The sequence below is a fragment of the Rhineura floridana genome, chromosome 5, assembly GCF_030035675.1.
Source record: "Rhineura floridana isolate rRhiFlo1 chromosome 5, rRhiFlo1.hap2, whole genome shotgun sequence".
In the NCBI taxonomy this organism is placed as follows: domain Eukaryota; kingdom Metazoa; phylum Chordata; class Lepidosauria; order Squamata; family Rhineuridae; genus Rhineura; species Rhineura floridana.
This window is the reverse complement of record NC_084484.1, coordinates 95,228,324-95,284,198: the sequence shown is the minus strand read 5'-3', so window position 1 is coordinate 95,284,198 and position 55,875 is coordinate 95,228,324. Positions and strand designations below refer to the sequence as shown.

General features: G+C 40.8%; 1 protein-coding gene across 3 annotated transcripts; it reads right to left on the bottom strand.

Annotated features, from left to right (window-relative positions):
* Positions 1-19,439: 19,439 nt before the first annotated feature.
* On the bottom strand, positions 19,440-47,620 carry WDR4 (WD repeat domain 4). Of its 3 annotated transcripts, none has more exons than XM_061627559.1 (11): positions 47,391-47,613; positions 45,927-45,989; positions 41,405-41,551; positions 39,626-39,782; positions 38,735-38,847; positions 36,927-36,987; positions 36,011-36,109; positions 34,382-34,446; positions 33,569-33,752; positions 32,194-32,263; positions 19,440-24,006 (listed from the first exon to the last, which is right to left on the bottom strand). In XM_061627559.1, exons 1-11 carry the CDS (start codon positions 47,507-47,509, stop codon positions 23,843-23,845), a joined length of 1,242 nt encoding a protein of 413 aa, XP_061483543.1. In that variant the 5' UTR covers positions 47,510-47,613; the 3' UTR covers positions 19,440-23,842. The 3 variants fall into 3 exon arrangements, with proteins under 3 accessions (XP_061483543.1, XP_061483544.1, XP_061483542.1); XM_061627560.1 differs by lacking the exon at positions 19,440-24,006 and adding an exon at positions 31,269-31,700 and having other exon boundaries at positions 47,391-47,620; XM_061627558.1 differs by lacking the exon at positions 19,440-24,006 and adding an exon at positions 31,710-32,071 and having other exon boundaries at positions 47,391-47,620.
* Between the last annotated feature and the right edge of the window lie 8,255 nt (positions 47,621-55,875).

Below are 55,875 nucleotides of genomic sequence, written 5' to 3'. Positions count from 1 at the left end.
TGTGTGGGTTTTACATTGAGAATGCACTATAGTTTGTACATGGGCTTTGATTAGGTTTTTTTTAAAAAAAAGATTATAAATACAGAGTAGCACATAAGGAAAGCGCTGCAGTCTAAGAAAGCTCGTGTCTCTGTTTGAAGGGCACATGTACCCAAGCCATATGCCTGCAAGCTGCAGAGCTGCTTGCTGAATCTTCAGTTTGGATTTAAAAAGAAATGTGTAGGTGGGTGCTCAGACCTTCTTCCATGGAAAACAGGAAATATCTTGCTAAACTCAGGCTTCCCTTACCAAAGGATCTCAGTGACTAATACCTGGTTCTCTAGCACTGAATAATAATCTTGTCACCTTTACATGTGACAAGACATTTTGGAATAGCAAACCTTTACTCTTGTATTGTCTGTATGTTGATGCTTTTTTTCTTGATGATAGCTGTCCATTATGTATTTTGGTGAATGATTCATTACTGCATTATTGCATTTTTATCCATTTCTGTTGACCAGAAATACTGTTCAATCTGCTCTGAAATCCATACATGACGTCGACACATCTCCAAGCAGAGTCAGTAGCTAACCATTTTCTAAGCATTGCTCCTGACTTGCACAATGGAAGAAGCAAGCCACAGATAAATATCTATAGTTTATTATATGCTGTTTGAAGGCACCTGTTCATTAAGTTAACCAAAATTTATTCTTCCAAACAGTTGTGATTTCTTTTTCAGATGGAATTAGAATAAATCCAATATTATCTCAAATGTGACTGTGTTCCTGGTATTTGTCCAATGTCCCTGAATTGCTGCTGCTGTGTATCCTAACCCACAAATCAACATATATGTTTGTGTGTGTGTGTGGAGGAGGAAGACAGGTTTTCAGATCTTTAGCTCAGAGTCACAGTGCACTGTGGGGCAAGTTATACTAGGGGGAATTACCTATCAGATAACAATCCAAAGCTTACAATCAAAGAAAATACAATTTGTCACAGAAGGGAAAGGTTTGTCACTGTGCAAGTTGTCACAAAAATAAGATAATGGTTATTTAGGCAATAATCTGGAGTTAAATCTATCAGGTGGTAGATAGGATGGATCTAAGGTCAAGTATGGAGAGAGAAGGGCAGCAGATGCCAGACAGACATGTGTAGAGTGGATTTAGATTAAAGAGGAAAGTTAGAATGCAAATACATGCTGTAAAGCTGTGTGAATGCCTGCATGAAAGCTGGAAGAGGGAGAGAGCAGCTGAAGCACAAATATTACCTATTCTGAGGAAGAAGTGAAATGAACCTCTTCTTCAGGGATTGCAATAAATCAGAAGATTGCCCTCAACAATAGGATGCTGGGGGTTACTGGACAGTTCCCTATGAATCCTTGGCGTTTGGATAACCCAGAGAGAGTAATATGACACTTGTTGTCAACAAACCACCATGAGAAAAGCAATAATGGGAGAGTGAGCTAGGCTGAGCCCTCATTCATTGAGCTCTGTATTTCATGGAACCAATCTTGTGTTGAAGGGAGAGATACCTTCCCCAGAGTCCTAACCTGAGTATAAAAGTAACAAAAGGGAATATAGATAGCACTGAGGGAAGGAGGTCGGGAGGAGAGCCAAGCTGATTAGGGATGGAACAATCTAGGCTAGGAAAAATTGCCACAAAGAACTGAACACTAAACTTTGGAAGCATATACCTAGCGGAATGCCTCTCCCGATATGAACCTACCTGTTCACTACGTTCAACATCTAAGGCCCTCCTCCGAGCTCCGACTCACAGAGAAGCTCAGAGGGTAGTAACAAGATCTAGGGCCTTTTCAGTGGTTGCCCCCGATTTATGGAACAGTCTCTCCGATGAGGTGCGCCTGGCGCCTACACTTTTATCTTTTCGGCGCCAGGTTAAAACCTTTTTATTCTCCCAGGCATTTTAATTCATTTGTGTTTTTAATCTATATCAGGTTGTTTACTTGTTTAATAATGTATACTTTGCTGTTTTTGTGATTTTATTGTATTTTATCCATGTTGTGCACCACCCTGAGAGCCCTTAGGCTGTGGGCGGTATATAAATCGAATAAAATAAATAAATAAATAAATAATAATAAATATACCTGAGGGAAGACTTTACCCAGAAAACTCTCCTTTAACCTGGGCCCCCCAGATGTTGTCAGACTACAACTCCCATCAACCCCAGCCAGCTTAGCCAATGTCTGAGAATGATGGGAGTTGTAGTCCAAAGGCATTCAGGGACCCTAGGCTGAAGAACAGTGACCTGGAACAAGGGGGAGAATGATCTTGAGTATGAGGAATGGGATAGGTGGGTAAAGTTGAGTTTATCAGGAGAGGGGAACCTTAGGCCTGGAAGGCTGCATTTGGCCCCTTGGCCAAATGTAGCCCTCCAAGCCTTTCTATGTGGCCCCCTGGATTTTCCCCAGGCCACACCCACACTGGCCCTGCTGCAGTTCTTTTGCTCTTGAACTGTCATAGTGTCTTTCGCTTGCCTGGCTGGAGAGATGCACATATAGAAACCTCTTGACTTTTTTTGGATTGCTTTTTTTAGCCTACTGCACAAAGATTCAAGTCACATCTGTTGCCCCACCCACCACTGGCATGAGTGCCCTGGAAGGTTTCCCACAAGGGATGTGGCCCTTGGGATGAAAAAGGTTCCCCACTCCTGGTGTATATCATTTGGATTAAAATTCCTCACCAGAGGTGACGTATGGAAAGGGATGTGGTATGAAAACAGGTACTCTGTGCAAATGTCCAGTAGAGGGTTCTGACCCTTAGCTAATGCATTAATTGCTAATGTAACTATTACTAGTCGCATACCTCAGGCATGGAGCTTCTTCTATCAGGGCTCTAAGTATGCTAAGTCAGGGTATCTCTGGGATTACTTGATTAGGTTAGAGGTCAGACAGATAGGAGAAAGGTATATTTGTATTTTCCAGAGTTCTCACACCAGTATGCATAAATAGCAACTGTATCTCCTAGTGAACGTGCAGGAGGACAATCAAACTACAACCAGGTTCAATCTCTGGCATGTCCAAACAGGGCTGGAAAAGACTGCTACCTGCGACCTTTTACAATTACTGCCAGTCAGTGTAGATAATACAGAGCTAGATGGATCAATGTTCTAACTTGTTATAAGGCAGCATCCTATGTTTTTGGCTACAAATGCTAGAGAAGAGTTATTTAATAATGGTGCCCACCATAATAGTTGTCCAAAGAAAACTATATGTTTCAAAGCTGACAGAACCCATTATCTGTTCATTCAAGGTGTCAACGTGCAAATCAGCATGTGAACATCTCTAAATCAGGGCAAGAAACAGTTTGAGCAAAATTCAGCCAAAGTTAAGCACTTTAACATCCCATTAATTTCAATGGGATTGTTAAGCACGTGCAGAGCTCTCTTTCATTGAAATCTATGGGACCAAATTCATAATTATTTTAGAACTATTAGCCTAAATTTTGGGTTGCAAGTATTTCAGAAGGCATGTTTTGAAGCTGATACATTTCTCAATATAACAGAGCCAAAATCTTCATTGTCTGACCTTACTAATTTCACAGTAGCAAGATGAGATATACACTGGGCCCTGTTTCAGCACACTGACCCAAATCCCCTAAAATGGCAAGGAATAGCTGACATCTGAGGGAAATCATTGTACAAATGTCAAGTCCCCAAAGAATACAGGCTTTTAAGTCCTTGAAAGCATTCCCAGCGATCTGAGAAAGACAGAAAGTCTTGGCCATGTTTCAGGAATAGTTTCATGTGTCAGCAGAACGCTGTCAGTGCTAGTAATGACTCTCCTGCAGTTAATAGGAGTGAAAACCGTGTCCTCATACAAACATAGCCATCAACCAAAATTATGCATGGTGTGGAGAAAGTGGTTAGGGATAAGCTTTTCTCCCTTTCTCGTAATACTAGAACTTTGGGACCATCCAATGAAGCTGAGTGTAGGAAGATTCAGGACAGATTCAACCTCCACAACTGCTTGCCCTGCTTACAAAAACTCCAGTGGGTGGCCCTGGCTGTCAGCTTCATCCTTCGCAGTTTCAGTGTTGCCCCTCATGGAAATCAGTAGACGGGAGTATGGGGACATAACTAGGATGAGTTGGCTCTGCCTGCCAGTGGCTCAGGCTGCACTGCTGTTGGGCTCCCTGCTTTCCACTCCACCACTCCCAGTGGGCACCGGGCGGCACTGACAAGAGGTAGTGAGAGCCACCAACTTTAAAAGAGGATTATTATCATTATTTATTTATTTAATTTGTACCCCACCCTTCCTCCCAGCAGAAGCCCAGGGCGGCAAACAAAGTGCTAAAAACACTTTAAAACATCATAAAAACAGACCTTATAATACATTAAAACAAAACAACTTTAAAAACATTTTAAAAAGCTTTGAAGACATCTTAAAAAAAGGTTAAAAACATATTGTTTTAAAAAAAGGTTTTAAAAAACATATTAAAAGCAATTCCAACGCAGACTGGGATAGGTCTCAACCTAAAAGGCTTGTTGAAAGAGGAAAGTCTTCAAAAGGCACCGAAAAGATAGCAGAGATGGCGAAAGGAATTCCACAGGGTAGGTGCCGCCACACTAAAGGTCCGTTTCCTATATTGTGCAGAACGGACCTCCTGATGAGATGGTATCCGCAGGAGGCCCTCACCTGCAGAGCGCAGTGATAGACTGGGTATATAAGGGGTAAGATGGTCTTTCAGGTATCCTAGTCCTGAGTTGTATAGGGCTTTGTACACCAAAACTAGAACCTTGAACTTGGCCCGGTAGCAAATGGTCAGCCAGTGCAATTCCTTCAGTAGCGGGGTGACATGTTGGCGATATCCTGCCCCAGTGAGCAGTCTTGCCACCGCATTTTGCACCAACTGCAGCTTCCGGACCAATCTCAAGGGCACCCCCACATAGAGCGCATTACAGTAATCCAGCCTGGAGGTTACCAGTGTTTGGACAACAGTGGCCAGGCTATCCCGGTCCAGAAACAGCCACAGTTGTCTCACCAGCCGAAGCTGGTAAAAGGCACTCCTAGCCACTGAGGTCACCTGGGCCTCTAGTGACAAAGACGGATCCAGGAACACCCCCAGACTACGAACCTTCTCTTTCAGAGGGAGTACGACCCCATCCAAAGCAGGCAACTGACCAATTATCCAAACTTGGGAACCACCAACCCACAGCGCCTCTGTCTTGCTAGGATTCAGACTCAGTTTATTGGCCCTCATCCAGACCACCACCGAGTCCAGGTAGCGGTCCAGGGCTTGCATGGCCTCTCCCAATTCAGAAGTTATGGAGAAATAGCGCTGGGCATCATCAGCATACTGCTGACACCTCGCCCCAAATCTCCTGATGACTGCTCCCAAGGGCTTCATATAGATGTTAAACAGCGTGGGGGACAAGATGGTACCCTGAGGCACCCCACAGCACAACTGCCAGGGGCTGAAAGACAGTCACCCAACGCTATTCTCTGAGAGCGACCCAGTGCCTCCAATACCCAGTTCACTAAGTCGACCAAGAAGGATACCATGGTCGATGGTATCAAAAGCCGCTGAGAGATCAAGTAAGAATAGCAAGGTCGCACTCCTCCTATCCTTCTCCTGATAAAGGTCATCCATCAAGGCGACCAAGGCCGATTCAGTCCCATAACCAGGCCTGAACCTGGGATGGGTCAAGATAATCTGTTTCATCCAACAGTGCTTGCAGTTGCTGCGCCACAACCCTCTCAATCACCTTCCCTAGGAAGGGGGTATTTGCAATCGGTCGGTAGTTGTCACAAACCAATGGGTTCAGGGTGGGCTTTTTCAGGAGTGGTCAGACAAATTCATGGAGGATAAGGCTCTAATTGGCTACTAGCCATGATAGCTATGTTCTACCTCCACTGCCAGAGGCAGTATACATCTAAATGGCAGCTGCTGGGAATCACAAGTGGGAACAGCACTCCTGAGCTCAGGTCCTGCTTGCGGGCTATTCACAGGCAACTGGTTGGCCACTGTGAGAACAGAGTGATGGACTATATGAGCCTTTCCTCTCAACCAGCAGGCTCTTCTGATGTTCTTAAAAATCATTTGCTTGTTAACTTCATGTTTACATAGGCTGGCCACTTCGTGGGATGAACTTGGAGCATACATTTGTTCTGTAGTAGTCCTTGGACATGCATATGTACGATTGACAGCAGCTGGCTTTATTCAATATCTTTGTCTTGGAGATATGAAGAGGGAACAATGGGCAACCTATCTCTGAACTTTCTGAGGAATATTTCTTATATTAATGTTCATTAATATCCATCTAGCAGAGTAGCCATGTTGGTCTGTTGTAGAAAAATTATGGAGTCCTGTGGCATCTTAAAGAGTAACGTGTTCTGTGGCACGTGCTTTCATACATAAGAGCCTCCTTCATTAAAATAATTGGGAGTTTTATTTATAAATTCAGTGGGATGTGGATAGTTGTGCTATCATATAATTGGCAATCTCTGTGAATGGCTCAATTCCTGATAATTCTGGGGACAAACAGGAGGCACTCATCACTTTCATGCTAAGGATCGATGGACCGACCAGCCTGTTGTCTGGTTCATGCTAGTTTCACATGTGCTCATTGATAAGTTTGCTTCATCCCAGTTCCACATCTTTCTTCATTTTTTTTTATAAAGCCACCGAAGGTTTTTCATTGTTGTACACATTTTACCCTAAAATTGCCTGTTCTGGGAGAGTTGGCTTCCCTCTGAAGGAACAGATACATAGTTTTAGGATGCTCATAGACCCAGCACAGTCAAGGAGATTTTGTGAGGAGAGGACTTATATAGGCCTCCCCGAAGCCTCATGAGACAAAGCCTTGTGGGACTTGGGGCTTCTCTGTGGCACTGTGGCATCTGCTATAAGTAGCTGCTGCCAGCAATGTGAGGCATTGGGCAGCAGCAGGGGCTTGGTCTCAGGCAGCGAAAGGCTGAGGCCAGGCCTGCACCTTCAATAGATTTCATAGTGAAAGCATCCCTCCCTTCTTCTCTTCATGGTTGGACTCACAACAGTATTTCATGATAATTCAGGGTACATCCAGAGCCCAGTTTTTGGCATTTGGTGAATGAGCACTTCCCATACCTGTAAATCGCCTTGTGCAGACACATCCTGTGAGGCAGGAAGGGAAGTGGACCTAGCTGTACCTATCGAACCAGGAAGGAGGTGACTGGTGATGACTTTGCTCCTAATTGCTTCCCACTACACATGACTCTAGTTGTAGTGAAGACAAATAAAGGGAGGATGGAATCATGGCATACTACAAACTCCACAGGTGACAGGAGTATTTCAGAAGGCATTTGAAACAACGTTATAGTAAACTTCTAGTAGTGGAGACTGGACCGACAGGGCTAATGGGGCAGTGCCCCACCAACCTCAGTCAGCCCCCACCTGCCTGTCTCCTTACAAGCAATCCAGGGGGTGGCATTGCCTGTCAGCTTTTCTCTCCTTAATGTCCATGTTGTCCTTGTAGAACTTAGGGTGGAGGCGGAGGGGGGCAAAAGAAGATTCAGGTTGCTCTGCTTGTCATTGGCTCTGGCTCCACCTGCTGTTGGTCTCCCTGCATTCCGCCGTACCAGTTCCAATGGGCGCCATCCCCACTGGCTTCTAATGCAGTAGAGAGGAGCACACAAAATTAAGTAACACTACTTTTGTTCCCTTAACTAAAAAATGTCTGTGTCCAACAGGGAACCATGGAAGTTTCAGAGCTCATTTACTGTGGGTTCCAATTTTTAATATGGCCTTTTTGGACTTGGTTGACATTTTCCTTAATGGGGAAACATTAAACGCTGCCAAGTGGAGATAAATGACAGGAGTAGGCTGCATAAATAGTTTAATTGAGGTTTCCTCCATTAATGCCCTTAGCAGACCCAGTAGTGCTAGTAGCAAACATTATGCAGCATGAAAAACACATTCAAATCATTCAGTGTCACAGTAGCATGAAGAGGCCATTAATATTTTCTCCTTTCTGTCATTTCAGTTCTGACTCCTCACACTTTTTTTGTTTAAGAATAATAATGCAGCTCTACTTAAAGAAGTTTGATTTGCTTTCCAAATGAGTGAGCTGACTACTGTACATGATAGCTTGTAGCTGAGTGGACAGAACTGACAATCCGTCAGCTTCTTATCAGATTCTTATAATTTTAACTGTTGAAACTGTTTCCTCTGCTGCTTTATTCACCTCCTCTGTTGAAAGTATGGAATTTAGAAGTGGGGATAATGGGCACGATCCTTCTCTCACATGTCCAGTGAAGGTATGAAAAAGATACTCTGGTGCCTTCCTGATGTACAGCCTGCAGTTCACAGATACAGGGAGTTACCTGTCCCTGCATATCTGAACTGCAGAAAATGGCGACTGAGGGACCAGTACAGCCTGTGCAGTGCTACAGATTCCCATTTTCATCATGGACAGAGACGTGCCTGCCTTATTCAAGCCACTGAGATCTGATTTTGTATTCATATGCCATACTGGGAAGAGAGGAAACTGCCCATGCAGTCAAAACCTTCCATCAACACGCACTGCAGAGGCAAAAAGGAGAACTGGATTGAAACACTGTGCTCCACCCCAGCAGCTGTGGAAAGTGACAGAACGTAAAAGGCAATTCCTTGAAAATGGAAAAATGCTTGAGGGATACAATGATGATAGCCAAGTAATGGAAAGCATGTGTTCTTGATAAGGATTCCCTTTGTGAGGCTGACTATTCCAACCAGATTGAAGCCAAAGCTTTGAAACTTTGTTTGTTTATATACACAAATATATCACCCTTCCTCCCAGTAGGAGCTGGGAGGAATTTGACACACAAGGCTGTACTCAGATCAGTGTGACTCTCTTGGATGAGAAACACTGTGCATCTGAAGAAGCACATGAGGCTTATCTACATTTGGAATAAACTGGAAATTCAGCAATTCTCCTGCTGAATTTTCCAGTACTATTTGGAAGCAGTAACACCTGTACGATTAAAGTTCAGACAGGAATAAAATCATGGAAGATAAAACACTGCATAACTCCATACCCAACCAGTCTCTTAAACCATTTGATAAACTACAATGGTATAACAAAATCTGGGAGATAGTATTGTTGACATAACATATTATAGAAGAAGGATGAGCACCTAATAAATTTATCAAAACACGTCGGTCGATTTATAAATAACTGGCATGTATAATTCCAGGATAAGGTTCAGCCATATGTACTTTTTTTGCTTATATAATTTAGTTGGCTTACATTCAATAAGTCTGAGATGTTAGTGGATGCTTGGAGAATCTAATTTTCTTGCTCTATTTTTTTTACTGTGATTTTTCTTTTTTCTAATTTCTCTTTTTTATCACTAATGACAGTAAGCTTACTTGTGGACAGATGTCTGTTTTTACCTGTCTCTAAGCTGTAGCTATTTTTTATAATATAAAGGATTTAAAAATTTTTTAAAAAAAACACTGTATAGTCAGCCCTGAGGGGTAAGTAGTCTTCAGGGAACTAGAATTTATTCTTAGAAACCTTGTGGGTTTTTTAATGGTTTTGGTTTAAACCTTGCAAAAAAAATTTTCATTTTATACACATATTCAAGATGGTGCTTGCTATAAACTTTCTAATTTAACACACAAGGCTGTACCCAGATCAGTATGACTCTCTTAGATGAGATAATTTATAGTTTTTCCCCATCCTGATGCAAATAATGGATAAGCATTTATTTTATGTGTGGGCTCATCAAGTAAGTGCCCTTAAAGATTTCTTCTGTAACTATAAAAAAGAGCAATTTTCATACCTTCACTGCAGAACCTGTTGCATTAAGCAACAGCAGCTTTTTCAGCCGATATACTGGCATTTTGCACAACTGTCTTTCACACGGCTTGTTTTTGTCCTTCACCCATGCACACTGTTCCTCACTGTGTAGGAGGTCTAAGATCTCGTCCCGTCGCCATGAAAGCCCTCTCCCTTTAGGATCTGACTTTTTAAATTGTTTTAGTTGTATCAAGACAGAGGTATGTGTGGGAAATGCTGCTGCTATCTGCACCGATGCCGGAATACCGGTATAATGTTCATCAGGCAAAAACAAAAAAAAAGCCTGCACAACTAAAGGCGGGAACGCACTGCATGCTGGGATGCCTGTCACATGAGCGGCCACAGATAGCAATAAACTCCTGCAATCTTCCGGGTTCCCAGCCTTGCTAACGGATTATTTCGGTATCATTTATCATGGAAATTAGCGCTAAAGTTCCACTATATTTCCCTAGAATTCTGGAGCTAGCTGGTGCGTTGTGTGAAAGATCAAATATAACGTGCAAATTACCAGGTAAGAAATCGTCAGAATAATGGAATAAAGTGCAATGTGAAAGCAGCCTACGTTTGGTGGGCCCCCTCCTCTGTGACTGGTCTGTGGCAGGCTCATCTGGTTGCATTGGAAGTGCTTTGAGCCGCTGGGGATCTAGTCACCCTTTGAATTTCTCACAATGCTCCACACCGCTAGGCCAGGGGCATTGTGGGAAATGTAAAGTGTGGTCTGTTTCAGCTTCCTAGCACTGCTTGAAGTCCCTTTTAGGTTGTGCTCAGTTATGATTATCAAAGAAGGCACCCTACTGCTGCCACACTTTTATTTAATTTATTTATTATATTTATTTGTTGCAAGCTAAAATGATGAAACTGAGGTTATCATACTTTGGACACATCATGAGAAGACATGATTCACTAGAAAAGACAATAATGCTGGGAAAAACAGAAGGGAGTAGAAAAAGGGGAAGGCCAAACAAGAGATGGATTGATTCCCTAAAGGAAGCCACAGACCTGAACTTACAAGATCTGAACAGGGTGGTTCACGACAGATGCTATTGGAGGTCGCTGATTCATAGGGTCGCCATAAGTCGTAATCAACTTGAAGGCGTATAACAACAAAACAAAACTTTTATCTCAAAGTGACTTACAATTTTTTAAAAAGCAAACAATACCAAATTTAATACACATCAAAAGAGAAAAGAACATTACCTGAAAGCATTCATCCTGCAATAACATAAAAAGGATACATTGTACCCCACCCTACTAAAAGATTAACACCAATTAAGAGCAGAATGTCTAGGTGAATCTCTCTGAGGAGAGCATTCCACAGTCGAGAAGCCACCACTGAGAAGGCCTGATTTTGTGTTGCCACCCTCCGCACTTCTCTCAGAGGGGGCATACAAAGGCCTCAGTTGACAAACGCAGGGTCTAAGTAAGTTCACGCGGGGAGGTAGACCCTAAGGTATTGGAGTCGTGAGCCACATAAGGCTTTGTAGGTCTAAACCACCACTGTGAATTGTGCCCAGAAACTAATTGGCAGCCAATGCAGTCAGGCCATACCTTCTACTTCCAGTCAACAATCTGGCAACTGAATTGCACTACCTGCAATTTCTGAATTGTCTTCAAAGGCAGCCCCACATACAACGCATTGCAGTAGTTAGGCTATCCCTGTCCAGATAGGGTTGCAGCTGAGCCACCAGCCGAAGGTGTTGGAAGGCACTCTGCACCACCGAAGTCACTTCTGCCTCCAGTGACTATAATATATCCAGAAGAACCTCCAAACTGCCTGCCTGCTCCTTTAGGGGGAGTGCAACCCCATCCAGAACAGATTGAATCCCACCTATCCAGTTAAAGGAACTACTCACTAACAGTGCCTCACTCTTATCTGGATTGAGATGCAGGTTATTGACTCTCATCCAATCCATCACCAAAGCTAGACACCAGTGTAGCACATACACTGCCACACCTGTTGATGTAAAAGAGAAATGGAGTTTCATGTCATCTGCATATTGATGACACTGCACTCCAAAGCCCCAGATGACCCTACTCAGTGGTTTCAAGTAGATCTTAAACAGTATGGGGGATAAAACCAACCCCTGCGGTACCCCACATTGGAGGGTCCATGGAGCAGAACAGTATCTCCCAAACACCATCCTCTGGAGAGGGAGAGGGCCATCCAAGTAGGATCAGAACCATGGTAAAGCAGTACCACCCATTTCCAACTCGGACAGTTGCTCCAGAAGAATACTATGGTAAATGGTTTTGAAGCTGCCGAGAGATGAAGGAGAATCAACAGGAACACACTACCCTGTCTCTCTCCCAACAGAAGGCATCATGCGGGGTGGCCAAGCCAGTTCCCATGCCTGAACCAGACCTAAACTCCAACTGAAAAGGATCTAGAATAATCAGTCTCTTTTTCAAGAGAGCCTGGATCGGGTTAGCAATGACCAGCAAAAAACCTTGCCAAAGGAGGGGGCATTAGTGACCAGTCAGTAGTTGTTTACATTTTCTGGATTCAGGGAAGGCTTTTTAAGGAGGGGTCTCAAGGACTTTCCTAAAATCCATCTTGCACTTGGAGTATGGCCTTCAGTGTGATGGCACCCACTATGTGGAACAACCTCCCTTTAGAAAAAAGGCATACACCGACTGCTTTATTTTTCAGCATATACAGAAGACTTTTCTGTTCACGCAAGCATTCCTTGACCATTGATATTGATCGGTATATTTGCTTGATCACTGTTGGGATTGAGGAATTGTATTACTGTTTCTATTGTATTTGGTTCTATGTTGTTTTATTAGTTATTGTATGGTTTTATCTTTTGTGCACTTCTTTGAAATTATTAATTTTTAAGAGTCATATATGTATTTTAAATAAATAATTACATTGATACATAAATAGAAAAAACTGAAGGTATCAGTAGGGGGCCCTCCAGGGCCCTGGAAGCTGCCCAGGGTTGACAGTCGCTGGCACCCGCTCTGACAAAGCACACCCTAACCCAATGGTTCCCAAACCACGTAAACGATTGTTCTGCCTGTTGGAGCAATTGTAATGTGCTGTGCTAGATGAGGCATGCCTTTGAATTGTATCTTCATTGCTTCTTTATTTCTTATCCTGTCCTTTTTTAGTATTACAACTGGCATTTCATAGAATTCAAATCATAATACAATATAATGCAAAGAAATAAATAAAAGAAGCAAGAAAAAGACAAATATCAATATGAATATTTAATGTGAACATGCCATGAACCACCTGAGTAAAGCTCAAGGAACACAGTTTGGGAACCCCTGCCCTAACCCAAAGATATTGGAATTCACCAAAGGCAACAGGGCGGTTTACAACCTAATAAACATCATAACAACCATAGAATCATAGAGTTGAAAGGGGCCTATAAGGCCACTGAGTCCAATCCCCATGCACGTAAGTACTTAAAAACAATTATTTCAGTACAAGACATCAAAAAAGCAACAGTGCCCAACTATTCATAAACTATTTCAGCCGCAGTTCCCCCTCATCCAAAAAGCCTGCATGAATAGGCCTGGGCTGGCTGCACATAGCACAAAACAGATTTTCATTTCTGGAGTAGCCTCGTTGGAAGAGGGGGGAAAGGAAGAGAAACAAGAAACAGAAAGACTTTAAAGAGCTCATACTACTTGATAAACAAATAAAGCAGTCCTCCTCTTGAAAAATGTCCAGACTCATTCAGCTTGCTGTCACACTTGATAAGGGAAGAATCAAGAAAATGGAACTGGTTATATTTATGAGAAGGTTACCTGCCTATATTTAAACCAGGGCTGTGGAGTCGGAGTCGTGGAGTCGGAGTCAGAGTCGGAAGCAATTCTGGGTGGAGTCGGAGTTGGTAGAAATGTACTGACTCTGACTTCAAAATAAAATTAATATTTAATATTAATTTATTAATATTAATACATTAATATACATTTGCCATTTATGAAGGAGTCAGAGTCAGACAGTAGAAAAAATAATATATATTTGCCATTTATGAAGGAGTCGGAGTTGGAGTCGGACAGTAGAAAAATAGAGGAGTCGGAGTAGGAGTTGAAGGTTTGACATACCGACTCCACAGCCCTGATTTAAACTACAGATGAAAATCCACTCACGTAGTTACCAGTTTATAATATACGGCATAGGTCGTAGCCTAGCTGTATTCATGACCTCACTTTTGGAATCTCAGGGCTGGTTCACATGGAGGTTTAGTGTGAATCTGGCACTACTTGCAGCCCTGTTTAATTCGCAGTGTTTACATGACGTTTAAGACAAGGTGCCTGCTTGAGTGTATGACGAGGAGAACTGTGCTCAAAACTTCCAATTCCTATGGCAAGATGCTACATGATAAAAGAAAAACAAGGCAAGGCAGGCATTCCTGGATGCATTTTGGAAGAAGCCTTCCAGTGGTCTGTATGCAAGGCTTACATGACCAGGTTGCTTCATTTCAGACATGAGTGTTGTTAGTTTTGAATAAAAGGCTTGCTGAAAGATGATGAACTGCTCTTCTTTGTGGAGGTGTAGGAACTTATCCCTATTCTTTCCATTTTATTCGTTCCTCTGGAACCAATTTCTGTTAGAGAAGCAACGTCCAGGAATGCATGTACTTCATTAACTGAGGGATTACAGTAGGTTCACTCCCTGCACCCACACACCCTTTTTACTGTTTAAAATTCAGATTTTAATTTCTTATTACGTTTATGTGAAGCAGCCTGCCATTTCATGGAGCACATTATGTACTCTGAAAACAATTTTTGTTCCATTTAATATCTTTTGTCCCTGCACTAGTAAAAGTGGACATTGATGCCTCTCATCTTCCACATCCTTTCAAACCTATAACGTATTTATCTTCCAAAGTTCTTGGGGAGATAAATGCATGCCAGGCTTGAAAACATACTGAGGTGATGGATCCCATATAAGGAGCTAAAATAAACTAGGTCTGCAATTTTTTTTTTAACTGCTGCTATTGTTGTGATAGCGACTCTGTTCCATTCAATTACAGCATGCACAATTCTGCACCTGCAATTAATTGCTGGCATTTATCCTTCTAACTGTGTACTAAATTGCAGCTGCAGAAGCAGGGACAGTAACTAAAATGCCTTTGAAGATCAGACTAATATATGTTCCGTGCATAAATACATCGAAGTTAATTCTATGCTTCACAGGCTTTTAAAAACATGTTATAAGGTAATTAATATCAAATCTATTTCATCAGCTGTCTTTTGAGCTGAGAATAGTCTCAGGGGTTCTTTGTTACATGAACCATCAGCAAGAGTCATATCAGACCTTGGAATTCTCATTGGGAGCCCAACCACACATGCACATGTTTATGTGCTTGCCCCTTTGGCTATAAAGAGGGGATTGGATGGGTCAACCTTTTAGACAACATGGAGTTCAGCTGTTTCCCCCCAGCCCAATTCCAATACTGAAAGTGAGCCAGGCTAGGGGTGAGGGGTAGAGAGTACAGCCAGTTAAAATAGGGGCAGGGGGCAGGTTTTGTTGCCCTCCCCCATACATTCCAATTAGTACAAAAAGTAGATCCCCAGCCCTTTATACCCAAACAGATGAATGCATGCATAGTAAACACACTGGCTTGGCTCTTCGGGTGTTCCCAAGCAGACATTTATTCTGAAATTGGTGCTGTTCATGAGCCTGCATTTTGGGCAGTGACCACACAACATTGCCAGCCTCGAAATGCATTATACCAGCCCATATGTTTCTTTACCCCCCCTCCCATTTAATCCAAATTTCCCCTTACTGTAAGAAGATCTGATAACTCAGGAAAATGACATTTACTAGCCCTTTATAACATAAAAGAGCATAGATAGACAACGAACTTATGGTTCTGGGGAACTTCATAATTCATTTTAATTTTTTATGGAAACCTTACTACTAACCTTTTCTTCAGGGTTCAGGGCCTTACAGGGAGGACATAGCCTATTATAAGAAAGGAAAATTGCTTGCCTCAGTGCAGTTAGGATGATAACTGGCCAAACTGGCCATATTAGTGGCTGCTCCCTGCTTTGGCATGTGCAAGAATATCCTCCCTCCAGATTTCTTAAAGGAGAATACGCCAGTGGGTTACACATGCCCATGAGGTAGGAGACAGAGGGGACAAGAGATAGAGGGGCGAGATAAACAAAAAGCTTCTATATAGACTCCACCCACTGTTGTTGACAGTAAGCGGTAGAAACACAATGAATATCTATGGCTGGAAAATGGGAATGCATGGAAGTTAAGGTGCCAAATGTGCACACAGAAATATCAGATCCATATACCATGTAAGGCCCCTGTCTAGAAACACCCGTACTCTTCTAGCAATGCAGTGTGATGGGCCACAAGGGCTTGCCAGTCCTTTTCCAGCATCTTGCCCTTTATGTAGGCCCCGCTGCACACTACCAAGCATCAACCAGGCAATGACACCTAAGGAGACCATATGTGGACACAGCCTGGAGGCTCCACTTGTGCTAGAAGGAGCTGGGTGGGGCCCTCTCAATGATCTGCCTGAGGGAAGGGAAGGAGTACAGCTGCAGGGTCTTGGCCAGAATGAAGGGTGGGGACACCTGGAGGATATAAAAGGCCTCAGAATGGGGAAAGAAGGGCAGTGGAAGTCCAGAGGAGAGGCTGGAGTAACTAGGTCTCTGAGGGAGGGTCCCCCAGCAAAAGGAGGGAGGCTTGGTCTTTGCTCACTTGCCAAGGGCCATCTGCAGATGCTCTCCCTAAGCTTCATTGGGTGGAGCCAAAGAGGGAATAGCATCATTTCAGGTTTGCTCAGCTTCCTTTCTCTACAGGAAACCCCTGAGTCCTGGGCTTGAGCCTGCTAAGGACAGTAATACAGTAGTCCAGCACCCCAGGAAAGGAGGCCTACAGATGGACTGTACTTACTGATAAAAGTAACCTGGAACCTGATGGAGGTTGGTCTGTGAAGCAACAGACCTGAAATAAAGCCACGCTTGGAACAGACCGGTTGTAAGGCTGTGCCTTCTTTGACCCCTTAGTCAGTTATTTATTTATTTTTATTTATTTTATTATTTGATTTATATCCCGCCCTTCCTCCCAGTAGGCGGCAAACAAAAGCACAAAAAATACTTTAAAACATCATAAAAACAGACTTTAAAATACATTAAAACGAAACATCTTTTAAAACATTTTTTTTTAAAAAGCTTTCAAAACATCTTTTTTTTAAGAAAGGTTAAAAACATTTTAAAAAAAGGTTTAAAAACATATTAAAAAGCAATTCCAACACAGACACAGACTGGGATAAGGTCTCAACTTAAGTCTTGTTGAAAAAGGAAGGTCTTCAATAGGTGTCGAAAAGATAACAGAGATGGCACCTGTCTAATATTTAACGGGAGGGAATTCCACAGGGTAGGTGCCACCACATTAAAGCTCCATTTCCTAAGATGGTATCTGCAGGAGGCCCTCACCTGCAGAGGGCAGTGATCGACTGGGCATATAAGGGATAAGAGTGGTAAGTGGCTGTAACGCAGCCGAAGCTCTGCTCACAGCAGGAGTTCGATTCCAACGGAAGGAGGAAGTCGAATCTCCAGTAAAAGGGGTCGAGGTCCACTCAGCCTTCCATCCATCCATGGTCGGTAAAATGAGTACCCGGCACACACTGGGGGATAAAGAAACGCCAGGGAAGGAACTGGCAAACCCACCCCATATATACGGTCTGCCTAGTAAACGTCGTAAGACATCACCCTAAGAGTCGGAAACGACTCGCACTATAAGTGTGGGGACACCTTTACCTTTTTAAGGTATCCTGGTCCCAAGCTGTATAGGGCTTTGTACACCAAGACTAGAACCTTGAACTTGGCCCGGAAGCAAATGGGAAGCCAGTGCAATTCTTTCAGCAGCAGGATGACATGTTGGCAATACCCTGCCCCAGTGAGCAGTCTCACCACCATATTTTGCACCAGCTGCAGTTCTGGACCAACCTCAAGGGTAGCCCCACATAGAGCACATTACAGTAATCCAGTCTGGAGGTTACCAGTGCATGGACAACAGTAGCCAGGCTATCCCAGTCCAAAAACAGCCACAGCTATCTTACCAGCTGAAGCTGGTAAAAGGCACTCCTAGCCACTGAGGTCACCTGGGCCTCTAGCGACAAAGATGGATCCAGGAGCACCTCCAGACTATCGACCTGATCTTTCAGAGGGAGTACGACCCCATCCAAAGCAGGCAACTGACCAATTATCTGAACTTGGGAACCACCAGCTATGGGACCCTGGGAGATATAGAACACCCCTCTGTTGATAGACTCTTTCACTTGGGGTACAGCAGATGAGGTTAAAAAAAGGGGGTTGATTCAAAGAAGCATGAACATAATGAGAACAAATTCATGAGCAGAAGTGGAAGGCTACAGGGTAGCAATTCTGGAGCAGTGTAACGGTATGTAAAGGGATTGCACAACCATGGGATTGGCAGCATAGCAGCATTTGAAGAAGAAAACCAGACTGTACAGACCACAATAATAAAGATAGCATTCCTTCAAAACCAGATTTATTTATTTTTCTCCCACCTTCCCGCTAAAGTGCTTGTGGTGGAGGACATGGTTTCCTTCTCTCACTATTTTCATGACAATTTTGGAAGTTCTCTTTGTTTAAATTGTACACACCATCATTGCGCCACACTGCACCACCTCATTTAAGAAAAAAAAAAGTGGTATGCAATATGGGATGATTCTTTTACTAAGAGATCAACCAAACAGCATCAAGCCTGAAGGTAAACAACAGCTACTACTATCCCCACCACTTAATTTTTTTACCAGTGCTAACAGCTATACTCTGCTGCAGTAGATGAACAAAAGGAAAAGAGGCTAGTCCTGTTTCTGTGATGTTCACATAAGGTCTGGCTCCAGATGCATTCTAGTGGACCCCCTCCTACATTAGTGCTCACTCCTCCATGAGCCCTTACAGGCTTACCTGGGGAAAGCAGCAGCATTCAAATGAGTGCTGTTATTTAAAATGCCTAAAAGACCTCAGAGCACACCCAGAGGAGGCCACTATTTAATTTATCCAAATGCCCTGAGCAACACTCTATCTTGGATGCTATGCATCACAGGAATTGCCGCCGGTGGCACTAGGCCAAGGGTTCCCGAAGTGTGATCCATGGATAACCAGTAGTCCACAAACTTAATTCAGGTACTCAGTGGCATGTCTGTATTCAATATTCACATTGATTTTAATTGCATTTTATTGCTTTTTTAATGTCTTACTGTTTTATTGTGTTACAATTTGAATTCTGTGGAATGCAAACTGTAATACAATATAAGAAATAATAGAAGCATTAAAATACTATTAGAAATCATGCAGCATCTAGCGTAGTGCATTAGAATTGCTATAACAGGCAGAAAAATCATTGAGGGGACCATCAGGACCCTCAGCAATTTTTCAGTGGTCTGTGGGGGAAAAGGTTTGGGAACTGCTGCCCTAGGCCCCTCCAGCACTCATCAGAGTGCCAGAAAAAGGGAGGGTGAACAAGCATCAGTTGTGTACACTATCTAAGGATGCTGACATCAGCCCTGCTGCTAGAATTAGGGGAGTGCATCTTAAGGAGTTCAACACTCCTGTTTCTATCTCATTTTTAACCTGTTCATTGTGAAAAATACAGACATATTTAAAGGATGCATTTCATGTTACATTTTTACATGTATAAATAAAATGTAGTGTGTGTACATGTGTTTATAGACACATGCTTGATTCAAGCCAAATTCAACAGCACACAAGAAATTAGGTCAGCCTTACTTAAGTTTCTGCTTTGAGATGCCCTGAGCTCTTCCAGGGAAGATCAGGATCAGCGTGCAACTGTGATAAATAATATAAGTAATAAACCCTAGGGATTCTATTGTATTTGCATAAATGTCTTCTACTTTCATACAAATCACTGCAGAGACACCTATTGGACATAATGAAAACAGCTTAATATCAGTGTGCTTCCTTATTATTAGGAAAAGAAAATCTCAATCTCACTACACTCAGTATGTAGCACAAGAAATGAGCAGCTATTACACATGTAACAAGTGGCATGGCAGGAGCCACTCTGGTCTGGACCTTGTCACCTCTTCGGCTCCAGGATTGGATCTGGGAGAGAAGAACGTTTCCAGAGAGGAACTGCTCTTTAAGAAGGGTAAGACAGCCACAACTACTAATGACAATGGCAAGGAGTTGCTGCTCTTCTAGAGTCAGAACCTGCACAGACAGAAGTGTAACTTTAAGAACTTGTATTTGAGTTTGCTTTTCCCTCCTCACTTTCTTTTCCGTTTCCTCATGTGTTGTGTCTGATTAGATTGTGAGACTGAAAACAGGGGCCACCTTAGCTCTGATTTTTGGAAGCCATGCTGAAGAGAGGTGAGACATAAATGCCTTAAATATATAATGAGACATCCCAAGGTCTTCACTCAGGACACTTCCGTTATGGGGATATATCATTTTTGCCAGTCAATGTGCAACATACTGTTGCTAGGAAACTATGGTGATTGTTGTAACTTCATTTGCGAGCTCTGTGTAATAAAAAATGGTTTTACATCCTCCAACATTTAACAGAGAAAAACAAGGAAAGCCTTGTGTTCTTGTAACACACATCTATTCTCATGCCAAGGACCATTGCCTGAGCATGCTACCCCAATCCTCACCACACATCACTGTAGGCTCTTCTCCACCTGATATGTGTTGCATTAGTTTATCCTATATGGCGAGAGGAGTCTACACACGTAGAGCAGGCTCCCCTTTCCAGATGTGCGGACAGTGCATGGACAGCAGGGGGGTGGAGTTAGTAGGGTCACAGGGGCAGCAGCTCTGTTCTTCTGCTCCATATGATTATAACCATGCTGAGTGAATGCCTGAATAGGGCTATAGTATGCCCAAGCTTGGAAAATGTCTGGTTTTATTTATGGACAAAACATGCGAGGTGCAACTTGCTTGGCAGATAATTGAATAGAAAGTTGTCATTTATTAATTTTTCTGCCCAAAGGGTAACCAAACCCTCACACTGAAACACCTGGTAACCGGTTTAGTATCTGAAACCTATTTCCAACACATTGTGTGCTTGGAGCTCTCTTAAAAAAATAATTTAAAAACACTGACCTAATAATAAAGAATAAAGGATCAGCGTGCAAATATACTCTTTTATTCTTCCCAACAAAGAACCCACCTATATGCCTTAGAATGTGAGTGTGTAACTAAGCAGTGAGGATAAAACTAGGAAGGAGCAGCTCCAATACAACCACGAGAGAGAGAGTTCTATACCAAAACATGGTCACAGACTCTTTAATACAACTTGTAAGTTGTAATTTGAAGGCTCTTTAAAGCATGGCCTTCAATATGATGACAATTTAATTTGGAATAGTTTGAACAAAGGAAAGCAAAGAATTGCTCATGCTGAACATTCTGATTACAGACATCAATTTATACGGCACAAAAGGTGACAATTGTTTGAGTGGCTATTTGTTAGCTTGGCATGAGTATTATCTGGAACAGGACATCCAGGAGTTTAAATTAACTCTCTTAAGAAACAACAAAAGAGATTGAGATGCTCCAATATTTCATTTTATTACCATGCAGTCTATTTTTTTGCCAGGGGTACAGCAAATAAAAGCAAGTGCTAACAGCCCTTCTTCTTATTCCAATAGTTATTTGGCAGTATATTCCATGGTCTTTAAAAAGACAATATCCAGTTGTTGTTTTAAAAATTCACAGGTTAAATCAATGTTGTAGGCAGTATCCGACAAAGCTGTTCTGATAGTGTGATTTTAATTTGTGCACTGCAACATGCCTTCCCTCTCCTCTCCATATATCCTCCCCAGATCTGCTCTGGAGGGCTGGGGGAAAACCCAGACCAGGGAGCACTCATTGATCTCTCCGTTTTCATTCTTTCCAACTTTGCATTCTAAATCCTCGCTCCCACAGCCATTCCTCCTCCCAAGTACACTTCCCTTGCATGTAGGAAGCTGCTTCTGCTACTGTCCATCCAACCAAAAGACTACTGCATGACCACATGGTGGGCTGCAGTGCTGAGGCCACTGGTTAGCCTTGGCCAACAGTTTGAGAAACACTATACTAAACTACCAGAAATAGTCACCAGCTAGAAAGGCCTCTTAAGGACTAATCCGTTCAATAATGAGGCTGATATTCCACACCTCTCCACTCCTGTGCCCACTTTCATCACTTCTTAATATGCTACTTGAAATTCAGGGTAAATGGTCAGTTTAAGACAAACTTAACAGAATTGTGAAGCTTGAGGTTCAACACACAAAGCTTATTTACACAAACAGGGTAGCAAGTGCAAATTGGGCTCAGGATCCAATTCAAGGAAATGCCTTGGCTTGGATAAATTGAAGTTGGGCATGTTCTGTGGGATTTTGAACATTACAAATTGATTTTGAAAATCCCTTTTGTTTCAAAAGCAACTTGTTATGTAGCATGGGAGAGATGATGACTTACTGTTCAAGAAAAACCAAGCACAATAATCTTGTGTGTATGGAACTAGTTGCACAGTTGTTTGGATAAAGGCTTGTGTGGATGGAAATCTTGTCCATTAGACATTGCCAGCACAACCCTCATCAAACCCGTAGCTTGAAAAGGTAGAGTGGATAGGATTTTACTTTCATATTTTCCTTTATTATACTATGTACAGTTTTCAAGTTCATTCTCAACAGTCCTCCTAATGAGAAATAAATTTTAAAAGCAGCTGGTGCAATTGCTCCCTTTTATTGTCCCAGTCTTAATAAATATGATTCTGAATACCTTCAAACAGCTGAAATATATAAGCAAAGTCCTCTCACTGCCAGAATGTGGTTGCCGTTTTATTACGTGTTTATAGTATGTCAAAAAACCCTTCAATGCTTCTGAAATTCTAAAGCAGAATCCAAAACATAAAATCCTTAGCTTTGTATTATAAAAAAATGAATAAAAGATGCTCATACTGGCTAGTTACAGTCTAAATCAAATTTCAAAAGCATCTTTGTACTTTTTCCATTAAAAAAAAGTCATCTGAATTTAGTTTTTAACACACACAAACAAAATCGTATGATCAATCAAACAGATTCCTTCTAGAGAAAATTGTTCCACTGACACAGGAAAACTCCAGCAAAGGAACCCCATTATTGGTCCAGTAGATCATTAGACTCATCTTATGTTGGAGAGTAAATCACTACCTTCAGTATGAAGACGTTGCGTTTCTATCAGTTTAAATGCACTAGTGGACAACTGTGGATATGCAGACCTCACACACTGTGATACAGTTAAGGACATCACTGCATGAATGGTGAGCTCTGAGAAATCATTCGGTAGAATTATTCAAGGATATTTTAGTTTTGGCCATGTACACCCTTAGCTAGCCACTAGATTAGTCAAAAGGATCATTTTAAAAAGGAAGTTGATGGGCCAAGTTCCTACAGCAATTCCCCAATTGCTGATGTCACAGTCTTCTCCTCCGCTTCTCATTCCACACTGCTCTCAGCCTCCTTTCTGGACAAGAAAGGAACAGAGGACATAAGGTGGGCCTTGCTGAGTGAGTTTTAGGGGGCAATTCTTGATACAGGGGTCCAACACACACACTCTCTTTGTGGCGTATGCAAGAAATCACAACCGAGAAAGTCTTTCAGCTGGATTTGGAGGAGTATGTTTTGTAGTGTGTCCCTTGCAATACATCAGAATACTCAGTAACATCTAAGCCAGTGGTTCCCAAACTTTTTTCCCAATGGGTCACTGGAAAATTGCAAAGGGGTCTTGGTGGACCACTTAATGACTTTTCTGCCTGTTCTAGCAACTGTCATGCACCGTGCCAGATGCTGTATGATTTTTAGTTCCATTTTTACAGACCTGCTGCAGAGCACATGAATGAGGCTTGGGAATCCTGATCTAAGCTAAGACAAGGCACGTAGCTAGAAACGGCTTATACAAGACATAATTCTCATTGACAAGTTAGATAGTATGATAAAGTCTAGTTCTGTTAATATTTGCAGTGTGTGAAAATATCAGGCCAGCTTGTTCTTCAGTGTGCTTTGTGAAGAGATTCAGTTCTCAGACCAGCTTCTTCCAATGCATTGTAAGTTGCAGCCAAATTTTGCACTGAGTATCAAGAGGGTGGTGCTCATGTTTTGACCTTCTTTGTCTGTCCATTTGGTTCATGCTGTGGTTCCTTTCTCTTACTTTTCTGCTGCTGAAGTCTCTCTTCTTTCTTTTGAAGGTAAATAGCCATGTTATCAAAAGAAGCCTTGTAGAGATTTTGATAGCAACTTTCTTTGCCAACAGAATCTGGGTAGGAGACACAGGACAAGGGAGAGAGAGTTGGAATTGTTGCTCTGTAGTTTCATACAGGGTAATATGCATGCGCTTTCTAAGCATGGAAGGTTCTTTCTCCCGTGTGAGTCAAGAAAAGAAACTTAAATCCTTAAAATCTGCATTTGTACAGCCCATTATTTAATAATCCAATATAAGTACTAAGAAGGCATTGGGTGCTTTGGGAAGGAGGAAACAGGCAACTACAAATCTGAAATAAGAAAGTAAAATTTTCCTTGTGAGATCAGACCATGGGTCTGGCTTTCTGCCTTGAACAGTGGCCAATCAGGTAACTTGAGATGCTCACAGGTAGGGCAAGATACAATGCCTAAATGCATTAGATGTTCCATTAAGGGCAGGTAAATGTAGTTAGCCATTGTCCTGCTAGCAGTAGCGCTTGAACAGGGCAGATGGCAGCATTTTGCTTGCTGCCATGCATTTTCACTAGATTCTCAAGAATACTCTTTATACTATTGTGGTTGGTTCTCCCAGATGCTGCCTACACTGGACAGGGGGAAACAGCATTATAGTAGCCAAGGGAGGGGAGAGGATGACAGATGAATGGAGTGGAATGAATAAGACAAAGAACATACAATGGACAAGGGGGACAGACTAACACTGAAGGGGTAATGGAGGTAGCTTCAAGCAAGGTTTAAAACTCTGTTTAGAATGTGTTTGGAAGACAATAAATCTCTATAGTTATTTTAAGGATAGATACTATGATAATCAACTATTCCTGGAGCTCTCTTTTTAGCAAAGGAAACTGAGACAAACGTGAATGTTCAGAAGATAGCAACACATAGGCAGCGAGCGCTGGGAAGAAACAAACCTCCTTCCTTGGCTTATCATTACATCTGAACCATCATTCTCAGTAAGCCAGGAACAAACCTTGGCCACAGAGTGTGGTTTGTTTTGCTCCAAACAAACCGCAACCCCTGATTCAGACATAATACTAAAACACGGAGCATAGTTTATTTCTCCCTAGCACTAGTGGGAAGAAATGAAGCAAGGCATGATTGGCTCATGCACAGTAAACCATGCTTTACCTTGATGGTCAAACACACTCATTAGGTTATTCTATAACAATTTATTAACTCAGCACCCATCTTTTCTGCTTGTAGAGTATAAAAGCATACTAGATATGTGCATTCTAGACTATTCCTCCTCTAGGATGCACTCCTCCTCTAGGATGCACACCTTAACATGGTGATGGGGTTTGAGAGTATTGAAGAAGCTGAGAGCAATGCCATCAGGAGTCTATACCAAGAGGCTAGACTGCTAGCAAGGGCACCCAAGGCAGAATGGTCAAAGTTGAGACACCAGACTAAGATGCATCCAAACTCAGAGGAAGGCAATGGTAAACCATGTCTGAATACCTCTTACTATGAAAACCCTGTGAACAGAATAACCAAACTGCAACACAAGATAGTGCTGGAAGATGAGACCCCCGGGTCAGATGGCACTGAGTGAGCTACTGGGGAAGAACAATGGACAAGTACGAGTAGCACTGTTACTAATGAGACCACTGGGTCAAAACTGAATGGAAGTCTAGAGGCTGATGTGCACAGATGTGAAAGGAGAGTTCAGAGTTGTACAACATACACAACAGGAACATGGAATGTGAGCAGCATGAACCAGGGAAAGTTAGAAACTGTCAAGAAAAAAATGGAACGCATCAACATTACAATACTTGTTGTGAGTGAATAAAAATGGCCAGGAATGGGACATTTTCAATCAGGCAACTACAAAATATTTTATGCAGGAAATGAAAATTAAGAAGAACGGGGCCTGCTTTAATAGTGAGAAATGATGTAGTAAAAGCAATTAGGAGCTATAACACAAGGTCTGAGTGAGTTATATCAATAAGATTAAACGGGAAACATATTAACATAACCTTCATCCAAGTGTATGCTCCAACGGCAAACACAGAAGAGGAATTGGAGAGATTTTATGCACAAGTAAAGGAAGAAATTGATCACACACCAAAACAAAATGTGCTGATAATCATGGGGGACTGGAATGCAAAAGCAGAGAACAGAGAAGAACAAGGAATTGTGGGGAAATGGGGCTTAGGAGACAGAAATGCAGCAGGAGAAAACCTTATTGAATTCTGTGAAGCCAATAATTTGTTTCTTGCAAACACATTTTTTGAGCAACTGAAAAGACGACTGTACACGTGGACATCACCAAATGGTCAAGATAGGAATCAAATTGATCATATAATTGGTAGCAGAAGACGGAGAAGTTTCTGCGAAAACAAGACCAGGAGCAGACTGCGGTGCAGATCATGAACTGGTAATATTGAAAATCAGAGTAATGCTAAAGACGAACAACAAAGCAATCATAATGCCAAAATACAATGTAAATAACATCCCAGAAGAATATAAAGATCAGATAAGGAACAGATTTGAGGCTTTAAACTTAGTTGATAGAGAACCAGAAGAACTATGGACTGAAGTCAGAGACATCAGGGAAGAATGCAAAAAGACAGTAACACTTGTTAAAAAGAGAGAAAGACCTCAATGGATGACTGATGAAACTCTTAAAATGGTTAAAGAAAGAAGGAAAGCAAAAGGAGATAGAAACACGGTCAGAACCCTAAATGCAGTAATACAGCGACTAGTATATGGGGAGAAGGAGAACTATGACAATACTTACTGTATAGAAATAGGACAACAAAAAGGGTAGAACAAGAGCCCTATTCCAAAAGATTAAAGAAATTAAAGGGAAATTTAAACCAAGACTAGGGATGTTGAATAATCAACAGGGGAACACACTGACTGAGATGAAATGAAAGGAAGATGGAAGCAATACAGTGAAGAACTATATAAAAGAGGTGCAAGGATGACAGACTCATACACGGAGTAACCATATGATGAAGAACCAGAAATTTTAGAATGCAAGGTGAAAGCTGCTCTTAAAATACTTGGAATAAACAAATAATCAGGAATAGATGGCATACCAATAGAGTTGCTACAAGTTACTGAGACTGAATCTGTCCAAATTTTGACAAACATTTGTCAACAAATATGGAAAGCTAAACAATGGCCCACGGACTGGAAGCGTTCTATATATATCCCAATTCCAAAGAAAGGGGATCCCAGGGAATGCAGTAATTATTGAACTATTGCCTTAATATCCCAGGCAAGTAAAGTAATGCTCAAGATTCTACAAAGGCTCTTACCACATATGGAGCGAGAAATCCCAGATGTTCAAGATGGATTTAGAAAAGGAAGAAGTAGCAGAGATCATATTGCAAACATATGTTGGATAATGGAACGGACCAACGAATTTCAGAAGAAAATCACCCTGTGCTTTATACATTACAGCAAAGCCTTTGACTGAGTAGATCATGAAAAACTATGGAATGTTTTAAAAGAAATGGGGGTGCCACAGCATCCGATTGTCCTGATGTGCAATCTATACTCTGGACAAGAGGCTACTGTAAGGACAGAATATGGAGAAACTGATTGGTTCCCAATTGGAAAGGGGGTGAGACGGGTGTATTTTATCACCCTATTTGTTTAATCTATATGCAGAACATATCATATGGAAAGCAGGATTGGAGCAAGATGAAGTAGGTGTGAAAATTGGAGGGAGAAATATCAATAATTTAAGATATGCAGACGATACCATACTACTAGCAGAAACCAGTAATGATTTGAAACGAATGCTGGTGAAAGTTAAAGAGGAAAGCACAAAAGCAGGGCTACAGTTGAATGTCAAGAAGACTAAAGTAATGACAACAGAAGATTTATGTAACTTTAAAGTTGACAATGAGGACATTGAATTTGTCAAGGATTATCAATACCTTGTCACAGTCATTAATCAAAATGGAGACAATAGTCAAGAAATTAGAATGTGGCTAGGACAGGGGAGGGCAGCTATGAGAGAACTAGAAAAGGTCCTCAAATGCAAAGATGTATCACTGAACACTAAAGTCAGGATCATTCAGACCATGGTATTCCCAATCTCTATATATGGATGTGAAAGCTGGACAGTGAAAAAAGTGAATAAGAGAAAAATCAACTCATTTGAAATGTGATGTTGGAGGAGAGCTTTGCAGATACTATGGTCCACGAAAAAGACAAATAGTTGGGTGTTAGAACAAATTAAACCAGAACTGTCACTAGAAGCTAAAATGATGAAACTGAGGTTATCATACTTTGGATACAAAATTAGAACACATGATTCACTAGAAAAGACAAGAATGGTGGGAAAAACAGAAGGCAGTAGAAAGAGAGGAAGGCCAGACAAGAGATGGATTGATTCCATAAAGGAAGCCACAGACCTGAACTTACAAGAGCTGAACAGGGTGGTTTATAACAGATGCTACTGGAGGTCTCTGATTCATAGGGCCGCCATAAGTCATAATTGACTTGAAGGCACATAACAAATAACACACAATTTATTTGTGAATTTGCTTGTTTTTTTACCTGTAACAGACAATGCAAAGTCCCTGAGCCATGAAGATAGGAAATTGGAAGGTAACACAGGCATCACATGATACAAACTTAACTGGCAAGATTAACTTTGTTTTTTTAAAATGTCATTAATTGTTACATTGTCCAGCCACCCACAAAGAAGTGAGATCTGCTATGACTAGAAAAAGAGACAGATCTGTCTCAATAGAGAAGATAATCAAAGAATCTACATATCTATTAGCTTTTCCACTTGATTGGATAATATTAAGGCTTTTCTGGATTTTCTTTTCAATGACAATTTATTCATTGGTTTAAATATTCATTTCCCCTCCGTTTTTCATCATCTCAACTCGAACTGCGATCCTCTGATGAAGGACTATCAAAGCCGAGGCATGGGGTACAGGGAGCGATTACCATTTTGACAATAAAAAGATAACTACCTTTTCTATAGGGATAAAGACACTAATTAAGCATCTGGAACAGGATTCAACCACCAAGCTCCCTTGTGTTAATTATCTGCAATAATCACTGTAATCTTAATAGCCCCCTTTCCCCAGCTGCTGATACACTTGAGATCTGTGCATGGCATTATAATTTGCGATCTAGGAAAACTACTCCTCTGTGTTCTCACATTATTCAGTGGCTCTTTTGTGGATGCTATGGATTGGCTGAGTTTTTATCTCGCCTAATCTCAACAGCTCTGGGCAGCATGTAACAAAAGCCATAGAAAAGCCAGCTCCCCAAAGATAGTATTATCAGCAGACATTTTCAAATTTTCTGCCTTCAGAGAAATCTTTTTCACACTGCTGAGGATCCACAAAACCCTGACCAGTTGCAGAAGATTGTGACACATGATATAAAATGTACGCTCAATCCAAGCGATTGGGCCTGCTGAGCCTAGTAGTTAGAGTAAACCGAGCGTGTACCCAACACACTCCTGTGGCTGCAAAACTGCGAAGTTTGGTAGCAGGGGCCAAATTTTTTCATCATTACAGGTTTTCTAAACTGGGAAACCTCTGATAAGCTTTCTGACACCATTTGAAAGCTAATCCTCTCAAGTGTAACATAAAAAACCCTGGCTAAAATCCTTTCCACTCCCATTCTCCCTCACCCCATCCTGCCCCACATACAATTACTCCAAAAGCTTGGTGAACTGTGCCCTTGCACAACAAACCCAATCTCAGCAGACAGTAGGGATGGGTAAAAACGGGCTTCCATGCGATTCCACTCTCAGAACAAAGTTTCCCCACAGTGGAATGCTCTTAGGCAGAAATCTTAGGCAGAAGTTACTTTTTATGGAAGCTGTGATGCACTCTATTTATTTATTAAATTCATTAGTTGCCCATTTGGCTGGTTTACCAGCCACTCTGGGCCACGTACAACATAAAAACATATAATTCACATTAAAACCTTAAAATTCCTTTTTTTTTTTTTTTTTTTTTCAATAATTTTTATTCAGATTTTCGTAAAACATACAAGACAAAATCATAAAACATTCAAAGACAAAAAACAAAATCAAAAATAGTTAAACAAAAAGACAAAAAGAAAAAAAAAAAAAAAACAAAAATAAAAAATAAAGAGTAAAATATTGACTTCCCATTTGTCAAAGATCAAATCAGTTATAAGTCTATAATATATAACAATCCTGTCTCTTAAGTCATATTATAAAATCACTTTCCTCCAGTAGTTATCTTACTTAATCATCAAATCTCATAAACATTACTTTATTCTTTCCACAAAAAGTCAAAGAGAGGTTTCAATTCTTTAAGAAATATATCTATCAATTTTTTTTTCCAGATAAGCATATCGATTAATCCATCTCATTACTAATTATGATAATCTTATTGTCATAACCATAGTCAAAATAAACATTTCAATTAATCCATCACATCAGAATCTGTTAGGTTCAATAATTTCAGTAGCCATTGTTCTATTATCTCTATTAGTTCCATTTTCCATCTTCCATCTTCAGTAGTCTTGTTAAGTCCAGTAATTTCAATATCCAATCTTCCATTATCAGTATTCCATAATAATCTTGCTGTCAAAGCCATAGTCATATAGTAAGAGTCTGATGGGAATTACCTCTATCCCAAATATTTTCTTGCCATCCATTCTGAATAGGTTGCTGAAATACTGCTGTAAAATCATATCTCTGTTCTTTTTTTCAAAATGCACTGGGTCATCTCTTAAAAGTTTTTCCATTGTCACATGGCTGCAGTTAATTCCATAGATTTTCTCTATATTGGGCTCCATCACATCATTCCAGTCCAGAAGATTATCCATGCCATTGATAACTTTATCTCTAGAATCTTCATTCATTTCTTCAGAGATAACATTGAGTTCCAAACAATAGATTTTATTTCTAAAGTCCATAGACTCCAAATCTTGTTCCTGTTCCACGTTGGTTCCAATCTCCGGGATCTCCTCTCTCACAGGGACCCCTATTCCAGTCTCCAGGGTCTCCTCTCTCACAGGAACCCCTGTTCCAATCTCCGGGGTCTCCTCTCTCACAGGGACCCCTTCCAGGGTCACCTCTCTCACAGGGACCCTTATATCTTTAATCTCCTGCTTCATTTTACTCAATTCAATTTTCGTTATCTCAATCTCATCCATTATTTTCTGAAACATAGTTATTTCCAGATTTTCAGCCACTTTCTTAATTGCCATTTTAAAAGAAAAATATAGGAAAACCACTTCTTATTTCAGCAACAATTGGGTTAATACTCCAAACTTGGTGACATCACAGTATAAACAGTGCAGACAGCCTTATCTCTCCAATAGTTAAGTAAACAAAATGCAGTTCCCAGGATCGAAACAATTAATGGCAATCGTCAAGAAACAGATTCGTCAAAATAAAATAGACCAAAAAGAGAGTAGTCTCAAAACAGTATAATATTTTTCAAAATAAAAATCTGGAATAGAAATCCCTCTTCTGTGTATATCTTTAGAATGCAAATCCAGGACAGCTTTTTGCAACAAAAACAGAGATAAGCTATTAATTAGTGCGTAGCAGAGAGAAGTTATGGCTCCCCAGTGAGATGTCAAAAACTGATCAATCTGGCAAATCTCTTTTAAACAGCAACAATTTAAGTCAAGTAAAAGAAAAATATAGAAAGAAGGGTGCTTGCCTGTTAGTGCGTTCTCTCTTAGAAGATAAGATGAACGTTCGCTTTAACAGATAGAGCTTGCTGTTGAAAATCCGTCCCACCTTCGTCGGCTGGACCTCGTCCCATAAATTAATGAGATCTGGTCGTCCCAACAAAAATAGGCTTTGAGGTTAATCTCTTCGTTTCTCCCTACCCGGGAGAAGTTTAATCAGTCAAAAAAAAAAGAAAAAACTGACTGATATATCTGAATAAGCTTCTTTTGAGGCAGGAGCCCGTCTCAAAAGCAGGCACAGGCTAAGTCACCCTTCCCGGAAGTCTAAAACCTTAAAATTCCAACAATAACACTAAAACCTAACCCGCCCCAAAAGCATGCCTGAAGAGCCAGATTTTCGAGGTCCGGCGGAAGCTCATCATGGAGGGGCATGGCGGATGTCATCTGGGAGGGAGTTCCACAGAGTGGGGGCCACGATTGAAAAAGCCCCCTAGTTCTCACCAGTCTATCTGTTAAAACTGGTGGGATGGAGAGAAGGTATTTTTAGGCTGATCTTGTTGGGCGGCATATCCTCCCCATATCCTCCTCTGAGATCCCATTTAAACAGTGTCTACTTGGCCTTTGAACTCAACCTTCTTACCTTCAAACACTGTCCAGTTATCATGGATGTACTTTGACATTTTCATCAATCCTTTCTCTTCAGTTGCAGGCTAAAAAGAGAAGAATGACACCTCTTGAAAAACCCCATATTAAACTCAAGGCTTTTCAGACAGCAAGCCATATCCTGGGAGCAACCCCCCCCCAAAAAAAATCTTTTATTGTTTGCCCTGAAACATTTGGGGCTTTCCATCTTTTCACAAAGGAAAAGCAACAAAAGGAACAGATGTTCCATTCTTATTTTCATATAAAGGATCCAAATTAGCCCTATGTCACTGATTTTTTTTTAATCACCAGGCTAGGGTTTGACATTATGCTATATACTGACCAGCATGAAAAAAAGGAAGAAAAAGTAACATGTTATTTACAGAGTTTGCATTGGGAAACCTTAGCTGCACAACGATCCTTGTTCTCTTCTTCTCAAGCTTGGAGTGTTCATTTAAAACTGGTAATATTGTCAGAGGATGCTGCTGAGCTGATGCAGCTAGTGCTACCTGACCTGATCTGTGTAACAGGTTTTTAAATAACTGAATGCCAAGCCAGGTCCAGACATTTTGGTCTTTTATGAAGAAAATTCAAGTAACACTAGTGTTGCTCCAGCCTCAGCCTGCATTATGGAAGGGCGAATTCCAACTAAATATTGCTACTGTGGTCCACAAGCTTCATTCAGGTGGTCCATGGGATGTCTGCATTAAATATTCACATTGATTTTTATTGTCTTTTTATTGTTCATAGATTGCCTTTTATTGTATTGCAATTTGCATTCTATAGAATAAAATACAACATAAGAAAAGTATTAATAAAAAGACAATTAAAAATCATACAGCATCGAGCACAGCACATTACAATTGTTACAACAGAAAACTTTAAGTGGTCCACCGAGATCCTCATTTTCAAGTGGTCTGTGGGGGAGAAGGTTTAGGAACCACTGTACTAGCTCCTGTTAAGCTTAAAAGAAACATGCATATTTTATTTCACTATGTCCAGGCAAAAACATAGGATAGGATTTATGAACCCTAACGCAACTGACCAATCATTACTGCACACCATACTTCCAGAGAGCAATTGATTAATGCCCAAGGGGAAAACATCTGACAAGACTTTTAAGGCAGCTTCCTAGGTTCCTATGGCATCAGTCAAAAGTTTCATTAGGTTGGCCAAGCACATCCTAGCACACACTTCTATACAGAATAAGTTTATGTGGAATTGTGTTGTAGTTCTGCACTGTGCATTTATATGGAATACTCATATATGGGGAGGAGAAAACTATGTGATCAAGACTGAGTAGATGTACTCCACTTCAATGAACAAACAGCGATGTTAATGACCAATCTTATCTTGCCACAGAAAATTCTCACCTGCCATTGCCCATCCACAGGTTGGTAGAACAGAAGAGGTGTTTGCTTGTTCTCTTGCAGAATCCAGAGCCCACCTGTTTCCTCAAATGCAATGGCCCAGCCTTTGTGGATCAAAGAGATGTTCTGTCTGTGAACGAGTTTCTGAGTTTCGGCGTCAAGCTGGAAGATTGCTACCGTGGGAACACTTTTTAGAAACAAGAGTTATTATTAGGGCTATTATTTCGACACAACAAATTTCCTACACCAAGTTTACCCACAGCAGCATTTACAGCAGCATATCAAGCAAAACTCTTACAAACTTGTATATAAGAATATCAAATTTGTCCAGAATTTCACATGCAGCTTAAATGCACTAACTCTTTTCAGTACTGGCCAACACACTGCAATATGACCACCTTGCAGAAGCTAATATAGATGATTGTCTAACATCTCCTTGTGGTTCTCCATGACAAACAATGTGTCAACTTCATGGTAGTGCATATCTGATACATATATAGGAGAACCTTCCATATTCAAAGAAACAGTTTCCATATATGCCATGGATACATGTCAGCAGAGGAAACGTAACTATGTGAATAACCAAAATCAACTGTAAACCTTTATTATACTGTATTAACTCAAAGGGGATTCATAGTATTAATGCAAAATATCATTTATCATGCACAAAGAGAAATCCATGTTCTAGATTATGACAACACTGCTTTCACAATTAATTTTTAAACTGAGAAATTTGATGTACACAATAATTAAATTATGTAACCTGACTGCTGCCTCCACAATAATTTGAGAGATCATATATTTCCCCCCTCTTACCAGTCATATAAAATGGCAATGTAATTTCCTTCACAACAATAGGCTGTCCTTGAGACTGCATATTTCTGCGGAGGGAAAAGGAGATGCAGTTAGAGTCTGCAAGGGCAAGACATCTTTTTTTTTTGAGTGGGGAGAGAGACTGAAGAAAGGTAGCAGAGAGAAACTGTTGACATCAAATCGAAAAGACCTCTTCAGGTGTGCAAAAGGGTTCAAACTGGGCAGGGGGAGGAGAACATCTCAGCCCCCACCTTCCAATGTCCACATGCATGCCGTCCTCTTTTCCCCTTTGCACATTGAGCATGAAGGGAGATTCTTACTCTGTTCAGTTGAACATGGTTAGAATCCTCCCTCCTGTTGGGAACCCTGTGCAATCGCTGCAGATCTTCATGCTCAATGTGTGAAGGTTAGGAGAAAAGGGGGTAGGGCCAGCATTCATGTCCTCCACACATTCTTTTGAATGTCTGAAGAGGGTAACGTCTTATTCCAAAGCAGAGAACTATTCATAGGGAGATTCCTACGTCACAGCCAAGGGATCTACCCCTGCACAGTCTATCTTCACTCTTATCAAGAATCAAAGGCAGGCACATGAAAGGGAAAAGTGAACGTGCAGGACTGAAGATGTCTATGAGCATACTTTAAATGGTGGGTTCCCAAGTATGCAAAAACAAAAGAAAGCAAAGGAAAAGGAGTTGTCCCCAGTCTCCAGGAGTTGTGCAACCAATACAGGAAGTCTACAGCCTAAATAGCTACCTATATTATCTAGACTGGGAGTTTTCAGGGAGACAGCTGAGGCAGAATTCAGGGTGGGCCTAGCCTAGTCAGTTATTATTTTGAGGTAGTTTAACCTTATACTTGTGTTAGGTTACGAGAAAATAGAAATATTTGGAAAATTAACTTTAACTTTATTTATTAAATAGACTATAACAGGCTCCAGAATTCCTGTGTTTTTTTGTCACATGTTTGCTTGGTTCACTTCTTGGCCTGGCTGCTGAATGTTGAATGAAGGGCCACAGTTTGACATAATGGGTTTGGTATCTACCTTATTTTCATGCCAGAACTCCACCCTAGAAACAACTGATGTCCTTATGGCACAAGCCCACACACCCCATAGTAGGAGAGGTACACCATTTTAGTATTGAAGATTGTAGTGTGTGTGTAGACACAAAATCCCTAGCTTCATATCATAAAATCAAAGCATTTTCAGAATATTTTCACTGTGGTTAATCCAAGAGCAATTTAAGTAACAATACTTCAATATAATTTACTGCAGTTTGACAATAAAATGAAGGGACTCTGAAGTTTTGTTTTTAAAAAATGGCAGGCTCATGAATAAGTCTAGGCCAACAACTTTACAGAGCAGCAGAATGGTTTTAGATGAGAAATCTCTATTAAATATTGGGTAAGAGGTGACTGAAAGATTGTGATACTTTTACACATCATTTACATAAAGCCCTACTTGTCATTCTAAAATTAGACTTTTTTGTAGTTTAAAAATTACTCTTGCCTCATGCTCATTAAAAAAAAGTTCACCCTCACATACAAAAAACAACCGACAGTTTGAAAGCAAGTTTACACTGAAAGATATAGTCCTACAGAGAGAGATTCACGTGTTCACAAAAACCACATTACCTTCTCATTTTTGGAGGCCTCACATGTACTCAAAGTATTCAGATGATAGCAGTGTACTTCTTTCCCACTTTTGTATTCCCAGAGTCTCAATGTACTGTCCTGAGGCAGTTCAAAAGAGAGAGGCTAATGAATACCACTTGTTCCAAGAAGACAGCCATGATTTCCATTAAACAAACAAACAAATGTGCATGTGAACACACACCCTGAGCAAAGTAGGAAATCTGGGGACCTCCAGATGTTGTTGGACTATGACTCTCATCAGTCCCAGCCAGCAGGGCCAATGGTCAGGGATGATACAGTGATCCATCAGGGATGATACAGTGATCCATCAGGGATGATACAGTGATCCATGGAAAGACCAGGCTTTCAATCCCTTCAGCCATAAAACTCACTGGTTTATCTTGGACCAGTCACTGTCTCTCAGCATAACCTACTCTATGGGATTGTTGTGAGGATAAAATGAGGAGGAAGAGAACCATATAGATTATCTTGAGCTCCTTGGAGGAAAAAATGAGACAGAAATGTAATAACAAATAATGGAAGTTGCAGACCAGGAACTTCTGAAGGGCCACAGGTTCCCAAGTCCTGCTCCACAAGGCCTGCTTAAAAAGGCCTGCTCTTAAATACATTCCACTTTAAATAGCAAGAAACACTACAAAAAAGACACACACAAAAACTGGCAGTGGTGTGTCCCGCGAGTATTCATTGTAGTTATATCTCTAACTAGATAGTCCTAAGGAAGGACTTAAAAAAACTGGCTGCTTCCCCATACCCTCTCTCAAGGGTGCCCCTGTTCCAGAAAATTGGTGAGAGGAAAAATAAGCAACTGCAGTATTTTACTCCCTGCAAGGATTTTTTTTTCTTCATAAGCAGCTCATTAAAATTCCAAATGTATAGTCTCAGACTACACACGTACCCCAGAAGCTGACAAGAGAAGATCTGGATAGTTTGGTATTACAAATATTCTGCTGACAAACCTAGGAGGGAAAATAAAGGTTCAACATTCATAGAATGTACAGGCAAACAAAAGGTAGCAAAGTGTGAGGTCATACATCACCCCAGCAACCCAAACGCTCTATTGGATCAGATCATTATCTTATGTCAGAAAAAAATACATATGAACACTGTTATTGTGCTAACAAGGGCTCTGCTGATTTCTGACTTACTCAAGGGCACAAAATGCTCCATTGCAGTAAGCTGTAAGTAAATACAGCTGGAATGGGTTTACTTTATGTTTCCATGTTTATTTATTAAATTTATACTCTGCCCTTCCTCCTAGATGGAGCCCAGGGTGGCAATATTCTCTTTTATAGATCAGCATTATTTTTATTAAACTTTAGTTCAGCCATGTAATTTGGATTTTTGTAATGAATAACCTCTATCCCCAATGAACCAGGAATCCCTAATATTCCCATAAGGGCCACCAGAAATAAGAGTTACATATACAGCCTCCATAGTGCTGCTCTAGTTAATATAGAACAGTGTTACGGAAGCTGCACAGGTGGCTCATTCTCATTTCTAGTGTCACAGTCTTACAGACCAAGTGGGTAGGAGAAAACTCCTGAATCTAAAGTACATAATAATACAGTATACTGCTGTCACCATGTAGCAAGCCATTCATTTCTCGTGGTTCCTTGTGCAGAAAACATGTCTGTTTCATAACTGCATTCAAATGCAACAGGAGCAATTTGAAGCACCCCCATGTGATAACAGTATGTGTGTGCAAGCCCTGATGCAAAGGAATACTTCAAACCCAGTGGATAAATAAATATACAGATGAGAGCTTTCAATGAGGTTTTTTTAAATCAAAGAGTTTCTAATAGGAAAAGTATACTGTGTAGGTATAAAGTATATAAAAATTAGGATAATTAAAAAGCAAGTCTTGCAAATTGTACATACATCCTTCAACAAAGCCACAAATTCATGAGAAAGATGAAGACAATGTAACAGTAAATAGCAGTTTCCCATTTCATTTCAGACATAAATTTGGACTCCTATCATCTCAGTGTATATCTGTTAATAAATAGAATGTCTGGGTACAAATGTTAACCACCATTTACTGGAGTGCTTCTTTTGAACATCAAAACTGCCTGTTAACTACCAGTATCACTATTAGAAAACAGATAATCAAAACCTAAACTATGAAGAGGAGCCAATCATAAAGACAGGGTGTTGTTGTATTGCTGACAGTATCCAAACGTACTCAGTAATTAAAGCAGAACAGAATGCCAACTGACAAGTGTTTTGATCAACAGAGAGTTAGCAAGACTCCACTGTATGTGGTTTGGGCATGAGGGAGCTCAACTCCTAATGCCATCAATTACTTGACAGAATCAGAGCTAGAAGGGATGTAACAGCTCATATGGACCATCTCTTTGGGCTTAAGAAGCAATTCCTGAAGAGCTTTGACAGATGCCTGTCCAACCTATGTCCTCCTTAGACTTCATAAGGATGACCATGTGGTGGTCCCTCCAGATGTTGTTGGACGACAACTACACCCATGCCCTCGAGGTCCAGCAAGCATGGTCAATGGTCAAGGATGATGGGAACTGTAGTTCAACAACATTGGGAGGGCATCACATTGGCTACCCCTGGGAAGTTAGCCTGTTATGCAGTATGGAGCTTATATATGCCTTCTTACCTCTCCTCCTCTCACGTCACCCTTGAAAAAAAAGAGACTCTTCCCTTTCAATCATGTTGGAGACTTTCTACAGCTACACTTACTCTCTGTGTCCCAGGCAGAAGGACACAACGTTATGTGGCGCTCTATTCAAACTAACTCGTATCTTCTCATCACGGTCAGCGGTTAGGATATACTGGTCATCGGGACTCAGCGCCTAATGATACAACACAGGTCACCATGAGACAGCCCATGAGGCTTTGGGGCATGCATAAACATATGGAAATTAAGCATACGTTCACCAGTTTTACTATTTTCCTTTGGTTTCAGATTGACATGCCTTGGAAATAAGTCTACAAGAGTTACTACTCTTGAACATTTTCCTGGTCTGTTTATTCACACTTGCCTATGTTATTATTAAGCAACACACTGATGGACAGAAAGACTGAGGGAAAACCAAACTTTCTTCCAATTTACAAGTTTTCCTGCAGTGACTAAGAGTTACCCAGAGATGACCCTTACTCACCACAGGTGGCAGAACTAGTGGATGTTGACAATCCTGCCATACAAACATTAAAACATTGGTTAAATTTATGATGCAAGCAACTGTAAGAGACCTAGGTAAGTTTTTAAAAATAGTAATCAAGGATAACAATAATATTAGTGAATAGTTTCCAAAGGAAGTACCTGAAACTTCATAGTTAAATAGGCTCAGGGCCCAACTCTATTCTTTATTTATTTTCAATATTTATATACTACCCATTCAGCAAAGTCTTCTGGGTGGTTCATAAAAATAATATAAAAGAACAATCAAACACAGAACTTATATCTTTATGTTGATTTCAACTCTACTGAGTTCAGCAGGGGCTTCTCCACTGTAATTGGGCAGATCAAATGAATTCTGGGGATATTAATTTAAAGTGAACACACTTAGATATATTTATGCTTGAAACTCTTAAATAAAGATGGCTTTGAGACAGAAATTGCATACATACCACATCCAACAGAAGAGACAAATGACCAAGTTCAATTGTCCCTGTGTTTTCAGGCTCTGTTACTGAGTATGAATAGACATCACCAGATTTGTCAGCAACCAGAATCTTATCTTCTGCTGCTGTTATAATCAGGGAAGTACATCTTCTAATGACGGACCTGAAAAGAAGAACTGACACAATTAGGATCAAAAACTTCCTCTTTGGAAGACTGGACTTTATAATTAGATTATATTTGCACTTCAGGGGCTAGAAAGGCATTAAGACATTATTTGCATGAAGATCTGAAGATAATGAAAAAAAGAACAATATGCTTTGATTAAGTCACAAACTTTAAACTAGAACCAACTCAGATGAATGGCTCCTGCCTGCTAGTAAGGCCTCGATAAAGGTTATTGACCTCCAGGGGAAAAACGGCATTTACTGTTGCCCCCACAGAATTTTTGAATGTCCACCCTTTGGTCTTTCTGGAAGGGGTACTAGAAGATTTCAAAGGGGGGTGTAATAATCTCAGTGAAATTCCAGCACCAATGGAGTCTTCCAGCATATGTGTAAAACAGAGCTCCAGGTTCTGAGATAAAGGAAGTGGGCAATATTGTCGCAAAGAAAAAAGGGAGGATTCAGCATTGCCACACATCTGCAATCTTATTTTGAGTCTCACAATTACAGGTGTCTGTAAGGCTGTTGCCATGCTGATATTAGAAAATCAGAGATATGTAGTTAATGGCTTATATTTCATTGTTCGACTTCCAAGAAAATTCATTCACTGATGAACACTCTTAATTTAACCTTTATTGACAAGCATTCCCATCACCAGAGACATTGGGCTAGCAAAAAAAAAAAAAGGACTCCCTTGCTTTGTCAGTAATTTTTCCTAAGTTTTAAACTAATCTAATTTCTTTGGAAGTCTCATGCTTATTGTTATAAACCACTTTAATGGGCTCTTTTTTAGAGCTGAAAGGATGTATAGATTTAATAATAATAACCTTCTGCTACCAAACAAATTTCTGTTCTTCATATTTTATTTGGGGGGGGGGCTCTTGTCTGCATTACAGAATGGATATCATGTATTAGAGTCACAATCAAGAGAGTTCCTGATCAGCTAAATGCAAAGACTCGCACAAGTTTAGCGGGGCTTTTCGTGACATACAGCAAAGTGGTTTTGAAGCCCCATGAGTTTACTATAAAAACATGACATATAATAAAGTCAGGAAAGCATTAGCAGACATCTAAACTCACAATAAACCACAACAGGCTAAAACAAGTTACCCTTTAATGTCTAAAAACACCCCAAACTTTAGCACTTATTTAGCTTAAAGCCTTTTGTGAACTGAGAAAAGAACTAGGGGTGGTATTCACTACCAGTCTTAATCAGAACAGAAATGACTAAGCTGCAAAACAATCTTTGTATACTCCCATTGGGTTCAATGGGACTTACTCTCAGGTAAGCGTGTGTTGGATTGCAGCCTAACTTGGGTTCATTCATTTCAACAGATCTGCTCCAAGTAGGAATTAGTTGAATACAACACTTGGTGTGGTGTAACAACAAAGTCTTAGACCAGGGTGAGGGAGATCTGAGTAACTTTGAACCAACAATATAAGTTTCCCATCCCTGCCCTAGAGGAAGTGAAGGATACCACTACCGGATAACTAATAAGTGAAGTCAAATATGTTTAGTAAGTTACAGAAAATCATCAACAAATGTCAAAACATTTATCTTAAAACAGCTCTTATTTCAATTTGGGTACAAATATTCCTCCGGACATGCCTGTCTCTCCATACCTTACACTCAGAAATTCCCAAGAAGGCTTTGTTCGAAACAGAATCAGTTGTTTATTGTCATCGGTCAGAGCAAAGTAGGTTCCCGACGAAGAAAAGATGCAAGCAAGGATATCATTACTTCCTTTACCTGCTGACTTCCCGTCTTCTCTAAAAACCAAAGAGAAAGAAAAATTTGGTTCAAGATGTACAGGTTTTGTGTCCAGTTACTTCAATCTGCTAAGAGCAGGCATTACTATTTAGTAGTTGTTATCAATACAACATGTGCTTACTAAAGGATCTCTACCAGTAGTCAGTGGATATCTTAAGGAATTATATTTTCTGTTATTTTGGAGTGTATCCGTTCTTCCGCTAGTGTGCAATAAATTCAGACATATTTTTTAAAAAATAATCCTTTCATACAAACTGTGGTAAAGCTACGGCTAGACCTTGGGGTCAAAATAGAGAGCCCTGAACACACACACCCATGACCATCTAGAGCTGCAGATGATGGAGGCAGCAAAGAGGCATCAGAACTGAGGTTGGCATGCGCATGCTGGACCTCATCAGGGCGTGCCTGTGATCTCTTGTTTTTTTAAAAAAAACATTTTATAGCCAGAGGGGAGCTAGCCTGATGTGTACATGGTTGCAGATATGCAATTTATTATTTTTACTTTAAAAATAACAAAATGGTAGTTATTCCCAAGTAAATGTGTTCAGTATCAGGGTCGGAGAAGCAAACACTATTTTAGTCCTGTAATCGTAATGGTGTTATGATTTAAGGGATTTTAAAAATGGCAAATTGCACATATCCAGAATACTTCCTCTCTTTTTTTTAGGGTTAGCAAACAGCTTTTTGTTTTGTATTTTTGCTCTAATAGATCGGGGATGTAGAAGCACTCCAATCCTAGCCCTTGTAAAGCACAGAATGGTGGTGGAAGAGAGAAGAGAAATGTTAAATTGTGTGCTCCACAACTGAAACCACCTAAAGCCCCAACCCCCACATAAGACCTTTATGTCTAGGGTCTAAAATAATCTAACTACATCACTGCATACAAGTAATTACTACAGTCAGCATGAATCTTTCACATTCCGCCATGTTAAATTGAAAATATCCCCCATGCTATTCTGCTGCTTTCCATAGGATCATTTCAAAACAAAATCACACAAAACTTATAGTCCTGAACTCAGAAATGCTTGCTTAACCCTCTAAGTTTTCATGGCAATACACAAAACACTCAGAGAGAATTGAGAGTTCAAATTTAAAACAACATGTAACATGTGCTTCTGAGCATATGGTGAGTGGTGGCAAAACCTGCAATCAGGTCTGCATCTCCAAAGATAGAGAATTACATTTTTTGAATGTTTGTTGATGTCCTTCTTACTTTGTTTCTTTCCTCTGTTTCTACAGAAAATCTAACCTAAAAAATTATATTTCATCCTAGAAATCTGTGTCAAATTTATTTTTATTAATTGCAAACCCTTTTTGTTGTCCAGTGTCATATGATGATAAAGACAGCCTTTTGTGTTTCAAGGTGGAGGTTATGTTCTATTTCTATTTGGGGTGCATTAACAGTTGAATCTGAAACTGCAGTTTGATGTAAAATCAGACTAATTACAGTATGTTGCTACTTAGGCAATGAATCTGTTGGAAAAAACAAACTTGGGGACTTCCGGGAAGGGTGACTTCGCTTGTGCCTGCTTTTGGGACGGGCTCCCGCCTCAAAAGAAGCTTATTCAGATATAAATCAGTCAGAACTTTTTTTTTTTGACTGATGAAATTTCTCCCGGGCAGGGAGAAACGTAGAGATCAACCTCAAAAGCCTGTTTTTGTTGGGAGGACTGGATTTCATTAATTTATGAGAAAAGGTCCAGCCAACAATGCCGGACGGACTTCCGAACAAGCTCTATCTGTTTAAGCGATACGTTTATCTTTTCTTTAAAGAGAGAACGGACTAACAGGCAAGCACCCTTCTTTCTATTATTTTTTTTACTTGGTTTAAATTGTTGCAGCCAAAGGAGATTTGTCAGATTGATCGGCTTTGGACAACTTCTGGGTGAGCTATAACTCTTCTCTGTTATTCACGAAATTAACAGCTTATCTCTGTTTCTGTCGCAAAAAGCTGTCCTGGAAGTGCATTCTAAAGATATAAACAGAAGAGGGATTTCTATTCCTGATTTCTATTCCGAGGAATATTATATTGTCTGGGACTATTCTCTTTTTGGTCTATTTTATTTTGACGAATCTGCTTCTTCACGATGCCACTAGCTGTTTTGATGCTGGGAACTAAATTTGTTTTGCATTCTTGAACATAGAGAGATAAGGCAGGCTGCTCTGTTTATACTGTGATGTCATCAAGCCTGGAATATTAACCCAATTGTTGCTGAAATAAGAAGTGGTTCTTCTTTATTTTTGTTTTGCTTTGTTTTCGTGGTTTTAAAAACGGCAATCAAGAAAGTGGCTGAGAATCTGGAAGTAACTATGTTTCAGAAAATAATGGATGAGATTGAGATAACGAAACAAACCCTGCGACAGGGTAGTAAGGAGCTGAAAATTGAACTGAGCAAAATGACGCAGGAGCTTAAAGAAATAGGGGATCCTGTGAGAGAGGAGAATGAGATCAGAGATGAGAAAAGAAAAAACAAAGGGAAGATACAAGCCCTGGAGATTGGAACAAATGTGGAATTGGAAAAAGATCTGGAGTTTATGGATTTTAGAAATAAAATCTACTGTTTGGAATTTAACGTTATCTCTGAAGAAATTAATGAAGATATTAGAGATAAAGTTATCAATGGCTTGGATAATCTTTTGGACTGGAATGACGTGATGGAGTTTGATATAGAGAAAATCTATGGAATTAACTGCAGCCATGTGACAATGGAAAAACTCTCAAGAGATGAGCCAGTGCATTTTGTAAAAAAGAAGAACAGAGATATGACTTTACAACAGTATTTCAGCAACTTATTCAGAATCGATGGCAAGAAAATATTTGGGATAGAGGAAATTCCCATCAGACTCTTATTATATGACTATGGCTACGACAGCAAGATTATTATGGAATACTGATAATGGAAGATTGGACACTGAAATTACTGGACTTAACAGGACTATTGAAGATGGAAGATGGAACTAATAGGGATAATGGAATAATGGCTATTGAAATTATTGAACCTAACAGATTTTGATGAGATGGATTAATCGAAATGTTTATTTGGACTATGGTTATGACAATAAGATTATTATAATTATTAACGAGATGGATTAATTGACATGTTTATTAGGAGAAAAATTGATAGATATATTTCTTAAAGAATTGAAACCTCTCTTTGACTTTTTGTGGAAAGAATAAAGTAATGTTTATGAGATTTGATGATTAATTAAGATAACTACTGGAGGAAAGTGATTTTATAATATGATTTAAGAGACAGGATTGTTATATATTGTAGACCTATAACTGATTTGATCTGTGACAAATGGGAAGTCAATATTTTTTTTTTGTTTAATTATTTTTGTTTTGTTTTGTTTTTTGTCTTTGAATGTTTTATGATTTTGTTTTGTATGTTTTATGAAAATTTGAATAAAAATTATTGTAAAAAAAAAAAGAAAAAGAAAAAGAAAAAACAAACTTGGCCTGCCCAAGATGCATGTGTTCGGCCTGCTAAGTTTAACCATTCCACTGATGGAAGGGTGGGCATGGTCAACTAAAAACACAGAGCACATCTAGAAATTTGCTATAATATACTTCACCTCCCACTGTTTTATCTTGTGCAAACTGAGACACTCCTCATGTCCACTGGAGACTATTCTGCAGAACAGTCAGTGCCATTATTCCAAAATTGTTTTTGAAGTTTTTTTAGTGTAAATTATGCAAAGTGTTGCTATACTTCACATATACACAGAAAAAGAGGCAAAATAAAATAATTTACTACAGGAAAGTCACCAAAATTGCAAAGTAAATCAAACACATTTAAAGTGACTATCTGAATTATATCAAACATCTTAATATTGTTGCTTCCTCTCTGCTAAAACAAGATCAGTACACCACATGTCTTGTTTCTGTTATTTAGGCTGATTGCAGGTGTTGCCAGCAATCACCATATGCTCAGAGGCACATGTTACCAAATATTTCCAAGCTACACAGGAAGTGGATTGGACTGTAAAAGACCAACTCAAATTGTGTTTGCATTTTTACAAGTTTGTAGGGCAGTACAATATCTCAGAGAGGAGATCAGGTCTCCTGCTCCCCTGGTGCATTCACTGTAACTGCCCAATTTCCCTGCTTTTAAAGTTTGATAGAAATACCTTTTGGTTATAGGGATGTACTTACACCTCAAGGTTTTTTTGCCTGTTAGAGAATATTTCTTGGTTAGCTTTGTATTTTATCTGAAATTCTGGTGGAAGAGATGAAGCACTCCTTAGAGGAGTGGCAACCTTTCTTCCTGCCTACAACCAACCACTTCTCAAACAGAGACCACAGAGTTTCTGGGTAAATAGGACTGCAGTGGACTTCCTATTCCACATTAAAGAGAATTTAAACAATCTCACCCTTGATTCTGCTGGGGCTTCTTGCTCGCAGTAGTACAGTCATAAATAAAAATATCATCATTGCTGTAAAATAAATAAATATGTCACCTCAGTATTTTCTGACAAACACAACATCATAATTGTGCTGTATCATATCTTAATAACCCCAAAGTTCCATCTTAAATTGTATCACAAAGAAACATATCAACCTGGAAAATACTAGGGCAGAAACACACATGCCTTTTAGTATCTTTTACATGTTTTGGAAGCTTCTGCATTGGAACCACCAATGTCAGTACCCCATCTGTAAATAATAAATTTAATCAAATGGCCAAGCCTTTATTTTTCAGTCAACTTACAGAGGCTGATGGTAAAGAAAAAAAGGGGGGAAGACACCTTCCTTCAAAGCTCAACTATGAAATATATAGTTTTGCCTTACAGCACAATCTTACAGAAGTCTACTGAGAAGTATATCCCATTGAGTTTTAATGGGATTTACTCCCAGACAAGTAGGTGTAGGATTGCAGCCAAACAGCACATTCCTAACCATGTCTACTCACAAGTAAGTCCTATTGAATTCAATGGGGCTCGTAAGCAGGGTTGCAGCTGTAATGCAACAATTCAGTTGGTAACAGTAGATTTGCACAGTGCGCAACTCAAGGTTCAATTACTGGATCCCTAGATTAAGGAGAATCAGGCAGCAATCACAGGAAGTTTTCTGCTCAGAGCACCACAATAGGCATGGAGATCCACTGTTAGAGTTGACAATACATCATCTACCTAGACTAGCTATCTCAAAATAAAGCAGCTCTATTACACATTATCCTGAAAGCCAAGCATTCACATATTTGCACAGTAGGGGATAAATTCCACTCCAAAGTAGAAAATGTGTGAAAATCAAAGAGCGAGACAGCACTCTGATTATGTTAGCTCCTCACAGTGCTGACCATCTATTTCAGTACTTTTTAAGAAGGAAACAAAACATAAATTCAAGAAACCTAAAGCTATAAAGCTGGGGAGAGGCTCTCCATCCTCTTCATCCTAACAGGCCAGCATTACATTTGTTGAACATGCTATACGTGCAATCCCTTTCCTCTCATAGATCATCAGTAGTGTCACTATGCTTCCCTAAGCTGACCACCATTATGCACACTGACCAACTGTGTGGATCAACTGTGAGCACACTGACACCAATTCTTCACCCTGACCAACCGTATGACTAACAGGGTGGCATAACAAATCAGAATTCAAAGGTGCACCCACATCCCCGTTTTAGCCACTCTGTTTAAAACTTTTCTTACACAGCTGCTGTCTTACAGCCCAATCCTAACCAAGCTTACTCAAAGTAAGTCCGACTGAATTCAACAGGTCTTACTCCCAGGTAAGGGAGATTCGGACTGCAGCCTTAGCTGAAATACGTACAAATAACCGGAGATGGTAGAAGAAAAAAGCCAAACAGGACCTCTTCGATTCCATTTCACTCACCCAGGCTGTTTGTAACGGGCAGCCAAAAGCTTGGCCCCACCGGTAACCACCATCACGTCCCCATAGATCTGTAGCCTTGGAGAGGAACTCGCACTCCCGTTGCCATCAGCCGCCTCCATTTCTGAGAACAGATCCGCGTGGATAACCAGACAGTCGCCGCCGTTTGATTACGTCACCATAGGGTAGACTGGAAATGACTTCAAAATGCCCCTCCTCCTTAACTGAGACGCGACAAGAATCGCACACAATCTGAACTTCCGGCGTCGCAATTCTTATTGGCGCTTCCGGTACAAAATTGAAATTCTTTTCCATCGTAGTCTAATGCAACGTATACTTATTATATATATACTCTATACAGAGTTTCATCATAGAGCTAAAAAGCACTGCGTGTCGCAACTCTCCGCCTATCGAGAAAAATGTCCAAAAGAAGCTTTCAATTTTTTTCTGAAAAAAGCTGGGGTTCAAACTCTGTCCTCTTTCCATGTCTGTAGGAATGGCATTCCAGATGTTGTTAGACTCTGACTCCCATCAGCCTCAGCGAAATGGCCGGTGGTCAGGGGTGATGGGCGTTTAGTCAATCAATATTTGGAGGACCACGTTCTCCACCGGTGCTCTACTCAAAAGATTGCTAGAAATCTTAAGGAACAGAATGGTGTATCAGCATTAAAGTAGCAAAAAGTTCAATCTAATACTGCGTCTGTAAGACTGTACCCTCTTTCAAAGCTACAGGAGAAGTGAAAACAGCTTTCAATATCAATATATACAGCTGATAATCTAGATATGAATGAAGCCTCCCAATTAATTTTGTTTATTCACAATTTTTACGTCGAGCACACACTGCTAATACGAATTTGTGGTGAAGTTCATAGGAGATGAGTGCATGCACAATATTTTTTCAGGTGTCTGGCCTAACCCAACCAGACAATAAAAAATGCCCAAGAAATATGTTTTTTTTATTTCTATTCTTTTGCTAGTTTTGAAATATATTCTGTATTTTTATTTTCTTAAATAAATTTAATTTTGCTTTTCAATTACAAATCTGTGCCTGATGGGTTTCTCTCTGTTAACTGTCCTTGTCACACTGGGTCATGTTCCCCAATGTTGATACTCAGATTTTATTCACATCTTCTAGCTGCCTGATAATAAGCCAGGAAGTGGTGGTCTACTGATAGCAGGTAATAATTCAGTGAGCACTGGTCATCTGGAAAAGGACATTTTAATGCAAAAAAAGTACTAATAAATTTAAGAAGTCCCGAGTATTATTACAAATGATGGTAAAGGAAAGCATAGGCAAATAATTAAATAAATAATGAAATACATTGTTCTTTTTTATTTCAGCAAATTTCACAATTTGGTAATCCCCAAACTTGCTCTGTTTTTGTGAGAATGTCTGTTTTGGTATTTTCAGTCAGTTGTTCTTTTGTACAACTGGAGCTCTCAGTTCTTTTTGCTTAGCATGCATTCTGATCATGTTCACTCAAAGTAAATACTACTGAAGTAAATTAATTTTATTTATTTATATTATTTATTTATTTGTTAGATTTTTATACCGCCCGACTAGCATAGCTCTCTGGGCGGTTTACAGCAAAATACAGATACATACAATAAGAACCCATAATAATACTACAAGAGCACATATAAGAAAATGAAAAGTCTAAAATCAATTATAGCAAATTTAAAACTAAATTAAAATTAAAATTAGATTAAAATGCCTTAGAAAAGAGGAACGTTTTAACTTGGCGCCGAAAAGATAGCAAAGTCAGCACCAAGCGCACCTCATCGGGGAGACTATTCCACAGTTCAGGGGCCACCACCGAGAAGGCCCTGGTTCTTGTTGCCACCCTCAGAGCCTCTCTCTGAGTTGGAACTCGGAGGAGGGCCTTCGATGTAGAACGCAGTGTACGGGCAGGTTCATATCGGGAGAGGCGTTCCAGCAGATATTGTGGTCCCGCACCGTGTAAGGCTTTATAAGTCAAAACCAACACTTTGAATCTGGCCCGGAAGCATATTGGCAGCCAGTGCAAGCGAGCCAGCACAGGTGTTATGTGTTCAGACCGCTTGGTCTTTGTTATCAGTCTGGCCGCCGCGTTTTGCACGAGCTGCAGCTTCCGAACTGTCTTCAAAGGTAGCCCTACGTAGAGGGCATTGCAGTAGCCCAATCGCGAGGTTACCAGAGCATGTACCACTGATGTTAGGTCCTCCTTGCTCAGATAGGGAGGTAGCTGGGCTACCAACCGAAGTTGGTAGAACGCATTCCGTGCCACCGAGGCTACTTGAACCTCATGTGACAGGGAAGGATCTAAAACAACTCCCAGACTACGAACCTGTTCCTTTAGGGGGAGTGTAACCCCGTCCAGAACAGGGTGTATATCCACTATCTGGTCAGAGAAACCGCCCACCAGCAGCATCTCAGTCTTGTCCGGATTGAGCCTCAGTTTGTTAGCTCCCATCCAGTCCATTATCGCAGCCAGGCAACGGTTCAACACATTGACAGCCTCACCTGAAGAAGATGAAAAGGAGAAATAGAGCTGCATGTCATAAGTGTACTGATGGCAATGCACTCCAAATCTCCTGATGACCGCACCCAGCGGCTTCATATAGATGTTAAAAAGCATGGGGGACAGAACTGACCCCTGCGGGACTCCACATTGGAGAACCCACGGTGTCGAGCAATGTTCTCCAAGCACTACCTTCTGGAGACGATCCGCCAAGTAGGAGCGGAACCACTGCCAAGCAGTACCTCCAACTCCCAACTCCGCGAGCCTCTCCAGAAGGATACCATGGTCGATGGTATCAAAAGCCGCTGAGAGATCAAGGAGAATCAACAGAGTTACACTCCCTCCGACCCTCTCCCGATATAGGTCATCATACAGGGCGACCAAGGCTGTCTCGGTGCCGAAACTGGGCCTAAAACCCAATTGAAATGGATCTAGATAATCGGTTTCATCCAATAGCGCTTGGAGCTGGCCAGCAACCACTCGTTCCAAGATCTTGCCCAGGAATGGAACATTCGCCACTGGTCTGTAGCTGTTGCAATTTTCTGGGTCCAAGGAAGGTTTTTTCAGAAGTGGTCTCACTGCCGCCTCTTTCAGGCAGCCAGGGACCACTCCCTCTCCCACCTTTCTTCTCTCATGGACCAAAAGCAGCATTCATGTTGTTTCCAGCTAGCCACCTATCTAATTCCGTTTCTCCTTTAGACTGCCATATGAATCAACTGTCCCCTCTTCCTATCAGATGGTAATGAAAAACAGGGGGATCCCATCATACACAAAGAATGTGAGATATCATATAAAGCACGATCTGATACATGTTTCCACATAAGCAAGTCACAAGGAGTTCAGTGGGGCTTGCCCCACATTAAATTGGTGTGCTTATGTTCTTAATTATTCTAATAAGGAGGAATGAGTAGGAATGATACATGAATTTGTGCATCCTCAAGGCATTAACCAAATTTCTATTCAAGTGGAAGAGTTCTATATAACTCAGAAGTCAGTAAATTTAGATAGAAGCTGCCTCAGCAACACATATCTTTAATACCTACTTTTCTTAGGACTGACAACTGTGGACACATCATACATTTAAAGCACATTTCACTCACACACCCAAGAATCCTGGGAAATGTAGTTTGTTAAGGGTGCTGGGAAGAATGCTAACTATTAGAGGCAGGCATGTGGTCGTCCAGGGTCTTGGGGTGTGTGTCTTAGACCCCTTACTTTTTTGGGAGCAGGGTCCCAGCCAGGTCCCTATGTCTTCAGTGAAGCCAATCAACATAGCAGGAAAGTGTGTTAGCCAATGAGAAGAATCTTCTAACATGTTTCTTTGGAGCCAATCAGAGTAAAAGAAGGTGAGTCAGCCAGCAAGAAGAATAATCTCAGTAGCTAGCACACTTCCCTTTCACACTCATTGGCCTGTAGGGACATCTGATATTGTAGGAGAAGGCACACACAGAAAGGACTGAGGCATGTGGAGATGATAAGGGAGAGCAAGCAAGTGAGTGAAGGGCGTGGCTGTGAGGGGGTGTGGCATGACAGTCATAAAGGGACCCTGCACTTCTGAATTTGCCACACTACTGTACTGGTTAGAAAGGCTACGTACAAGTTCAGGGGCAGGAGGTGGGGTGGAGGCATGTGCTTTTACATGTATGCTGTGTAAGGCTGCAATCTAATACACACCTGTCTGGGAGTAAGCCGCGTTGAACCCAATGGAGCTTATTTCTGAGCAGACCTGTATTGGATTGCACTGTAAAGTGATAACCCAATCTTATATTCAGGAGTTGCAGACATAAAGGCTTAACGAGATCCTTTTGCCAGACAAGATTGCTGTGTGGCCTTTTTTGGGGACTTCCGGTTGAGCTTAACTTCCGGTAAGTCGTATTTACTTCATCTCCAAAGAGAAACTTAATATTATTATTAAAGTACTGCTATCAGTAGCTAATGTTTAAGGAGTAAGAAGTAAGGAAGGGAGAGAGTGTGTCTTGGCATATATCCACATTCCAGCCTCTTTGACTGTGTGCGGAAATGCCGGTCCGCGGACGCTGAAGCATAGGAGGATCCGCCATACATTTTAAGAGGATTTACTTGTCAACTTTGCTGTTTGTTGGAGGAATTAGGAACCTGAGCCCAAATTTATGAGGGCTGCTGAAACAAATGCTTATTTTGTTACAGCAGCTAAGTATACCCTATTTTGAACTGGCTCGGGGGAGTCAAACACCGGTGTTGGCCCTTACTGATTTATTTGTTACATGGTATACGGAGTCAAGATGGTAATGACTAGAAGCAACTATCAGGAATTAGGTCTAACAGTGGAAGATATTGAAATGCCAAGCAAAGCCCAGAATAAAATCACGAAATACTTTCTTCCCATTAATGACCCACCTCCTTCGAGGGCCCAAGAACCTTTAATTAATTCTGTGAACACACAGCTGGGAAATGAATGGAACGTAGCACACCCTCTCTCTGCCAAACTGCACACGATCTTCCCAGCTGCCAAAAGCCTTGCTGAGGAGCTGCAGGACACAGGTTTAAACTTTTCCTTGAGCGTAACAAACGACGAGTTGCCTTCAGAAATCCTTCCATTGACTCTTACTGCCCTCTTAAAAGACAATCAATGACCTTACTTGAGAGCGAAAAGGAGAAGGAAGAACCCTCTTTATCAGATTCTGATCAAGACTGGCACCTCCTTCTGTTCGAGGAAATGAAACTGATCAAGGCATACATCTCAGAAACAAACAAATTACTTACCACGCTGGTGGAAGCGTTAGCAACTCCAAGAGCTGAAAAAACAGGAGTAGAAAATTCTACACACAGCTCTGAACCGCCTCGCATCGAGACTACAGCCATGGGTAAGAACAGAGACAGAAGGAGGAAGAAAAAATCTTCAATAGCCCCAAACATTAACCAACCCAAGAAATCGAAAAATATCAAGAACAGTAAGCTCAACAAACCAAAAAAGATGAACTTTGAGCCTTTGTTTAGACAGTTGGAGGTTCCAATGAAGAAGAACCCTCCAGGAGTCTACTGTCAGGTTGAGCAGGGAGGATCCTCCTCGCCGCTTACGGAGTCTTTTTCAGACTCTCAGAGTTCTGTTCCTGATGAGGACATAGCAGAGAGTGTGCGCACTCCGAGGAACTACTTAGAACAAAGGACTGTGACAATTGAAAGGCATCCAATGAGGTGGAACTTAACATTGCAATTGAATAAGTTGGTCATTTCCTATAAACACAATGCCAGGCAGCGGCGCCCCTCATTTCCGAGCATTTCGTTCTTGGACAACTGCTTTCGTCAGTCCATGCACGCCCCATGGCGAACAAATTATATCAGATCAATGATTAATATTTCTAACAATCCACGTGACTGGCGTTTGATTATTACCTGTCACTCCAGTAAGGTAGCTAACCAAATTCTAAGAGCAAGGGACAGTCTAAATAGAAGGGGGATATCCATACAAAGATATTATACCAACGCTGTAGCTCCAATGCTGTTAGCCAGTCTTCACATGCAAAATCTGTCTATTAGCATGGTTGTATCTGAAGCATCTTCAAGGACTAATAATTACAAGAACCCCAACCAGCCGGACCCTGATCCATCGAATTTGCAATACTCCTCTACAGTCATGACACCACTGATGCCTGCTCTTTTACAGGAATTAGAACCAGAGGAGCTACAACTTACGGAGCTTTATGTCCAACTCCCAGAGTCGGAGAGATTGGCACTTGTCACTAAGTTGCACCTTCTGATTCAACGACTCAGAGCTGCAGACTGTAACGAGACATCGATAGCTTCACCCGCTCCTTTAAATGATGCTGGAGGAAACCTTTGTACCACTAATACAGGAACCCCCATTAGGCAAAGTCCGACTCCAACAGAAGAAATGATTCCTAGTATTGTTAAATCCAATTGTTGCAAAAGCGGCGCAGTTTTTCGGGATGACATGGGAGTTTTAAATAGAATCTCGGAATCCAACTGACATGTACCTCCCGCTGCCCTGCATTTTCTTTCTTGGAACATAGCTGGCTGGAAAAGCAAACAAAGCGATCCAGAGCTGATCTCCTATTTTAACAACTTTGATGTAATATTTCTCCAAGAGACCTGGGCAACTTGTAAACTAATTTGAATGGCTTCTCCTCTAGACACTTGCCAGCCACATTTGCGGGCCCCAGGAGAGGTAGAGCAAAAGGGGGTCTGGCAATATTATTCTCCACTGATTTGGTCATCCAAGTCAGAGATCTTCAACCTTTGAAATCTATGGCTATGGCAGTGCTCCTGGAATTTAAAGTTTTATCTGTCCTATGCATCAATGTTTATATGCCTTCCAATCATACGCGTACCAACATGGATTTGATCTGGGATGAGTTTGATAATTATTTGTTATCGATTTGGAGATGAAATATCCTAGAGCATATTTGATTATCATGGGGGACTTAATGCGAGGATTGGACCTAATAATAATGCCCTTTTCTCGTCAAGGTTATGGAGGGGAGAAAATTGTGACCACCTTATCCCGAATCTCAACAGACTTTCGAAGGACAGCAAAATCAATTACGGGGGAATATGTCTCTCACGTCTTGTGGGCAATCATAACCTGATTATTTTAAATGGACTTGAACACCTAGATGACAGTGCAGAATACACTTACATCTCCACCCGTGGAAGCAGTGTAATTGATTATGTAATAATTTCTTCCCAACTACTTAATTTGATTTCTGCCTTTAAGGTAGGAAACAGACAAAATAGCGACCACCTACCGCTTAATATCGAATGCCTCTGCCCAAACAACTCCAGGTTAATTAATTACCACAATGCTACCCGTAGTTGCAAGTTCTCTGCGGGCAGAAGAGTCAGATGGACGACACAGTTGGCCCTCAAGTTTGAAAACTTCCTTTTCTCTCCATCGGTCAGGGCCATCTGGGAAAATTTAAGAAAAGCTAATAACTCCCAGTTAGCCCTAGTTGAGTATACATCCTTAGTTTCAAATTTAAATGCCATTTTTTCCCCCAGACAGCACGTGGTTAAAAAAATTTCTGGCTGCAATGCGAAATGGTTTGATTCGGAATGTTTGGCCTTGAGATTACAGCTGAGGAATGCATATATGCAATATCGCCAGCAAAATCTTACTCAGCTTCCGCCTGAATATTATGATATTAAAAGGAAATACAAATCCCTGCTGGCTACTAAGAAAAGGTTATTTGTACAGCAAGGATGGGAGTCCTTAATTCAGGCATCGAGATCTAAAGACTCTAAAAACGTCTGGGCTATCATCTCCAATGCCTCCAGTACTGAATCTATAGCTCTTTGTAATATCCTCCCCCAGATTTGGGAACGGTACTTCACTGATATGTTTGTGGAAGGTCGTCACAAAGATCAAAGCCCTTTTATTCCCCCTGATCTTATGTCTCTTCCGTCTTGGCCCCCTGTCACACAAGGAGAAGTAAAAGATCTAATAGCTGGATTGAAGGCGGCCAAGGCACCCGATCCTGATAATATCTCGCCAGAAATGTTAAAAAATTTTCCAGACTGGTGGGCACCCATCCTAGCCAATCTATTTACCAAAATTAATAACACGGGTCAATTCCCGGAGGCTTGGAGTGAAGCAATAGTGGTGCCAATATTCAAAAAGGGAGATAGAGAGGACCCATCTAATTACAGGCCAATTAGCCTATTATCAGTAATCGGCAAACTATATGCTGCACATTTGAAAGTAAAGCTAGAAGCCTGGATGGAGGAACATGATATATTAGGAAAAGAGCAGGCCGGGTTTAGGAAAGGCAGTTCGGTACTGGATCACTGCCTAGTATTGAGCCATTTAGCGGAAAAATATAGCAAGCTAAGAGGTAATGGTCTTTATGTGGCCTTTGTTGATCTCAAAGCCGCTTTTGACTCAATTCCACGGGACAAACTATGGATTAAACTAGCAAATACTAACATCGATAAAAGGCTGCTTTCCCTGATTTACAATCTATATCAGCACACCTCCCTTCGTGTCCATT

What these genes read in the sequence shown, in the direction of transcription:
- WDR4 (XM_061627558.1), bottom strand. Translation starts at nt 47,509, where the DNA reads ATGGAGGCGGCTGATGGCAACGGGAGTGCGAGTTCCTCTCCAAGGCTA. An exon ending in AGGCCTCCAAAAATGAGAAG is followed by an intron (nt 34,447 to 36,010) that starts GTAATGTGGTTT and finishes TTCCCTCCGCAG; the next exon opens with AAATATGCAGTCTCAAGGAC. An exon ending in CTGTGGATGGGCAATGGCAG is followed by an intron (nt 32,264 to 33,568) that starts GTGAGAATTTTC and finishes TTCTCTTTTTAG; the next exon opens with CCTGCAACTGAAGAGAAAGG.